This window comes from Natator depressus, chromosome 14, assembly GCF_965152275.1.
Source record: "Natator depressus isolate rNatDep1 chromosome 14, rNatDep2.hap1, whole genome shotgun sequence".
In the NCBI taxonomy this organism is placed as follows: Eukaryota; Metazoa; Chordata; order Testudines; family Cheloniidae; genus Natator; species Natator depressus.
In genome coordinates this window covers 28,098,070-28,169,202 of record NC_134247.1, presented here as the reverse complement: position 1 = coordinate 28,169,202, position 71,133 = coordinate 28,098,070, and the positions used below count along the sequence as shown (strand labels likewise).

The 71,133-nt window shown below is 46.9% G+C and overlaps 2 protein-coding genes across 5 annotated transcripts; one reads left to right on the top strand and one right to left on the bottom strand.

The window, feature by feature from the left end:
• Positions 1-16,384: 16,384 nt before the first annotated feature.
• On the bottom strand, positions 16,385-26,984 carry LOC141998983 (uncharacterized). Its single transcript, XM_074972040.1, has 4 exons — positions 26,712-26,984; positions 19,266-19,392; positions 18,535-18,648; positions 16,385-18,170 (listed from the first exon to the last, which is right to left on the bottom strand). Exons 2-4 carry the CDS (start codon positions 19,390-19,392, stop codon positions 16,549-16,551), a joined length of 1,863 nt encoding a protein of 620 aa, XP_074828141.1. The 5' UTR covers positions 26,712-26,984; the 3' UTR covers positions 16,385-16,548.
• A 13,227-nt stretch (positions 26,985-40,211) lies between these two features.
• On the top strand, positions 40,212-47,483 carry LOC141998996 (uncharacterized). 4 transcript variants are annotated; one of them, XM_074972062.1, is made up of 4 exons: positions 40,212-40,449; positions 43,910-44,036; positions 44,632-44,745; positions 45,114-47,483. In XM_074972062.1, exons 2-4 carry the CDS (start codon positions 43,910-43,912, stop codon positions 46,142-46,144), a joined length of 1,272 nt encoding a protein of 423 aa, XP_074828163.1. In that variant the 5' UTR covers positions 40,212-40,449; the 3' UTR covers positions 46,145-47,483. The 4 variants fall into 4 exon arrangements, with proteins under 4 accessions (XP_074828163.1, XP_074828161.1, XP_074828162.1 ...); XM_074972060.1 differs by having other exon boundaries at positions 45,111-47,483; XM_074972061.1 differs by lacking the exon at positions 40,212-40,449 and adding an exon at positions 43,762-43,784 and having other exon boundaries at positions 45,111-47,483.
• Positions 47,484-71,133: the final 23,650 nt, after the last annotated feature.

The window sequence follows — 71,133 nt, the reverse complement described above, 5'->3', positions numbered from 1 at the left end:
ATTTCTCTCTCTCTAACTGAAAAGCTAGGCAATTCACTGATTTAAAAAAAACAAAACATTGTTCATGCAAAGTTAAAGTTGCCCTGTGATCAGGGGTGCTGGAACAATGTGTATAGTGGGGGTGCTGAAAGCCACTTAACTAAACTGTAAACCCTGCATATGCTAAGCAAGGGTGACATTAAAGATATTAAAAATAGCATACTATATTACTGCTATTTGTTTATGTGGTTTGGAACTTTTCTGTCTTTACTAATTCTATTAATAAAGGTAGTTAAGGTTTTACTTTGCTGTCTGTGTGAGTGTCCTTGTTATACACCCCAGGATTCCCTACAAGATATTGAACTCATTAGTTTTAATTCTATTGCGGCTGATTCTGGGTTAAGAACCTTATTACACTCATCTCGTTAATTAGTACCAATTGGCAACCATTAAAGAATCAGGCTACACCAGGAAATACAGAGCTACGTTTCATACCCATGCAACGTTAACTCTGGCATCTTTGAGCAATGCCCCGATACATCCGCAATACCTACCCACACACTCTTTGCACTGTAATGGCCAGAGGCTACCTACATCTGCCCTACACTCAAACACTTTAGTCTACTCCACAGAAAGAACACCACATCTGCTAAATTTTACAGCCTCTTCAATCCCTTCAACAAAGCTTTCACCTTTATACACACAAAGCCATTAATTCATTCCAAGGCCAGAAGGAACCATTGTGATCATCTAGTCTGACCTCCTGTGTAAACACAAGCCAGAGAACTTCCACAAAATAATTCCTAGAGCAGATCTTTTAGAAAAACAGCCAATCTTGATTTTAAAATGGTCAGTGATGGAGAATCCACAACCGTCTTTGGTAAATTGTTCCAATGGTTAATTACTCTCACTGTTAAAAATTGATGCCTTATTATGCCATCTAACCTTCATTAATCTCACTGATCACAATTGAAATTTGAGTTTTCCTGAACTGGATATTCTGGAGGGACACATAATAAGACCATCTTCATTTTGCATTAATACTTTTTTCTCAGTGAATTAAAACCCTATATAGAATAAAACATCATAGAAGTTTGCTGCCATGCACCGAGAACGATCTTTCTCTTATATACGCTGACTTCTTGATAGTATTTTAGTGAATAGTTTTGATACATTCAGGAAAAGCAATAGCCTTAGATAGATTAAAAATACAATGTCCTGACCTGGGTTTCAGGCATTAGTTAGGACAAGGGTTTATTTGTGACTAATTGCTTTGAACGAGGATGAATAGAATGGATCAGAATTTCTCAGAGGCCTTTATTTTGAGAAGACATGAGTGTGCAAAAGGGCTTTCCTGCGGTGAGAAGGGGCCTTCAGGAAATATCTTTAAGGGTTTATTTTATATTGTATAAGGGTTTTATATTGTATAAGGGTTTATTTTATATTGTATAATCTAGCAGGTATTATTGGCCTCTGTTTCTGTGTCTATATATAATGCAATAACTATCACTTTTTAATACCACATCTGCTCAGTTCCAAAATTTCAGGGAATGTTCTAGATATCAATGGACATAACTCTAATAATTTGGGGGGAATCAGAAACCAAAATGGGGACACAGAGCCCCTGCCACCTGTTTAGCACAGCCACCAGTTCAAGCACCTATGGAATAATATGTAAACCAAAGAACCAGTTGCTAGCTTCTTTAAAACCTTCCAGTTTAACAATAACCCTGTTCATCTTCCCAAAAGAATTTAGCAGGTTGACACCCTGAGTGACTTACATCCCAGAAAGAAAGAATAATAATGGAAGGATGGTGGGACATGGGGTAAAGAAGGTATACATCTAGCTCTTGATGTGGGAGGGGAAAATGGGGGACTGTGGTATTGGGGTGCACACAGAACCCCAGATGGGGGAGATTTGAGGACCCCTGGCATTGGGGAAAAGGGGACCAGGAGCAGACATAGCCTTTAGTATTGGAGGAATGGTTGGGAAAGCAAATAGTAGTGCACACAGAGCCCATAGCATGGGGAGGGGAGAATGGGGGGATGATGGAATGGGTGAAGAGGTAAATGGGGGGCACAGAACCCCTGACAGGGAGAGCAGTTGGGAGAATGTGGGGAATGATGGAAGTGCACACAGCTCTGGGCATGGGGTAAAAATGGTGAATGCTTGCATGGAGGGAGGGGGAAAATGGTGATCACACAGAACTTCTGCTGGGGAAGACTGAAGGAAACTGGAGAGAGGAAAAGGGGCACACACAGCTACTGAAATAGAGGAAGGGAGGACTGGGGGACAGACAGAGTCAGTCATGGGGGTTGAATGGGGGACCCTGGCATGGGAGGAAATGGAGGAAAGAGGAAATGGAGTGAACAGAGCTACTGACATGGAAGGGGAAGTGGGGACTCTGGCAGCAGTAACAGGAGAAGTGGGGAAACGGGGACACACAGAGCCGCTGCTAGGGGAGGTGGGGGAGATGGCTTAGGGGAGATTGAAATGGAGGAAGGACAGCAGACAGAGCCTCTGGCAGAGGGGAGATTGGGGGACTTGCAGGGACTCCCTGAAATCAGTGGAATCCTTTGCCAGAGGATGTTGTGAAGACCAAGACTATAACAGGGTGTGACATTACACTCTATATTCTTTATGGAAATATGCTTATGATATGGATATGACATACCTGAGATGTACTTTATGCAAGATAGCTCATGTAAGATATCATTGGGAAAGGTTATGATTTACTGAATGTGATTATCCAATTTGTATGCCTATATCATTTCTGTATCTGAAGTTAGGAATATTGACTATGCATCTGAATTTCAAATAGGTTACTTTGGGTGTCACCCCCAACTAAGCCTTCAGGTACAACAATGGAAAAGCCAGACAGGGCTAATGGCCCATTAGCAAAGACAATGGACTGTGAAAGAGTCTTCCTGTGGAGTCTTCCTATTAGTGTTCCTGTGGATGCTCGAGACAGCCTACGGGTAATGGCTGCCACAGCCCTGCAGAGACATGGTTCTGAGTCACCTGGTAAGGGACCGTCCCCCTCCACTTTTGGAGTGCCAGTGTTTTTCCATTGGAAGACAAAGGGTTCCTGCCTTACACAAGAGCTACAGAAGGAGGGGAGTGACATCATCGAGGTCCTCCTCCGACTCCCCACCCAAAGAGACACTGAAAAACACCTGGAAGCAAGAACTGAACTGCAGGGGCGGGGAGGGGGGGTGGGATAAGGGTTGAGACCAAGCTGGAAGGGCATCTAGCTTGTGAGTAATAATACCTGAGGTATCAAGCTGCAGGCCAGTGCAGCTGCCTTTTAAGAGTTCTGCAATCTGCCTGCAACAATATCTAGGGTGAAAAATTACTATTTGTAACCAATTTCTTTAGTGAAACAAGCTTAGTTTGCGTGTTTGGTTGTAGTTGCCTAGTCATCTGCTTTGTTCTGTTTACTACCTTTCAACTACTTAAAATTCACCTTTTGTAGTTAATAAATTTATTTCTTGTTTATAATATAACCCCATTTGTACAATTCATAATTGGGTGTGGGAGGGGAAAAGGTCGTGCATACCTTCCTCCACATTGAGGTAGGAGGCGGATTTCATAATATACCTTTGGGTCTGCACTCTAACGGAGGTGGACACCTGAGTGCTGGGGCAAGTCCCTTAAACTGAGTCTTCCCAGAGCTAATCTCTGTGTCGTTCTGCAGCTGGGTGTGGCCCTGCCTGTGTGTATGTGCTGGAGGAGGCTTAATAGCCTGGCTTAGCAAGACAGGTAAAAAGGATGCCCAGGCTGGTAGAACAGGCGGGCTCAGTGGTATCTCAGCACATCAGGTGGTATCTTAAAGGGGGACAACCCATCATACAGGGTTCAAAAAACCAACTAGATAAATTCATTGAGGATAGGTTCAACAGTGGTTATTAGCCAGGATGGGAAGGGATGGTGTCCCTAGCCTTTGTTTGCCAGAAGCTGGGAATGTGCAACAGGGGCTGGATAACTTGATTACCCGTTCTGTTCATTCCCTCTGAAGCACCTGGCATTGGCCACTGTCTGAAGGCAGGACACTGGGCTAGATGGACCATTGGTCTGACCCAGTATGGCCATTCTTATGTTATTATTCACTATTGAGTGATTATTTATTTGGAATACATTGACATCCTTCTCCCATTTATACCTATAATGCTACAATAACCAATTCCCATATTTTAATCTATACCTTTTAACATTTTATTTATAAAATCTGATTTCCCAATACATTCTATCCAGGCAAACTTGTAGTTACTAAAAAAAAAATGCAATTTACACTCTTGGTTAACAGTTCTGTTTGTAAGAGCACAGGTTTACTTAAATTCCATTTCTTATACATATGGCAGCTGTCTTTGCAACACCAGTGCTATGGGTTTACAAGCTGTAGTTTCCCACTTTTCCTTTGGCCTGCCCATGAAACATCATGGGTACTTTGATCTAGTTTGGCCAACAGTCAAATGAAGTATTATGGACAAGAAGTTTAATTTGGTCAACAATGTGACTGCATTGGGGGATAATCACATAAACATTTACAAAGGATTCTTTCTCCTATAGAATAAGGGACACTGAACTTGACTTTGAAATAAAGAAACATTTATTTAAGTAATCCAAACTAACAAAAGAAACCAAAAAGAATTAAATCTACACATACCATGCAAATGCCATATACCAAATAAAGCAGGCAAATAAAATGAGTGATACAATGTAGCAACACTTTAAAAAAAATCTCATAACAAACCATGGTTAACTATATTGAGGAGACTGGTGTTTTAAAACTAGTGTGGCAAAGCTCTGTCCTTGTCTCCATGGGTCCCACGTTTCCTGGCAGATTTTGCTAGCCTCAGAGGCTCACTGTGACCCTCCACATAACCCTTCTCTCTCTAGAGACAAGGGTCACAGTCTACTGAGCCATTTTCATCATAAGCCAGCAAGGGAGGTGAGACATAGTCTTTGTTGTCTCCCAGTCTCAGTGATTAATCGGGGGGCGGGGGGGAGGGTAAAGGGGGGGAGCCCGGGCCTGCCGTCTACTCCAGGCTCCAGCCCAGGGACCCTAATAGGATCAGCTATAGTAGCTAACCTTTTAGAAACATGACACCTACAATTCCCTGGGCTACTTCCCCACAGAAGCCCCCACTTCCTCAAGCTCCACTTCACCTTACCTCAGGGCCTCCTTCCTTGTGCCTGATATGGTGTGTACTACTTAGCCTCTCCAACAGCACAACTTCCTCCCACAGCTCCTGACATCCACACCCACCTGACTAACTGGGAGGCTTTTAACTAGTTTCAGCCAATCCCTGATTGGCTTCAGGTGTCCCAATCAACTTAGCCTTCTCCCTGCCTGCTTGAAAGTTCTTAATTAGCCCCAGGTATCTTAATTGACCTGGAGCAGCTGCCATTTAACTTATCCTGGTATCAGGGATTTGTTTAGCCTGGAGCTAATATATCTATCTTCCACTACTTTTCTATAGCCATCTGGCCTTGCTTGCCTCATCACACTAGGTATAAAATTGAAAAAGCTATGAGCATTAACCACAATTAAATTCAATTAATTATTTAGGATACTAACAACATCAACAGTTTAAAATTAGTTAAAATTAACTAGTAGCTAAGCATTATTAACAGAATTCAGCAGCTAAACTTAATGAAATAGTATCAGATAAATAAGCTTAATAAAGTAAACAGATCATAGCAACTATAATTCAACTTGATGTTACAATTTTAAACTAAAAATGAATTTGGATTAAATGAGAGAGGTTGAAGAGGACAACAGAAGTGAAAGCAGGGCCACCTTAACCAAAACTTGCAATAACAATACTATTAATTATACTTACGTTTTAAGAAGTTGGTATTCTGAGCCTAACCATGATCCTTAAAGCAAATTGACAGTCATACAATTATGACAGCTCAGAATTAGGCAGCATTTAGACACACGTGTTGAACTGGAAATGGTTACAATAACATGTACAAAAGCTGGGGTAAAAGAATCACTCAATGTGATTTTTATACAACAGTGCAGAGCAAGAGAATTAACTCTGATATGGTAGAGTTAATAGTCAATTTCACAACTGTGAAAGTTCAGAAATCAGTTTGATTAACCAAGGTACTCAAATTAAATGTAATGAAGCAGGTTGAGGGAGTTTTCTTAGAGAGCTGATAGGAAGGCAGTGTACTGTTGGGAGATTTTTGTGTTTCAGTTAAATGGCAGAAGAGAGAGATTATTAAAAATAATTCCATACACCAATGGGGAAACATGCTAACTGTCAGCTATCGAAAGAGAACTATCACAAAGTACCCTGTTTTGTATTTAAAATAAGCAAAGTAAAATAGTAACTAGTGAAGTTCCTAAACCAAGACTGCAATGAGGCCAGTGTGGAGCGTAAGTCTTTAACACATTAGATAACAATGTAGTTAAAAACACACCATGCAAATGAAGTTAGCTTTAAAGTATTCTAAAGTTTATAACCCACACAAATAAAGATTGAAGTGATATTTTGAAGTTAGACAATAGCTCTTCTCAATCCCATACACAGTGTAATGTTACAAAGGAGAGAGATCTAAGAATGTTCCTCTCTCTAGTAGGTAATTCTCACTCACACATACAAAGACAGCAGAGCTGCAGGATGTAAGTGTGAGATACAGGGCAGAGCAGAACAGTGATCTAACAAAGCTGATAGTTTTGAGTAGTATTTAACATGAGGAATTGAGTTGAAGCAAGACAACAAAAGAAAATTAACCATTAAACAATGAATTTCCACAAAGATATGATCATGCCATAACTACAGCTGTGACTTAGTTATGTTCTCATCAAACCAGTAATTTGAAGCTAGGTAGTTTTTCTAACAGTATGCCAGATAATTTAGTAAACCAAGTAAAGTGAGATCAGTACTACACATGTGCCATGTGAACAATAACTCTGGCAGTTCATGGGAAAGTATTCAGTTAAACCAGCAGCAAAACAATTTTAGTTACAATGGTGTCATATTCAAATCCTCTAACCCATTCCAGTTTTGTTTTTAGAAGAAACAGAACATTCTGAAACAGTTTTAAGGCTGGACTTTTACTATTTATATCAGAATTCTTTACTTTCGTACCATTTGAAATTAGGATCTTTTTCATAGTTGGATGGAAGTTGTTGGGTTTATATAACTTGGGTACTTTTCAGTTAAGAGCACCTACCAGCCCAAGAGTCTGGTTTTAGGGAACAGAACTGAACTTCAATGGGTTCAGTGTTCTAGGAAGCAATAATTATGCTCTCCAATGCCAAATTCCAACTTCCCTGAAGCACAGAAATTCCCTATAGAATTTTAGCAATAACAACTGATTTCCTAAACCTTTTTAGCAGCTGGAATTTCTGTAATCTTCTTCTTTATGGCAGGATTTAGGATTTTATCTTCAGGGAAACTTTAAGAGTCATTGGATCAAGGGGTCTGGACTAAGGGATACCCACCTCACATGTGGGTGCCCTAACCACCAGTCTTTAGGGTCATTTTCACTGTCTGTCTTGACCTAACGACTCTCGGTATTTGTACACAGTGAAACTACTTCACTAGGACAGATTGAGAAACCCACATCAGAATATCTGAGAGCGGAGAGTCTAGGGCACTCCCCTGAGAGGTGGCAGATCCCTGTTCTAAACCCTTGGCTTTATTAGGTGGGGAGGGGACTTGAACTGGTCTCCCACATCCTGGGTGAGTACATTAACCACTGGGCAAAAGGTTATGAGGGAGATTTACCCACTGAAGAGTTAGGCAGCCTCTGAAAATGTCTATTGGGCTGGGCCCTATCATCATAGCATTGTCTCACTTCCATGACTCATGAATTGGAAGCAGAGATATGCGCCTATTTCCATAAAAGGGGTGGGCTTAGGACATACCACTCTCGTCAGTATGCCATACTAGGTAGCTTACATGGCTCCCCATGTAATGTGCGGGGATTTGGGGATTCCATTCTAAGGCACCCCTCTCTCCTCATTCATTTTATAAAGGGGCTTGGTCACATAACTCAGTCTTTGTGGATCCCACTGTTGTTTCTCTAGTATTCTACATACCCAAAGGTTAGATATTTGCAACACTCAGTGTCACACGGCTTAAGTCCTTTGGTGGATTCCAGCCTAAAAACACTATCAGGGATGAATGAGAAGTCACAGCAGACAAGAAAAAGAGGGGGTTAGGTGTATAACATCAAACTTAAACGAAGGGGCTGAACACAAAACATTCAGATTTCTCAACTAGTCATAATCAAGTCCCATCATAACACAGGAATCTTATCTCAGCCTCTCGCTCTGCATGGCTCTGTTCTAGGAAGGACATTTCATTCTCTGCTTTAATAATCTTGCATGTCCTCATTACATGGCACTGCAGCCGTGCCAAACCCTCTAAGATTTGTAGGAATAAGCAACAATATTATTCTCCTGACCCATCCCTAGCCAGCACAAATTTACAGTGTGTATCCTGCATGGATTCTCTTACATCTAAAGAATGATGAGTTGTGCTAGAAGGCTTTCCTGCACTCGGGGCACTCTTCCCCATAGCTTCTCTGAGGTTTAAGGGTTGAGCTATCACTGAACTTTCCTCAGATTCAGGTTAATTTAAAAGGTTCTTCCCTGTGTGGATTCTCTGATGGGCAATAAGGATTGACCTCCAACTGAGGCTTTTCCTGCACTTGGCAATTCATAGCAGGTCTCTCACCTTTGGGTTCTCTGATGTGATAGAGAGTGTGAGCACTGACTGAAGCTTTTTCTACTTGCACTGCATCTGTTGGGTTTCTCTCCTGTGTGCAAAAAGAAAAGGAGTACTTGTGTCTCCTTAGAGACTAACAAATTTATTTGAGCATAAGCTTTCGTGAGCTACAGCTCACTTCATCGGTACTTGTGGCACCTTAGAGACTAACAAATTTATTTGAGCATAAGCTTTCATGAGCTACAGCTCACTTCATCGGATGCATTCAGTGGAAAATACAGTGGGGAGATTTGTATGCACAGAGAACATGAAACAATGGGTGTTACCATACACACTGTAAGGAGAGTGATCACTTAAGATGAGCTATAGCTATAGCTTCTCCATATGGCAGGAACCCTTTGTTCCAAACTTCAGTTCAGCTTGTGGAAAAATACAGGTACCAAAATGGAGTTCAGTGTCATGTGATCTGGTCACATGCCTTTGCATGCCCTGTTGAGTCACAGCAGCCATTATCCATAGGCTGTCTGAAGCATTCTCAGGAAGGATAACCAGGTGGGGGGATAAGCTTCTCCTAAGGCCTATTGTTTTCCCGAATAGCCCATTACCTTGAATAGGCCCTTCACAACCAGCTATCTAGACTGGAAGCATCTTGCAAAACGGGTGTCACCCAGGTGTAACTGCATTTGAAATACAGATACATAGTCAATATTCAAAACCTCAGATACACAAATGATACATGCACACAAATAGGATACTCATAGTCAGCAAATCATAACTTTTCTCTAGACACCCAACAATAAATATCTTGTAAAAGATGCAGCATAATTATGTCATGATCATACCACTATGAAGAATATGGGTTTCAGGGTCACACTTAGCACCCACTGTCAGCCATCTCCCCCTATTCCTCCCCAGTGCCTCCCATCTGCCAGCGGCCCCGCCGATCAACTCCGATCAACCCCCTCCACCCACCCTCCCATAATTATGCTGCGATCAGCTGTTCTACAGCATGCAGGAGGTGCTGGTGGGGAGGGGGAGGAGCGAGGGTGGGAAGAGGCAGGGCGGAGACTTCGGGTAAGGGGGCGGGTGGGAGCAGGGCCTGGGGTGGAGTGGGAGGTTGAGCACGCCTGGGGCCTGAAGGAAGCTGGTGCCTGTGACCCCGTGTCTCACTCACCACAATCCTCTCCACCAGAGCTGCTTTGCAGCAGTGCAGCTCCAGCATGTCCTGCCCTCTCTGCTGTGCAGTGATGCACCTGGACAGGGGAGATTGGCATGAAGGATCCTGAGCTACTGGACCTCATCCTGCACCCACCAGGGGAGGAGTTGCGAGGGAGACAGCCTGTTAGCCAGGGACTGCCCTGCTCCACCTACACCAGCTCCAGGGCTCAGGACTCCCTGGGCGATATTGTGGACCTCCCCCCATTCTCAAAATCACCCATGACTCCTGCACAGGCAGGCTCAGGAACTGGGGGAGGAGACCCGGGATGGTGTATGATAAATACCCCCATCTTAGAGGTCCCAGATCATGTGGAATAAAGATCCGTATATGGGTTTGTGGATTTTGTGGGACAAGATCTCCTGCCAGCAGTCAGGACACTGTGAGGAGGCAGGAGAATCTCGGTTCCAGCCCAGCAGGGGAATGTTTGTATCTTTTCTCTGCCCTGGAGCTGCTCCGGGATCACCTTGAAAGCAGGTTATTTGTGGCTCCATGCATTCACCTCCCTGTGCACCCCCCCCTTCAATGAGTCCGAGGGGGTCTGTGCACCAGGGAGAGAAGGGGACAGGGTGACTCCTGCTGCCCTTGGGTAAAGGACAGAGGCATGGTGGGGAGAGCAGGGTTAATGTCCCACCTTCCCACATAAGCAGGGCTGGCCTTATCATGAGGCGAACTGAGGTGGCTGCGGGGGGCGCCACTAGGATCCAGAGTGTAGAAAATTGTGTCTGCTGCTGGGGCATATGTATTCTCTCTGCTCTAGCTGCACAGAGATGGTGGAGTGCTGTGCTGGAGGAAGGAGGGCATGAGAGACATAATAGGCAGGCAGGAGAAAAGGTGAGAGGGAATAACAGAAAGCAGCAGGAGCTGCAGGGAGAGAGAGGAGGAGGAGCCTCTTATGTCCGTCTCTAGCACCCCCAGGAGACTGGATGGATTAACACCAAGCTTCTTAGGGAGCTTTCTGTTTCCTGCTGCTTCCCTGAACCCACTTGAGGAGAACAGGCAGTCAACTGAAGTAGTAGGAGCCAGTTAGGCCCTTAAGACACTGATATCTTCCCTCACTCAGGCCCTCCTATCAGCCTGCTTGTTTGTCCCCTTTAATTGAGTGTTGAAAGCCACTATAGCTGGCACAGAACAGAAGTCATGAGCGAAAGAAGAAAACACCCCTCTGGGGCAGCATTCAGAAAAATAAAGAAAGCAAAGGAAGCTTCTCTATCTAAGCTGGAAGGAGGTCTCCTGAGATACATAAACACTATTACAAATTACACCTTGTAGGACACGCACACAACTGCTGCGAATTATACCTGGTAGGACACGCACATAAGTGCTACGAATTACACCTGGTAGGACATGCACACAAGTGCTACGAATTACACCTGATAGAACAACACAAATGTTCACGGTGAGCCTTCCAGCCCCAGTGAGGATGTGAGTGGTGAGGAGATGCCTGATCTTCCAGTTAGTCAGAGTGCAGGTGACCTGGCAGCTACTGCAGCATCCATATCTCCATCTCAAATGGATGTAACCATGCTCGTTCCTGAAGAAAAGTGTAGATCAGAGAAGAGTGTGGTGGAGGCGCAAGAAACAGCTGCAGCTCAGTTTAGTTTCTGAAGTCTAGATGATCCAGGACTGTGGACCCACTTGAGCAGTAGCCCGAGGGACTTCCTTGTACTGCATGGGCCACAGCAAGGGAAAAACTTCATCTTCCCCAAAGACAATGAAAATAGAAGTTTCCATCCAACACATTACTGGTGTGAAATCCCCAATGGTGACAAATGGAGAGGCCATGGCTTATGTACTCAAAACCCCAGAATGCTTTTTGTTTTTGTTGCAAACTCTTCCAGTCTAATGTTCCAGCCACATTGGTTCTACAGAAACAAAGGACTGGAAAAATCTGGCTAGAAATCTGGCATGCCACAAAGGGCAGCAAATCACCAGAGAGCATTCCATAGGTGGAAAGAGCTTGAGATGAGACTAAGGTTAAAGGCCACCATAGATGATCAAGAGAAGATTGCATCAGAGTCTCTTTACTGGTAAAATATTCTGAAAAGGCTCATTGCCATTGTGAGAATGCTTGCTACCCACAACTTAGCACTGCGTGGCACTTCAGATCAGCTGTATGTGCCAAACAATGGAAACTTCCTTAAAATTGTGGAGCTGATGGCTGCGTTTGATGCTGTACTCCAGGAGCATCTAAGAAGAGTCACCACCCCAGAAATGTACGCACACCACAACCTTGGAAAAACAATTCAAAATGAGATCATACAGTTACTGGCAACAAAAGTCAAACAGAAGATTGTGGCAGATCTGAAGTCCACAAGATATTACTCTGTTATTCTGGGCTGCACACCTGACATCAGCCATATGGAACAAATGACTTTAATGGTGCGTTTTGTAACAACAACAGAATCTAGTGAAAATGTCCCTGCAGTGGTGACGGTCAGAGAGCATTTTCTAGAATGTATTGACATTGATGATACTACAGGAGCTGGTATGACAAATGTGCTTCTTAAAAAGCTGGAAGATACGGGAATTGCGATAGCTGACATGAGAGGTCAGGGCTACGATAATGGTGCCAACATGAGAGGAAAGAACAGAGGAGTGCAGACACGGATCTGAGAGTTAAACCCTCGAGCTTTTTTTGTCCCATGCAGTTCTCATTCATTGAACTTGGTGGTCAGTGATGCAGCATCAGTTCCTAGTGAGGCTGCTGAATTTTTTAATGTAATTCAAAGCATCTATGTAGTTTTCTCTGCATCAATTCATCGATGGCAAATTTTGAAGCAACATCTGGGAACATCCTCTCTGACACTGAAACCTTTGAGTGCCACACGATGGGAAAGTCGAGTGGAGGTGATAAAGCCTATCAAACACCAAATTGGGAAGATAGATGATGCCATAGTTGCCATTTATGGAGGATAATGCTATGACAGGAACTGTTCGTGGGAGAAGAGTGGCAGAGGGAAATGGAATCACCAGAAACATACATCACTTCCAATTTCTGTGTGGCTTAATGTTGTGGCATGACATAATGTTTGAAATAAATGTTGTAAGCAAGAGACTCCAAGCTGTTGACCTTGATATATCTGGAGCAATGGAACAACTGGACAAAGCAAAGTCATACCTACAGTCTTATCGGTCAGATGAGGGATTTCAAAACATTCTGAAGAGTGCACAGAAGTTCGCAGAGGAACTTCACACTGAAGCTATTTTCCCACTCATTCAAGAATACAAGAGTCACTGAAGAAGAAAACATTTTGATTAGGAGGCACGGGATAATCCCATAAGAGACCCCAAAAAACAATTCAAAGTTGAATTCTGTAACCAGATGGTAGATTGTGCAATACAGTCAGTTGAAGAACGTTTCATGCAGCTCAAGGAACACAGCAGTATATTTGGGATGTTGTATGATATTCCAAAACTCCTCACTATACCTGAAGAAGACATACACCAGCAATGCAGGGCACTAGAGACAGTGTTGACACATGATGACGTGCGCGATATTGATGTGAGTAATTTAGGTGATGAACTGAAAGCCCTTGCAACATACATTTCAGCAGGATCAACTCCAAAGGCTGTTTTGGAATATATGTGCACAAATAAGATGACCACCCTCTTTCCAAATGCTTTTGTTGCTCTGTGCATACTTCTAACACTTCCTGTAACAGTTGCCAGTGGAGAACGCAACTTCTCCAAGGTGAAGTTAATAAAAACACATCTACGCTCCAGAATGACACAGGAGAGGCTGGTCAGCCTTGCAACCATCTGAATAGAGCATGAGCTGGCCCAGACTGTGGACCTTCAGCAGGAAGTAGTTCAAATCTTTGCAAGCAAGAAGGCATGGAAAGCACCACTTTGATTATTCAAACAGATAAAAACGCCAGTGTTTACTATGCAGACAAGAAAAGTTACATTTGCTGTTCAGGCGTTTGAAAGTTAAGTGTTACTTAAAATGTTTGAACAAGGCATTTTAAGTTGTTAGTTCTCCTTTATTGGGGTAGGTAGCAGAGCAGTACAATGAGAGGTGTAGAACAGGAAGAAGGCAGAATTGAGACCTTTCAAAGTTTTGGCAAAGTGAGGGGGCATGGGGGCATCATTTGAGCTCCCCACCTCAGGTGCCAAAATGTTGTGGGCCAGTCCTGCACATAAGGGATCCAGGGCAGAGTGGGCCCCACACTCCCCCACTCTGAGGGACGCCTTTGGCTGCCAAAGGCTTCAGGAAACCATAGCAGAGAGGGCCCCGCACTGTCCTGGACTCCCTGGGAGGTGCCCTCCCCCGTGGAGCATCAGGGACGCAAGTGGCGACAGCTCTCATCTCCTCCACCCCCCAGGTCCCCTTGCTTCACGGGGGCAGCTGTTTGACTTCTGCTGGTGTCAATGGGGTTGCTCTAACAGACAACAAACCCCTCAGATGCAGAGATAGAGCCCAGGAGCTGAGTTGGGGTAAATTCTCATTGAAACAGTTTTCTGTCAGAAAATCCCATTAAAACTAAACGGTCACCTATTTGTCACAAAGTGTTACGTTGTCTCATCGCACACAAAGAGGAGACACTTTGATCTAGAAAATTCGATAAGATGCTTCAGTCTGTGCTAAGCAGTTGCTGCTCTTAACAATTTCAAAAGAACAAAATACAAAGAAAAGAATATTTCAGGTAGTATTTTATGTCATAATCTGATAGGACAGCTCATATTATGCACTGCTGCTACTAGTGACATTCTCAAATGGATCCTCACAGCTCCCCATTCTCCACCCATGGTGAGGTGGGTAGGAGAGGATTGTTATCCTTACTTCACAGAGAGAGAAACTAAGGCTGAGAAAGGTGAAGTGACTTGTCTTAGGTCACACAGCCAGTCAGTGGCAGAGTTGGGAACAGGACCCAGGAGTCCTGACTTTCAAATTAACTGTCACATCTTGAATTTCATATGTTGACTGATCAGAATAAAGTGCTCTCAAATGAGCTACAGACCAACAATTGTTCATAGTAATTATTCAGCAAGTATTTTAGAAGAACTAGAACATTTGAGAGAATCATGAACTGCTCAGGACAATTAATGGGGAAAAGCAGCAAGATTAATCAAATATAGATGATTGGTTGTGACTTATTTGCCTGGTTTTAAAAGAGAACAAAAGAACCTGATTCTCCTCCCTGTCAATAGCCCTCTGCTCGGCCAATCAGCATTGAGAGTCTGAGAGGTGGGAGGCTGAGGGGTGTCACCTGATGTCCCAAAAGATGGCCCAGGTCACCACCAGAGGGGATCGCAACCTCCACCGCCCCCCACCCCCACCTGCTTGGTGGAGGGAGGTAAGCAGGTGAAAAAGAAGCTAGAGAAGAGGAGAATGAAGGGAGGGAAAGAGGAAAAGGGAAACCAAACCCTAAGGTCCCCAGTGATTCTAAGGGACAAAATCCTCGATAGGAAACCAAATTCTGCCATCTCAACCTAGTGCCCACTTCTCATGTACAATGTCACCTGAAAGTGAGAACAGGCATTCTCATGGCACTTTTGTAGCCGGCGTAGCAAAGTATTTACATGCCAGATATGCTAAACATTTGTATGCCCTTTCATGAATTGACCACCATTCCAGAGGACATGCTTCCATGCTGATGATGGTTTCTGCTTGATAAGGATCCAAAGCAGTGCAGACTGACACATGTTCATTTACATTATCTGAGTCAGATGCCACCAAGAGAAGGCTGATTTTCCTTTTTGGTGGTTCAGGTTCTGTCATTTCCCAAGCAGAGTGCTGCTCTTTTATGACTTCTGACAGCAAGTTCCATATCTTGTCCCTCTGAGATTTTGAAAGGCACTTTAGATTCTTAAAGCTTGGGTCGAGTGCTGTAGCTATCTTTAGAAATCTCACATTGGTACCTTCTTTGTGTTTTGTCAAATCTGCAATATAAGTGTTCTTAAATCGAACAACGTATGCTGGGTCATAATCCAAGACAGCCATAACATGAAATATATGGCAGAATGCAGGTAAAACCATGGAGCAGGAGACATACAATTCTCCCACAAAGAGTTCAGTCACAAATTTAATTAATGAATTATTTTTTTAATGAGCCTCATCACTATGGAAGCATGATTGTCTTAGGGATTGGCTGAACAAAAAGTAGAACTGAGTGAACTTGTAGGCCCTAAATTTTTTAAATTGTTTTGGTTTTGAGTGCACTTATGTAACAAAAAAAATGTACATTTCTAAGTTACACTTTCATGATAAAGAGATTCCACTACAGTACTTGTATGAGGTGAATTGAAAAATACTGTTTCTTTTGTTTATCTTTTTTCTGCTACAAATATTTGTAATAAAAAAGAATAGTATTAAGTGAGCCCTGTACACTTTGTATTCTCTGTTGTAATTGAAATCTATTTGAAAATGTAGAAAAAACATCCAAAAATATTCATAATAAATTTAAATAGATATTCTATTATAGTTTAACAGTGTGATTAAAACTGCAATTAATCATGATTTTTTTTTAATCAAGTTCATTTGTTTTGGCTTAATTGTGTGAGTTAACTGCGATTAATTGACAGCCTGAGTTTGAGCTCTAACTGAAAATTTTCCCACAGCGGAGGCACTTATAGGATTTCTCTCCTGTGTGGATTCTCTGATGTGAACTGAGTTCTGAGCTCTGACTGAAGCTTTGCCCACACTCAAGGTATTTTTATGGTCTCTCTCCCACGTGTAGTCTCCAGTGAGAAGTAAGAGTTGACCTCCGATTGAAGCTTCTCCCACAGTCCAAGCATTTATAGGGTCTCTCTCCAGTGTGGATTCTCCTATGGTTAATAAGGCCTGAGTGCTGACTGAAGCTTTTCCCACAGTCCAAGCATTTATATGGTCTCTCTCCCGTGTGCAGTCCCCGATGGGCAACAAGATTTGAGCTCCGATTGAAACTTTTGCCACACTCCAAGCATTTATAGAGTCTCTCTCCCGTGTGCAGTTTCTGATGGGTAACAAGATTTGAGCTCCGACTGAAGCTTTTCCCGCAGTCTAAGCATTTATAGGGTCTCTCTCCTGTGTGGATTCTTCCACGATTAATAAGGACTGAGCGCTGACTGAAGCTTTTCCCACAGTCCAAGCATTTATAAGGTTTTTCTCCCGTGTGGGTTCTCTGATGTACAATAAGGGCTGATGGTGCACTGAAACTTTTCCCACACTCAAGGCATTTATATGGTCCCTCTCCTGTGTGTGTTCTCCCATGGTTAATAAGGATTGAGCGCCGACTGAAGCTTTTCCCACAATCCAAACATTTATATGGTCCCTCTCCTGTGTGGATTCTCCCGTGGCTAATAAGGCCTGAGCGCTGACTGAAGCTTTTCCCACAGTCTAAGCACTTATAGGGTTTCTCCCCTGTGTGGGTTCTCTGATGTATAATAAGGGCTGATCGTACACTGAAACTTTTCCTACACTCAGTGCATTTATATGGTCCCTCTCCTGTGTGTATTCTTCCATGGGTTGTAAGAACTGAGCGCTGACTGAAGCTTTTCCCACAGTCCAAACATTTATAAGGTTTCTCTCCCGTGTGGGTCCTCTGATGTGTAATAAGGGTTGATGGTACACTGAAACTTTTCCCACACTCAGTGCATTTATATGGTCCCTCTCCTGTGTGGATTCTCCTATGGCTAATAAGGTGTGTCCATTGACTGAAGCTTTTCCCACAGTCCAAGCATTTATAGGGTTTCTCTCCTGTGTGGGTCCTCTGATGTGTAATGAGGGCTGATGGTGCGCTGAAACTTTTCCCACACTCCAGGCATTTATATGGTCCCTCTCCTGTGTGGATTCTGCTATGGCTAATAAGGCCTGAGCGCTGACTGAAGCTTTTCTCACACTCCAGGCACTCATATGATCTCTCTCCCATGTGCAGTCTCCGATGGGTAGTAAGATTTGAGCTCCAATTAAAGCTTTTCCCACAATCCAAGCATTTATATGGTCTCTCTCCTGTATGGATTCTCCCATGGTTAGTAAGGACTGAGCGCTGACTGAAGCTTTTCCCACAATCCAAGCATTTATAGGGTTTCTTTTCCTTGGGATTTGTCTGCTGGGCTGTGGTTTCCTTGGGATTCTTGCCTCCTCCCCCATATTCAATGGATTCATCCACTGTCTTCCTTCGGTGGTTTCCCAGGTTCCTCTTTGACCTGTGCCAATTACTCCAGGCTTTTCTCTGTTCCAAGCACTGGGAAAAATTCCCTTCAGCTCTTCTCAATAACCTCCCCTGAAGTTCTATTTTCTCAGGACCTTCCTGCTGTGGATTCCCCTCCTCGTTCTCACTCTTTGTCTTGTCACCTGCTGGGGGAGAGAGAGAATCCAGGCAGGAGTCATTGCCTGGGCTGGCAGAAAGAACAGAAAGGGGAATAGCAAAGAGGGAAAACACAACACAATAACTTTGGGGAGACTAAGAAACTGGATTCTGCCACCACATCCCACCCAAACACTCACAGGGAAGTGACATCAGGGAGAAATCTCCTGACAGCTAACACGGTGGGTGGAAAGTCATGAGCGATATCTGCCATGATTATACAACACCTGCTGACAACAGCCTACCTAGGGGAGATGAGGCAGAACTGAGGGCGCTCATGCCATATTTTGGGGATTTTCAGCTTTTTCCTTCATTTGCCATATACCTCCTGTGTCAGTGTTACTGACTCCTCACCTGTGCGGCTGCCTCTTTGGATGTTGCTTTCCTTGGGGGCCTGGAGATCTGGGACCCACAGCTCTTCCCCTGCTTCCAGCCGGGCTATTAGGTCAGGTTTGGGAATGGAGAGTCCTGCGCAGGGGGTGAAATCAGGCATGATCAGAGTGCACTGAGGATTGGTGGAGTATTTGTCACAAAGGGCACATAATGAGATTAAACTGACCCCATGATTTGCTGGGGGGTTGTGGGGTCTGAACAGATGGGAACATGGTCACTGAGCCCCCTAGAGAGAGGCAGATGTCTGGGGCAGGGGGAGTTGTCGCACCCTCATTAGGAGCTTTCAGGATCTGTGGGCTATGGGTGACTTGCTGAGGCACACACAGCTCTGGTGTTAAACCCCTGCCTATGTCTGAACCTACAGAGATCAGAGCCCTCCCCACACATAGAGCTAGTCGCATGAAGGGAGGTGCACAGAGATTCTGTGTGTGAGTGAGAATTAATGCAGATAGGTTAACACATTGCTTCTGTCCCTGTGAAAGCTGGAGGTAAGGGGATGAATTAGCATGTCCATTAGGTTCATGACTCCCCTATCCTGTTGGAGGAGGTATGGAGGTGAACGGCTCTCTCACACTGGAGCTCTGGACTATGTGACATACTCCCCTCTAATGTACCTGACCAGGGAAGAACCTGACCAGATTCAGAAATGCAGACCCCTGGCTTCAAATAGCTGAGGGGACAGGAGTCCTTACCCAGCGAAGTCACCGTCTCATAATTCTCCTGCATGACGTCCCTGTAGAGGGCTCTCTGACCGGGGTCCAGCAGAGCCCCCTGCCCCTCACTGAAATATACAGCCACATCCTCGAAGGTCACCGGCATCTGAAACAACAAATGTTCCCTTCTCAGCACCTGCTGTCCCAGCCACAATCCCAGTATTTATGGGGGAAGAAGCACAGAAATAGGGCAGCTCTGGAAAGGCCAGAGGAGCAGAATCCCACCCCCACCCTGTTGAGAGTGGCCAGGAGTCTCCAGGGAACAGACAGAAGGGGAGAGCTCCTTGTCCATCCCAGCAGATGGAGGAAGGCAGGGTCTTTTCATTTACCACATACCTACGAGGCACAGGCTGACATTGGAAGCAGAGCTCTGGGCAGGGGACAGAGACAGGAATCCCAGCAACTGTATTTCAGCAGAGTCTTTGCCTAGTGGGTTTAGCCTCCAGCACTCTGGTCTGTTTTCCCAGCCTTAGACTGAGCATGGCCCACCAAGTTTATCACACCCTGTCCCCTCCCTGCCCCTCCCCTCCAAGGCAACCCTCCCCCTTCACGACAACCCTCCCCAGCAGCTCCCCACAAATTTCTGCTACCTGAGCTGGATCCACCACAGCCATTTCCCTTCCCCAGCCCCTACGACGATGGGATGATCTGGAGCAAAATGTGATGGTTACTCTGCAGACTGTCAGGATAAGAAGGGCAACTGGGGAAGTTTCTTAATTAGCGTTAGTCCATTTCACACCCCGATTCCCCCCAGGCTCTTTCCCTGCAGACAGACATTCGAGACCAGGGGTTCTCAGATTTTTTTACTGGTGACCCCTTTCACATAGCAAGCCTCTGAGTGTGACCCCGCCTTAAACATTAAAAACACATTTTTATATATTTAACACCATTATAAATGCTGGAGGCAAAGCGGGGTTTGGGGTGGAGGCAAACAGCTCGCAACCCCCCTATGTAATAACCTCATGACCCCCTGAGCGGTGCTGACCCCCAGTTTGAGAAACCCTGCTCTAGACTCTGCCATGCTGGGAAAACTCTCAGTTATGTTATTACAACACAGACCTGACCCTTCCCACTGGGACTAGACACATGAGACATTTTTAAACCCTCCCAGGAACAGAGTCTCTGAGCCAAAAGATAAAAAAGAGCAGAATCAAAGGAGCCATTTTGGGGGATCCCCCTGACACTGTCCCCAGGGCAGCACATTCCCCCAGCATCACGGGGACTAGGCAGAGGCAGGAACTGGCTTTCTCTGTCTCTGTTCCTCACCTTGTCCCAGGAAAATCAATGTGCCCTGGGATACTGCAGGGAATGGAGCTGGGCAGGGTTGGGAGCCAGGAACCTTTCTCCCCACTTATTGCTCCTGCTGTCTCTTTCAGTCTCTCCACTCTCCCTTCTGCATGGAAGAACTGGTTACTGTCCTGCCATTCCTGTGGGCATTTCCTCTCCAATAGCTACTGCCACTGCCAACAGGAATGTGGGCCTGGATGTGTCGGGGGCAGCAGCTATGGGACTCACAAACCCCTGGGGAGCAGAGATAGGGCAAGGAGGGGCCGTTTGTGCAGAGTCACTTTCCTGCCCGGACCCAGCACTTTTCCCTAAGTCTCTCTCATCAGCTGGAGTCTCCGACTCAGGATCTGGCGTCATAAGAACATAAAATCGGCCATATTGGGTCAGACCAAAGTCCATCTAGCCCAGTATCCAGTCTTCCGACAGTGGTCAATGCCAGATGCCCCACAGAGAATGAACAGAACAGGTAACCATCAAGTGATCCATCTCCTGTCGCCCATTCCCAGCTTCTGCAAACAGAGGCTAGGGACAACATCCCTGCCCAACCTGGCTAATAGCCATTTATGGACCTATCCTCCATGAATTTACCTAGTTCTTTTTTGAACCCTGTTATAGTCTTGGCCTTCACAACATCCTCCGGCAAGGAGTTCCACAGGTTGACTGTGCGTTGTGTGAAAAAATACTTCCTTTTGTTTGGTTTACATCTGCTGCCTATTAATTTCATTTGGTGTCCTCTAATTCTTGTGTTATGAGAAAGAGTAAATAACACTTCCTTATTTACTTTCTCCACATCAGTCATGATTTTATAGACCTCTATCATAACCCCCCTTAGTCGTCTTTTTTCCAAGACGAAAAGTCCCAGTCTTATTAATCTCTCCTCATATGGCAGCCGTTCCATACCCCTAATAATTTTTGTTGCCTTTTTCTGAACCTTTTCCAATTCCAATATGTCTTTTTTGAGATGGGGTGACCACTGCAGGCAGTATTCAAGATGTGGGCATACCATGGATTTATATAGAGACAATATGATATTTTTTGTCTTATCATCTCTTCTTATCTATCCCTTTCTTAATGATTCCCAACATTCTGTTTGCTTTTTTGACTGCCGCTGCACATTGAGTGGATGGTTTCAGAGAACTATCCACAATGACTCCAAGATCTCTTTCTTGAGTGGTAACAGCCAATTTAGACGCCATCATTTTATATGTACAGTTGGGATTATGTTTTCCACTCTGCATAACTTTGCATTTATCAACATTGAATTTCATCTGCCATTTTGTTGCCCAGTCACCCAGTTTTGAGAGATCCTTTTGTAGCTCTTTGCAGTTGCGTAGTTTTGTACCATCTGCAAAGTTTGCCACCTCACTGTTTACCCCTTTTCCCAGATCATTTATGAATATGTTGAGCAGCAGCCCTGTAAGCACCAACTTGCTCCCCTCTCCAGTTCCCGCCCAGCTCTATCGTCCTTGAGTGCTCCTTTTGCATCTCGATCGTCTATTTCAACCCACTGGTTGTTTAACAGGCTTCCTGCTTCTGATGTACTTAAAAAAATTTTTGCTATTACTTTTTGAGTCTTTGGCTAGCTGTTCTTCAAATTCTTTTTTGCCCTTCCTAATTATATTTTTACACTTCATTTGCCAGAGTTTATGCTCATTTCTATTGTCCTCACTAGGATTTAACTTCCACTTTTTAAAGGATGCTTTTTTGCTTCTCACTGCTTCTTTTACTTTGTTGTTAAGCCACCGTGGCACTTTTTTCGTTCTCTATGTTTTTTAATTTGGGGTGTACATTTAAGTTGAGCTTCTATTATGGTGTCTTTTAAAAGTTTCCATGCAGCTTGTAGGGATTTCACTTTTGGCGCTGTATGTTTTAATTTCTGTTTAACTAACCTCCTCATTTTTGTGTAGTTCCTCTTTCTGAAATTAAATGCGACAATGTTGGGCTGCTGTGTTGTTCTCCCCACCACAGGGATGTTAAATTTAATTATATTATGGTCATTATTACCAAGTGGTCCAGCGATATTCACCTTTTGAACCAGATCCTGTGCTCCATTTAGGACTAAATCAAGAATTGCCTCTCCTCTTGTGGGTTTAAGGACTAGCTGCTCCAAGAAGCAGCCATTTAAGGTGTCAAGAAACTTTATCTCTGCATCCCATCCTGGGTGTTATATACCCAATCAACATGGGGATAGTTGAAATCTCCCATTACTGCTGAGTTTTTTATTTTAATAGCCTCTCTACTCTTCCTGAGCATTTCACCGTCACTATCAGCATCCTGGTCAGGTGGTCAGTAATATATCCCTACTGCTATATTCTTATGATTAGCGCATGGAATTACTATCCATAGAGATTCTATGGTACAGGTTGGTTCATTTAAGATTTTTACTTCATTTGATTCTATGCTTTCTTTCACATATAGTGCCACTCCCCCACCTGCACGACCTGTTCTGTCCTTCCAATATATTCTGTGTCAGCAGAGCCCAGGGCTGGTTCCAGCCACCGAAGAAAGTCCCCCTGGTTGGGCAAAGAGGGGTTTTAATGATGGTCTGTTCCAGCACAGACCCCACTGGGCAGCAGCAGCCTCTCAGCTCAGGCTCCCAGATCACAATGAGGCAGCAGCATCTACCCCAGGAAGCCCAGCTAGCTTTAGGGTTGCAGTATCCTGAGCACAAAGAGAGACTGACATCAGCCTCCGCAGCCTTAGCGATTACCAGAGCCCTCTGGTTGGGGGCAGCTAATGACCCAGCCTCCCTGTGCTGCCCCTGCAGCCCCCAGGGACAGTCAGGCCAATGCTGATCTCATTTGCCCACCTGGTCTCACACTGGAACTGGAGAAACAGTTCAAATCTGGTTTTCGTACTAGAACTGGAATTGAACCTGAACCATAATTTAGTTTTACCAACTGAACTTGAACTGAACTGAAAAAAGTGGGGGAGGGGAAGGGAAAGAGTTAAAATAAAGATTCAGCATTTTTTAAGCTCAATATTGTTGGAAAAAATGGACAGTGATCTTATTTTCATTTTAAGAGAAGACAACAAATTAGCCAATGGGCTGCTGATTGCTCCCAGAATGGCCTGCCCCAAGGATAGTGAGAAGAGAATGAGCATAGAGGGGGGCCAGTCCACAAGAGCAGGGAGGGAGAGGGGAAGGTTGGCAGCTGCCTGCACACCATGGGAGGCAGAAGGGGGGCCCATAGATAGAGGAACCATCTCTGAGATGCCCTCCTGGGAAGATAAGAGTTGGGATGCTCCCCAGGCCCTGAAGTTCATAATAATTCTTCAAGCCCAGGGGCAAAGGTAATGGCCCCCCAACCTTCTCCCAGGGGTTCTCATAACAAATCTTTGGTGGCCTCAGAGTGTGGCCACCAACTCTTGCTGATGGCTACTCTGACAATTTTTCCTAAAATACTGAATTAACTTTAGGAAAAACAAATAAATACTGTATGCACATGTCCAAATCATTGTAATTTATTGATGGAGGGTGAGTTTTTTTGCAAACGCAATAATAAAATAATGTACAGTTGTCTCTATTTTTTACTGGACCTAAACAGAATAGAAACAGAAATAATGTGTTTTGCATGCTATTGTTTTTTGTTGTTTTATCTTTGCTTGCTGGGGTTTTTTTTAGACTTGCTAGCTAGTCAGTCTGCTACTGAAAAGTGATATTTGTATGTTTGTTAGTATGATTTTTCACAGAAGCACACTAGCTAGCTACTTGGGAGGCAGTGAAAAGTGATACTGACAAGCATTCAAATATCACTTTTCACAGCAGATTTACTCAGCCCTGGCAAGCTGGAAGACAAATAAAGCCCTGGATGGGGAGGTGGGTAGGGAGGCATCAGGGGCCAGGGGTGATGGATGTGGGGCTGGAAGAGGCAGCGGGGGCCAGAGGTGTTGGGGGTCTGTGTGAAGGGCCAGGGGAGGAACCGGGGGCCAGCGGTGATGTTGGGGGTGGGTAAAGGGCCAGCACCCAAAGCCTGAGGTCCAGGCTGGCACCGGAAACCCTGCAGCTAGGGACCGCAGCCCATTGCTGTGTAGCTAAAACCCGAGGCCAGAGGACACACCGGGAACCGGGGTGATAGGGGGGAGGGGGTGAGAGCCTGGGGCCAGAGCCCAAAGCTCCAGGCTGGATCCTGGGGTCGGAGCCCAGGGCCCAGGAATGAAGCTCACTGCCACGCAGCCAGATCCCAGGGATGGATGAGGCAGCGAGGACCAGGGGTGACAGGCAGGGGTTATGAGCCTGGACCGGCACCTGCCGCAGCACAGCTGGGACCAGAGCCTGGAGCCCTGCCACATGGCTGAAGCCGAGGGCCAGATGAGGTAGTGGGTGCCAGAGTTGATGCGGGAGAGGTGAGCCTGAGGCCGGAGGATAGAGCCTGTCCCTGTGTGGCTGAAGCCTGAAGCCCCACGGCCGGAGCCTGCTGCATGGGCTGAAGCCGGAAGCCCAAGCCCCACTGCCCCCAGGAAGGTGGGGAATTCAAATTGGTTGCCTGCTTCTCCAGCGTTTCCGGTTCCAGAGGGGGAGGAAGCCCTGGGGGAGGGGCCGCTGCTTCTTCCCTCAGTCACCGCCCAGGAAGCTATGGCTGCTAGAAAAGCGCCTGGTAGCCACATTTGAGAAATGCTGCCTTAGGCCTCCACCCACCATCGCCAACCCGTGGGGCATCTCCTCCCTCCAATTGCCCAACTTACAGCAGGGTTCATACTCCAAACTCCCTTCCCCATTGAAGCCAGCTGCAGGACCCACTCCCAACTCCCACCTTCCAGTGCACTGTCTGATACCCACCTCCAGCCGGCCACCCCATCTCCAGAGCTGTTCTTTCTCTTCACCCATCCTGGCTGGCTCTGGCAGGCTCAGATTCAGAGCCAAGTTCTGCCTGAGCGGCAGGCCAGTCTGTCTGCAACCCAGTGTGTTCCTGGTGGTCCCTGGGCCCAGCCCTGCTGCTGCAGTGAGCACTGAGCTCAGTTCTGAGCCTGCCTGAGAGACACTTGGAGCTCAGGGATTTCTGCCAGGACATGGCCACCTCGTGCCATGAGCTTCACCTGACAGAAGCAGAATGGAGGGCTGGTGAAGGCATCACAATTCCACTGAAACCTGATAATTTGACAACAAAGATACTTTAACATGAACGACCATGGGTGACTTTATGGTGCTTGGTTAAAATGCCAACTGGAAATATCAAAATTTTCTTCTATCTTCACTGTTTAATTAATCCTTACTAGCTTCAATGGAAAAATGAGAAAAAAAAATCTGTTGGAGCTGATGACAGTCTCTCCTCTATACACCCTGATCCTAGATAGCAATTCCCACTGTCAGAAGAGGACAAAGTCAAGGCAAATTTCATTTCACCAAAACGTGAGTGAAGATGGAATGCTTGAGTTAGAAATAATGATGTTATCGAATCAACCTCAGACACATCTTTAATTTAAAGATGAAATAGAAATTCTGAATGCTTGTGAAATCTCCGAAAAGGAAGCGATATCTGATCAAAGGAAAGCCCCAGAAAGGATTGGGCCAATACTTGATTCATTCACAGATGAGCCACATGTCAATAAGAAAGAAAACAGAGCAAACTACTGGGAATGATTAGTCTCCTTACAGTGGGTATGGCAACACCCATTTTTTTCATGTTCTCTGTGTATATTTATCTTCCTACTGTATTTTCCACTGCATGCATCCCATGAAGTGGGTTTTAGCCCACGAAAGCTTACGCCCAAATAAATTTGTTAGTCTCTAAGGTGCCACAAATCCTTCTCCGTTTTTTATGCCCAAACTGTATCAAGGAGCAAAAAGGGGACTGGTAGGGCGGTGTCGGCAGACCTCACTGAGCAGCCTCCCTTCACACCAGCATGGCCTGGGACAGGGAACACAAAGCAGCAGACCGTGTGGGCAGCGGGTGGTAACGTGACCACGGCTCCCATCTCCCTCTGTCCCCCCAGGTGTCGCTGTCCCAGCGCTCTCCCCGGCGCGCGCTGGCTTCACCCGCCCCGCAAACACCGGGAGCTGGCGGCAGCTTCCCTGGGCCCAGGGCAGGGAATCGCAGCCAGCCCCGCTGGGAGCAGCCTGGGGCCAAACCCTCCCCCTGCAGCCAGGATGGCACCGGGGGCCACCGCTCCTTGGGGGGATGGGCAGGTCTCTCTTACCTTCCCTCCAAGCGGTGCCCTCCCTGGGAGCAGGGGCTGGGGCCCGGGAAGGGGGGTCCTGGCCAGGCTGGGGTCTCCGCACCGGGAGAGGCTCCTGGGAGCAGGGCGGAATGTTACTGCTGGAGATTCCCCTCTCCAGGCTGCAGCCAGGGCTCCGGGGTCCCCAGCAGCAGCGGCCGGGGCTTGTGGATCTTGCAAGGAGCGTGGGCTCCCCACAGCACCCCAGAATCAATCACTGCAGAGTGCGATTCACTAATTACTTCCTGCTGCCACAGGACTCAGTAGTGACCCCAGCCAGCAGTGATCACTCCCAGAGCCACATCCCAGCTGCTGAGCTCCTGGGTCCTAGCGATCAAGGGGCTGCCGTGCAGCCCCCCTCCCCCCCGCACCCCAGATTCTGCCTCCTGGGGCCCCACGTCCTCTGGGCAGGGGCAGCTTCTCTCAGTATTAAGGGGGCATCATGCATAGAATCCACTATGTCAAAGGGCAGAAAGGAGACGTCCACATCCTCGGGAGGGGGCAGAAGGAGTTTCTATAAAGACTGGGCATTGTTCTGGAGTCCCTAATATTATCAAGAACAAGGGAGTGATGGGTCCTGGTCCTAGAGAGGCTGCACAGAGCGTGGAGCAGCTGGAGAACACATTTCTCAGGCCACCCCACCCTAGACAAAGGAAAGTAGTTTCCCGCTGAGGAGTTACCGCTGTAGGACTTTGAAAGACCATGAAAATGTATTTACATTAGCACTGTCAATTAATTGCATTTAACACGTGATTAACTCAAAAATAATTGGGATTTAAAAAATTATTCGTGATTAATTGCAGTTTTAATCACACACTTAAAGAATAATAGAATACCATTGGAAATTATAAATGTTTTGGATGTTTTTCTACATTTTAAAATATATTGATTTCAATTACAACACAGAATACCAAAAAAAAAAAAAAAAGGAGTACTTGTGGCACCTTAGAGACCTAGAGATGCATCCGATGAAGTGAGCTGTAGCTCACAAAAGCTTATGCTCAAATAAATTTGTTAGTCTCTAAGGTGCCACAAGTACTCCTTTTCTTTTTGCGGATACAGACTAACACGGCTGCTACTCTGGAACATGACAGAATACAAAGTGTACAGTGCTCACGTTATATTATTATTTTATTACAAATATTTGCACTGTAAAAAAGATTAACAAAATAAATAGTATTTTTCAATTCACCTATACAAGTACTGTAGTACAATCTCTTTATTGTGAAAGTGCAATTTACAAATGTAGATTTTTTTATTACAAAATTGCACTCAAAACAAAACACTGTAAAACTTTGAGTCTTTGAAACTTATTTGACTTTGGCTGAACAAGAAGTACTACTTCTTGTTCAGACCTACTTCTTGTTCAGCCAAAGTCAAATAAGTTTGTTTACATTTATAGGAGATAATGCTGCCCGCTTCTGATTTACAGTGTCACCTGAAAGTGAGAACAGGTGTACGCGTGGCACTTTTGTAGTCAGCGTCGCAAGGTATTTACATGGCAGATATGCTAAACATTCATATGTCCCTTCATGCTTCAGCCACCATTCCAGAGGACATGCTTCCATGCTGATGATGCTCGTTAAAAAAATAATATGTTAATTAAATTTGTGACTGAACTTTTTGGGGGAGAATTGCAAGTTTCCTGCTCTGTGTTTTACCGGCATTCTGGCATACATTTCATGTAATAGCAGCCTCAGATGATGACCCAGCACATGTTATTCATTTTAAGGACACTTTTCACTGCAGATTTGACAAAACACAGAGATTTCTAAAGACAGCTACAGCACTTGACCCAAGATTTAAGGATCTGAAGTGCCTTCTAAAATCTGAGAGGGACGAGATGTGGAACATGCTGTCAGAAGTCATAAAAGAGAAACACTCCGATGCAGAAACTACAGAACCTGAACCAACAGAAAATAAAATCAACCTTCTCTTGGTGGCATCTGGCTCCGATAATTAAAATGAATGTGCATCAGTCCGCACTATTTTGGATCGTTATCGAGCAGAACTCGTCATCAGCATGGACGCATGTCCTCTGGAATGCTGGCTGAAGCACTAAGGGATATATGAATGTTTCGCCTACCTTGCAGCGCTGGCAAAAAAGTGCCATGTGAGCACCTGTTCTCACTTTCAGGTGACTTTGTAAACGAGAAGCGGGCAGCATTATCTCCTATAAATGTCAACAAACTTGTTTGTCTTAGCAATTGGTTGAACAAGAAGTAGGACTGAGTGGACGTGTAGGCTCTAAAGATTTACATTGCTTTATTTTTGAATGCAGTTTTTTTTGTACATAATTCTACATTTGTAAGTTCAACTTTAATGATAAAGATATTGCACTACAGTACTTCTATTATGTGAATTCAAATACTATTTCTTTTGTGTCTTTTTTACATTGCAAATATTTGTAATAAAAATGAATATAAAATGAGCACTGTACACTTTGTATTCTGTGTTGTAATTGAAATAAATGTACTTGAAAATGTAGAAGACATCCAAAAGTATTTATATAAATGGTATTCTATTATTGCTTAACAGCACAATTAATTTTTAAAATTTTTGACAGCTCTAATTTACATCTTGTTTAAACAGACCCATCAAGCTAACCAGGGGGAGGGGTGGCCCCATCAATAGCACCAGAGGGGGCAGAAACTAAACTATTTGCATTTTAGCTGACAGCTCCTGCAGGGGAAAAAGCAGCAGGACCTGTAGCCTTCAAGACAGACTCCCTTTCACCTGCCTCAGGAGGTTACTGTCATAAGAATCCATTGCAAAGGTTCACTGGACTCTGAAAGAGACCAATCCAGGGCTGTGTTTAAACTGGACTGTTTAGTGACTCCCGGGAAAGTAACAAACTATTGCACATTGACTTCTTAAAGGAAGAACAACCCTTAACATTCTTCTGACTGATCCAGGACAAGGCTGGATGTTTCAGAGCCCCTTTTCTTGAAAACCTTCCAGGCCCCAGCAGGGTGTGAAGTCACCTCACCAGTTGTTGAGGAAGGTGAGGGGAGGTGGGTGGAAGTCCAGGGTATTGCAGGCAGGCAGCAGAATCCAAAGTGTTGGCTCAGGGCTGCCCAATACATAGAGTGCATGCTAGATGCTGATTGTGGGCCTCCCAGGCAGAGGGTCACAGAGGCCAAGCACTGTGAGGCACTCAGGGTTACAGGGTTAGAGCTGACCCAGCACTTCACCAGTCTGGGTTGTGCCCCAGGACATCACAAAGCCTGAAACTGAAGAGTCATTTTATCTAAGTGTTACTATTTCCAGGTCTGCAGGTCACATCTCAGCCCAGACAAAGCTCCAGACAAGCCCCAGAAACTGGATTTCAGTTTTAAAGATTCCAACACCACAAACAGAGAAGGAAAAGGAACAATTTGTGGCACAGTCAGAGAAAATGTAACTAACCCCATACATGGTTTGTCTGAGGGACTCAGGGTGTTTTGTCCAGACGAATTAAGACAGAGCACAGAGGGTGACATAGAGGAGACGAGAGAGTGTTTGTTTTGGGGGTGCTTAGCCATTTACAAATCTAAACTCATTACCGCCACTGGGACAAGCCAAGGGGACCCGCTGAATTCCACAGAGATGGGTCAGGGACAGGTTTGCTCCATCAGAGACCCCAGAGTCTAAAAAGACTGAGGGTATGTGTACACTGTAAATAAAGTCTTGCGGCAGGGAATCTGAGAGCACAGGACAATTGACCTGGGGTGGAAGCTAAAATAGAAATGTAGATAGTTTGGTTCAGGTTGGACCCCGGGCTCTAAATCCTGGCAAGGGGGAAGGAGCTCAGACCCCATGCTTCAGCCCCAACATTTACGTTGCTATTTTTAGCCCTGCACCCCAGCCTCCCCCAAGAACTTGAGTCAGCTGCCACATGCCCTGAGACTCATTGTATTGTTTTGTTGGTGGTGGTGGTGTTTTTTTGCAGTGTAGACATACCCTGAATAATGTAAAATTCCTTCCATTTGGGAGGAGAACTACTACACTGAGTAATTACCATAGATGAGGTATAGAAAAGAGAAAAAGTCTGGAGCACTGGGCCTGGTGCAAGATCTGAGGCCTGAACCAGAGGCTGTGAACCAAAGTCAGGCCATGTGTTATGGAATACGGACTCTGGACTTCAGAAAAGCAGACTTTGACTCCCTCAGGGAACTGATGGGCAGGATCCCCTGGGAGAATAACATGATGTGTAGAAAGAATAGTAAATATGGCAGGTGACCAGCTTGGCTTAACAGTGAAATCCTTGCTAATCTTAAACACAAAAAAGAAGCTTACAAGAAGTGGATGATTGGACAAATGACCAGGGAAGAGTATAAAAATATTGCTCGGGCACGCAGGAGTGAAATCAGGAAGGCCAAATCACACCTGGAGTTGCAGCTAGCAAGAGATGTTAAGAGTAACAAGAAGGGTTTCTACATGTATGTTAGCAACAAGAAGAAGGTCAAGGAAAGTGTGGGGCCCTTACTGAATGGGGGAGGCAACCTAGTGACAGAGGATGTGGAAAAAGCTAATGTACTCAATGCTTTTTTTGCCTCTGTCTTCACGAACAGACTACTGCACTGGGCAGCACAGTATGGGGAGGAGGTGACCAGCCTTCTGTGGAGAAAGAAGTGGTTCAGGACTATTTAGAAAAGCTGGACAAGCACAAGTCAATGGGGCCAGATGTTCTGCATCCGAGGGTGCTAAAGGAGTTAGCAGATGTGATTACAGAGCCGTTGGTCACTATCTTTGAAAACTCATGGTGATCCGGGAAGTCCCGGACGACTGGAAAAAGGTTAATGTAGTGCCCATCTTTAAAAAAGGGAAGAAGGATGATCTGGGGAACTACAGGCCAGTCAGCCTCACCTCCGTCCCTGGAAAAATCATCCTCAAGGTCCTCAAGGAATCAATTTTGAAGCGCTTAAAGGAGAGGAAAGTGATCAGGAACAGTCAGCATGGATTCACCAAGGGCAAGTCATGCCTGACTAACCTAATTGCCTTCTGTGATGAGATAACTGGCTTTGTGGATGAGGGGAAAGCAGTGGATGTGTTATTCCTTGACTTTAGCAAAGCTTTTGATACCATCTCCCACAGTATTCTTGCCAGCAAGTTAAAGAAGTATGGGCTGGATGAATGGACTATAAGGTGGATAGAAAGCTGGCTAGATCGTTGGGCTCAACGGGTAGTGATCAATGACTCCATGTCTAGTTGGCAGTCCGTATCAAGTGGAGTGCCCCAAGGGTGGGTCCTGGGGCCGGTTTTATTCAATATCTTCATTAATGATCTGGAGGATGGCATGGATTGCACCCTCAGCAAGTTTGCAGATGACACTAAACTGGGAGGAGTAGTAGATACGCTGGAGGGTAGGGATAGGATACAGAGGGACCTAGACAAATTAGAGGATTGGGCCAAAAGAAATCTGATGAGGTTCAACAAGGCCAAGTGCAGAGTCCTGCACTTAGGACGGAAGAATCCCATGCACCGCTACAGACTTGGGACTGAGTGGCTAGGCAGCAGTTCTGCAGAAAAGGACCTAGGGGTTACAGTGGACGAGAAGCTGGATATGAGTCAACAATGTGTCCTTGTTGCCAAGAAGGCTAACGGCATTTTCGGCTGTATAAGCAGGAGCATTGCCACCAGATTGAGGGATGTGATTGTTCCCCACTATTCAGCATTGGTGAGGCCCCATCTGGAGTACCGTGTCCAGTTTTGGGCCCCACACTACAAGAAGGATGTGGAAAAATTGGAAAGAGTCCAGCGGAGGGCAACAAAAATTATCAGGGTGCTGGAGCACATGATTTACAAGGAGAGGCTGAGGGAACTGGGATTGTTTAGTCTGCAGAAGAGAAGAATGAGGAGGGATTTGATAGCTGCTTTCAACTACCTGAAAGGGGGCTCCAAAGAGGATGGATCTAGATTGTTCTCAGTCGTAGCAAATGATAGACAAGGAGTAATGGTCTCAAGTTGCAGTGGGGGAGATTTAGGTTGGATATTAGGAAAAACTTTTTCACTAGGAGGGTGGTGAAGCACTGGAATGGGTTACCTAGGGAAGTGGTGGAATCTCCTTCCTTTGAGGTTTTTAAGGTCAGGCTTGACAAAGCCCTGGCTGGGATAATTTATTTGGGGATTGGTCCTGCCTTGAGCAGGGGATTGGATTAGATGACCGCCTGAGGTCCCTTCCAACCCTGATATTCTATGATTCTGTGATTAAATCAGATGTTCACAAGTTCACTGCCTAGTACGTGAACTTGACAAAGTAGTTGCTAGTGTACCAGGCACTAGAGTTTTACATAAATATATCCCAGGGTCCAAAAGGCTGTGGAAGCTGTGTGAGTTGGGGTGTGTGAATACAGGGAGGGTACATATGTAGTGGCTGTAGGCTGAGTGCCTATGAGGGCCCAGGGTTCTGAGCTATATGATGGGTTGGGATGTGTGTCTAGGATGTGCGGGGTTCTTTTAGGGGCAGAGGGGAGGGGACAGGGAATGTATGGTTTGGCAGAGGGACGTGGGGTGCGAGGGGCACTGGAGCTTTTACTGTACTTGGATTTAATCTTGATTTTTGCTGCCTGTCAAATGCTGGTTTTGTGCTTTATTGGAAGTGCTTTATTAACTTTGTGCTTTTTTTGATTTTGTGTTAATTGGCAGTTTGTTTAGTTAAGAGCCAAATTGCTTTTGTTATTTTAACAAAGACTGTGGCTCATTCAGGTGCACAACAGTCACAGGAAGAGTGACCCGCCCTTCTTCACCCAAAAAATGCTTTAAAAATGTTTCCAATATTTTAATTGTATTTATTTGATTGGGTTTTGATTGGACTGGGATGTAAATAGGGGCTTGATTGGCTAGGGAAAATGGTGTACTCAGTTTTGGTCAGCTGTTTATTTTCCTTTAAATAGTAGTGTGTATGTGCTGTTGTTTCATTTTGTTTGCATGTGCAAATGGCTAAATTTAAAATATAATACAGTCCATCCCCCAATTTAAAGTATTTAGCTATTAGTATTTAACCAGTATTTTCTCTAGAAGTTTGCACTTGTTTATTGTTATTATTGTTAATATTAATCGTATTACTAGTTTATTTATTAGCTTGGTTTTTTCCCTCTTGAGTTCCTGTGAATAAATGTTGCACCAGTGAGCTGCCATAGATGAAGTTTAAAACCGATCTGTCTGTATAGATTTTTATTCTCCTTTTGAGGATAGCAGAGATGAAGCACACATTTAAGTGCATATTGTTTTACAAAAATCAGTAGTTGTGCCCACAAAAGGTATAGCGCAGTCCCTGCCCAATTTCCTGTCTAGCCCACCTTAGCCCCCCCACCGGGAAGAGGCTGGAGCCACCCCTGAGGCCTACGGGGCACCTGATAACAGTCTTTCAATATAAAAAGGATGGTAATCTATTGTTTGTCATGTCCACTAAGGGCAAGAGAAGAGGTAATCAGATTAGCAAGGGAGATTTAGGTTAGAAAAAATCTTCCTAACTGTAGGGATAGTTAAACACGGGAACAGGTTACCTAGGGAGGCTGTGGAATCCCTGTCATTAGAGGTTTTTGAGAACATTTAAGTCAAATCCCTGTCAGGGATGGTCTAGGAGGTTGTACTTGGTCCTGTCTCAGCACAGGAGGATGGACTATATGACCTCTCGAGGTCTCTTCCATCCCTACATTTCTAGGATTCTGTGTAAATCAGGAAAACCACAAGGAGTCTGGTGGCACCTTAAAGACTAACAGATATATTTGAGCATAAGCTTTCAAGGGTAAAAACATCACTTCTTCAGATGCAAATCAGGAACTCCTCAGCTGTGCTCTGTAGAGAGGTGACTGGTCACCCGGTGCCAACTCTCCTCTTTGTTTCTAGATTCATTGAATCATACTTACAGGTGGCTAAAAATATGTGAAATATGTTATTTACATTTCTTCTGCAGCCTGGCAATTGCTGTGGTCACCACGGGGGTGTTGGAAGGAACCTGTTCCAAGGAACAGTCTCTGCGGGGTTGTCTACACTAGGAGGTATGTTCTCTCTTACTGTAAAATTCTTGTGTAGACAAGGCAAGTGGCCATTTCACCTCAGTGTAACTGGTTCAAAGGAATTATATGGGATGAGGTTTGGGGAGGGAGTGTTTGTGGTCACCACAATGAGCAACCCTGAGGGGAAGCTATGCCTTCCCTTATCTCCACAAGGATTGCACAGTGAGATCACTCGCTCATGTTCACTGTCACATTGTAGAAATCCCACCCTTTCTCCTAGTGTGGACACAGACTAAACAATGAGCCCTGGTCTACACTACGAGTTTAGGTCGAAGTTAGCAGTGTTAGATCGATTTAACCCTGCACCCGTCCACACAATGAAGCCATTTTTGTCGACCTAATGGGCTCTTAAAATCGATTTATGTACTCCTCCCCGATGAGGGGATTAGTGCTGAAATCGACATCGCTGGGTCAAATTTGGGTTAGTGTGGACGCAATTCGACGGTATTGGCCTCCGGGAGAAATATCACAGTGCTCCATTGTGACTGCTTTGGACAGCACTCTCAGCTTGGATGCACTGGCCAGGTACACAGGAAAAGCCCCACAAACTTTTGAATTTCATTTCCTATTTGGCCACTGTGGCGTGACCATGCAGAGCTCATCAGCAGAGATGACCATGGAGTCCCAGAATTGCAAAAGAGCTCCAGCATGGACTGAACGAGAGGTACTGGATCTGATCACTGTATGGGGAGATGAATCCGTGCTATCAGAACTCCGTTCCAAAAGATGAAATGCCAAATATTTGAAAAAATCTCCAAGAGCATGATGGGCAGAGGTTACAACAGAGACCTGCAGCAGTGCCGGGTAAAAATTAAGGAGCTCAGACAAACCTACCAAAAAACCAAAGAGGCAAACGGCCACTCCGGTTCAGACCCACAGACATGCCGCTTCTATGATGAGCTGCATGCAATTCTGGGGGGTGCCTCTTCCACTACCCCTCCCCTGTTCGTGGACTCTTGCAAGGGGGGAGTCTCACGTGACAGGAATGAGGATTTGGGGAACGAGCAAGATGATGATGAGGAGGAGGACGAGGAAATCATTCTCCCCGACAGCCAGGAACTGTTTATCACCCTGGAGCGAATACCCTCCCAACCCTCCCAACGCGGGGTCCCGGACCATGAAGCTGGAGAAGGCACCTCTGGTGAATGTACCTTTGTAAATATAATACATGGTTTAAAAGCAAACGTGTTTAATGATTAATTTGTCCTGAAGACTTGGGATGCATTCACGGCCAGTACAGCTACTGGAAAAGTCTGTTAACGTGTCTGGGGATGGAGTGGAAATCCTCCAGAGACATCTCCATGAAGCTCTCCTGGAGGTACTCCCAAAGCCTTTGCAAAGGGTTTCTGGGAAGGGCAGCCTTATTCCATCCTCCATGGTAGGACACTTTACCACTCCAGGCCAGGAGCACATAGTCTGGAATCATTGCATAACAAAGTATGGCAGCGTATGGTCCCAGTGTTTGCTGGCATTCAAGCAACATCCGTTCTTTATCTCTCTGTGTTATCCTCAGAAGAGTGATATCATTCATGGTGACCTGGTTGAAATAGGGGAATTTTATTAAGGGGACATTCAGAGGTGGCCGTTCCTGCTGGACTGTTTGCCTGTGGCTGAAAAGAAATCATCCCCGCTGCTAGCCAAGTGGTGGGGGGAAGGGCACATGCATCCAATGAAGTGAGCTGTAGCTCACGAAAGCTTATGCTCAAATAAATTTGTTAGTCTCTAAGGTGCCACAAGTACTCCTTTTCTTTTTGCAAATACAGACTAACATGGCTGCTACTCTGAAACCTATAAAAGTGTTTGTTGTGAAACCGGAAACATCCCACAGTCAGGAGAGAAGCAATGCCAAGTGTGAAATACTAGTGTATTACAGGAGGTGTCATCTTCTGCCCAACACAAGAAGGTCTACAGATATCAGACAAGCCATTGTGGATGAAAGCCTCTATTGATTACTTGCCCCCACACCCATGAAGAGGAGTTGTAGCCCAAACACTCATCCCATCAGTTTGAACTCTGGGGGAAGGGAATAACAATTCCTGGTCAAAACTTTCTCTCTCTGCTGCTTGGGGGAGGGAGGGGGGGGAATGGTTTAGGCACAAAGTGAGAGAGCCACAGCTTGGGCTAGTCCTAAAAGACACACAGTACAGAGCTTGCTTATCATAAAAGCTTCTATTACCTTTTGAAACTTATGATTGTAACTCGTTTGTGTATGTACGTTTGCCTGCTTTAACCTTTGAAATAACTCATATTTCCTTCTCTTAGCCAATAATTCCTTAGTTAATTTATTATAGGATTGGCTACAAATGTTGTCTTTGGTTTGAGATCTGACGTGCAATTGACCTGGGGTAAATAACTGGTCCTTTGGGATTGGGAGAAACCAGAATATTGTTGTGATTTTTGACACAAGGGACCATCTATCACAAAGGTAGGCTTGTCTGGGTGGCAAGACAGACTTAGGAGACTGTCTTTAACTCCATAGTAAAGCTGTTACACTGCTTGAGGAGTTCACACTTGATGGTTGGTGAAATCAAATTGTAGAACATACAACCAGTTTGGGGTTTGTGCCCTGGTTTGTAACAGTCAGCCCTGAGGTCAGTACTCATGTTCCTGAGCTACTCTTGACAGCCTAATTTACAATGGAAAGAGACTAATAAAGAAATAACAACACCTTCATTCAGGAGGTTATATACAATAGCCCTGCAGTTTAACACTGTAGAATGCCTTTCCAAATAATAAAAATATCTTCGTGTCCAAGTTTAAAATAGAGATTTCACAATGGCAGAAAATCATAGAATCATAGAATCATAGAATATCAGGGTTGGAAGGGACCTCAGTAGGTCATCTAGTCCAACCCCCTGCTCAAAGCAGGACCAATCCCCAATCAAATCATCCCAGCCAGGGCTTTGTCAAGCCTGACCTTAAAAACTTCTAAGGAAGGAGATTCTACCACCTCCCTAGGTAACGCATTCCAATGTTTCACCACCCTCCTAGTGAAAAAGATTTTCCTAATATCCAACCTAAACCTCCCCCACTGCAACTTGAGACCATTACTCCTTGTCCTGTCCTCTTCTACCACTGAGAATAGTCTAGAACCATCCTCTCTGGAACCACCTCTCAGGTAGTTGAAAGCAGCTATCAAATCCCCCCTCATTCTTCTCTTCCGCAGACTAAACAATCCCAGTTCCCTCAGCCTCTCCTCATAAGTCATGTGTTCCAGACCCCTAATCATTTTTGTTGCCCTTTGCTGGACTCTCTCCAATTTATCCACATCCTTCTTGTAGTGTGGGGCCCAAAACTGGACACAGTACTCCAGATGAGGCCTCACCAATGTCGAATAGAGGGGAACGATCACGTCCCTCGATCTGCTCGCTATGCCCCTACTTATATATCCCAAAATGCCATTGGCCTTCTTGGCAACAAGGGCACACTGCTGACTCATATCCAGGTTCTCGTCCTCTGTAACCCCTAGGTCCTTTTCCACAGAACTGCTGCCTAGCCATTCGGTCCCTAGTCTGTAGCTGTGCATTGGGTTCTTCCGTCCTAAGTGCAGGACCCTGCACTTATCCTTATTGAACCTCATCAGGTTTCTTTTGGCCCAATCCTCCAATTTGTCTAGGTGAGAGTGAAATTGTGAGAGTGAATTTCCTACATGTGGCCCAAAGGATGGGGAAGGGTGGGGGAGCAAATTGTGACAGGTGTTTCCCCATTCATCACAACTTGCTACATCTGGACCAGAGGATGGGGAAAGGTAGAGGCAGCAGACTGTGACAGGCATAGCTCTCTCCATCACAACTCGTGACCTCTGGGCCAGGAATTGGGAAAGATAAAGGATAGGGAAAGGGGAAGAGGTAGCAAATTGTGATGAGACTTCCCCATCCATCAGAATTTACTCTCTCCCCTGAAGATGAGGAAAGGCAGAGGTAGGAAAACAGTGACAGGTGTACCGCCAGCCATCACAATTTGTTACCCCTGCACCAGGAATGGAGAAAGGTAAAAGAACCAAACTGTGATAGGCATACCCCGATTCATCACAACAAGCAACATCTGAATCAGAGGATAAAGAAAGGTCTGGACCACATACAGGGGTGAGGGATTCTTCCTAAAGTGGGGAGACCACAAGACCCTGCTCCTTAATTCATGTGGTGGGGGTGGTACCGAGGAGTTCGGACTGTGTGAGGGGGTTCAGGGCTGGAGTACAGGGGTGTGAGGGCTCCTGCTGTGGGTGCGGGCTCTGGGATGGGGCTGGAGATGAGGGGCTCAGGGCTGGGGCAGAGGGTTGGGGTGCAGGGGGTGAGGGCTCTGGGGTGGGGCCGGGATGAGGGGTTTGGGGTGCAGAAGGGTGCTCGGGGGCTACGGTGGGGAGATAGGACTCCTCCCAGCACCTGGACTGTGAGGGGAAAGGTGCCTCTCCCCACCATGGCAGTTCTGGGGTTGGGGCTGCAGGATAGATGCCCCTCCCCTGGCCCCAGCAGGTCTGGGCTGGGGGAGGGCCGTCGTGGCTGGGGCTGATCTGGCCGCATCAACCCAGCAGGTCTGGGCGACCTGTCTGCAGCTGGGTCTGGGCCGCTCCAGCCATGCTTGGGACTGGCCCAGGCTGTGCCGCAGCAGAGTTGAGGCCAGGGGAGGGGTGCCCCTCCCCTGGACTGGGTAGGTTCCTTGAGCACCTGCACAGTGCTAAATAGGTTGCTGCACGGCTGCGTGCCCGAGCAGCTTACAGGGAATAGGCCAGGTCCGTGGTGAAAAGTGGACAGGCAAGGCCCATCCCCTTTCAAAAGTGCGAAGGCCATGGCCCCTTGGCCCCTCTGTTCCAGCACCCCTGAAGGGGATGGGCAAAGGTAGAGGTAGCAGATTGTGACAGGCATACCCCATATCCATCACAACTTTCTTCCCCTGGACTAGGCGATAGGGAAAGGTAGAGGATGGAGAAAGGTGAGAGGTAGAAAATTGTGTTGGGAATGTCCCCATCCATCACAGTTTGTTATCCCTGGACCAGAGAGTGGGGAAAAGTGAGAGGTACCAAATTGTGGAGGGAATGCCTCCATCCATCACAACTTACTGCCCTGGGACTGTAGGATGGGGAAACGCAGAGGCAGCAAATTGTGACAGGGCAGCAAAAGGGAGAAATATGTTAATAGAACCTACCAGGAGCTACTAGCAAACAGTGCAGGCAAAGTTACACCGGCAGAGTGGGGAGCAGCAGGTAGCCCTGTGGGGGAAGAGGGGAAACTGGAGGGTTTTTTCTCTGCAGCCCAGTGATGGCTTAATTTGACCCTACAAATAACCAGAGGAACCTGGTGGCACAGCACTGAGAACCCCATGGCCCGAACTAAGGGAGCAGCCCTCGCAGCTCAGGACAAGACTCGCAGACAGAGAGGCTGCTGTAGAGAAAGGAGACGCAGTGCCCACCATCTCGCTAGGACCCAGGAGGCGCCGAGCAGGGCGATCCCCGGGGTCACGCAGCCTGGCCGCAGGAAGCGAATTGCAGTCTCTGCAGTGACTCTGTTACGGTGCAACCCACTTTCCTTGCAAGACCCCAGGGCCTCGGCTGCTGCCGCTGGGGACCCCAGAGCCCTGGCTGCAGGCGGGGGAAGTTTCCTATCGACGGAGGAACATTCCCGCTGCTCCCCGAGAGACTCTCCCAGTACAGACCCCAGCCTGTCCCGACCCCCCTACTGGGACCCATAGCCCTGCTCCCAGGCAGTGCCCCCCGTGTACAGAAGGTGAGACCCGCCCTTCTCCCCATCCCCAGGGAGCGATGATCCAGGTTGCAGCCTGTCTGCAGAGGCAGGGGGATGCCCCAGGCTGCTCCCAGCTGGGCTGCCTGCGATTCCCTCACTGGGCAGAGGAAAGCTGGCTGCCAGCTCCCATGGTTTGCAGGGCGTGTGAGGGACTGGGGCTAGGATAGCAACATCTGGGGAGCCAGAGGGCTGTGGGAGCCGGAAGGGGGCTCTGAGAGCCAAAAGGCATTGAGGACTGTGAACAGGGGGTGTGTGAGGGGACAGGTGGTGGGTGAACAGGGATGCAGAGGCGGGATGGGGTCATGGGGATGTGGGGCCACTGAAGGAAGGCTGAGGGAATACACAGAAATTGGGGGCAGAGGGAGAATTCTGGGGAACAGAGCTGGAATAGAGGGAAACTGAGTGGGGGGGATAAAGGGAAGGAAAGGGGGGATGTGAGGAGAGGGGCTGTGTGGTGGCTGGAGGGAGAATATGAGAGCAAGTGGAGACTGACTGGGGAAGGGAGAGCCAGAGGGTAGGAGAAGGGAGGGGGATGGTGAGAGATAGGAATCTTTTCCCCTAGAAATGGTCAAACAAGCACTGGGTGTGGGTGAGCCTGGGACTTACCCCTAAGGGCTCAGAATTTACAAGGCAAATATTCCCCCCCACACACACACACACCCTCCTCACAATATATTACTTAAGACAATCTCATAATTTTGGGGGTCTGACTCCTGAATGTTAAATGTTTGGGGTTGACAGGACTGAACAGGGCCCTGCTCTGATTTCTGTGCAAGATTCTGTGTCAAACCAGAGTCACTGAGAACAACAACAGGCAAGGAGTCCAACTTATATTTACTTTGTTTTTTTTCTTTTCAGTTCAGGTTCAGTCAGTAAAACAAAATTAGGGTTCAGGTTCGGTTCCAGTACAAGTACAAAATACGGTTTTGAACTGGGTTTGTGATTCCAGTGTGAGTCCAGATGGGCAAATGAGATCAGCATCAGCTTGGCTGTCCCTGGGGGCTGCAGGGGCAGCACAGGGAGGCTCAGTCATTAGCTACCCCCACCAGAGGGATCCGGTAATTGATAAGGCAGAGGAGGCTGGTGTCAGTCTTTGTGCTCAGGTTACTGGAGCCCTAGGGCTAGCTGGGCATCCTGGGGTAGATGCTGCTGCCTCCATTGTGATCTGGGAACATGCTGCTGCCCAGCGGGATCTGTGCTGGGATAGACCATCACTAACATCCCCTCTATGCCCAGCCGAGGGGGGAACTTTCTCCTGTGACTGTCATCAGTGCTCTAGGTCAGCCCCGGGCTGTGCCACCAACAGCTCCTGAGCTGGAGACTCCAGGTGATGAGAGAGAACTTGGAGAAAGTGCTGGGGATGGCAGGAAAGTGACTCTGCACAATGGCCCCTCCTCACTCCATCTCTACTCCCCATGTGTCTGTGAGTCCCAGAGCAGCTGCCCCAGGCACACCCAGGCTCACACCCTTGTTAGCAGTGGCAGTAGGTATTGGAGAGGAAATGCCCACAGGAATGGCTGGACAGTAACCAGTTCTTCCATGCAGAAGGGAGACAGGAGAGGCTGAATGGGGCAGCAGGAGCAATAAATGGGGGGGAAGGTTCCCGGCTCCCAGCCCCGCCCAGCTCCATTTTCTGCAGAACCCCAGGGCAGATTGACTTTCCTGGGACAATTTGAGGAGCAGAGAGAGGAAAAGCCATTTCCTGCCTGTGCCTAGTCCCTGTGCTGCTGGGGAAATGTGCTGTCCTGGGGACAGTGTTAGGGGGGATCCCCCAAAGTGGCCCATTTGATTCTGCTCTTTTCTAGAGTTTGGCTCAGAGACTCTGTTACTGGGAGGGTTTAAAAGTGTCTTGTGGGTTCAGTCCCGGTGGGAGCGATCAGGTCTGTGTTGTAATAACGTAACTGAGGGTTTTCCCAGCATGGCAGAGTCTAGAGTGTCTGTCTGCAGGGAAAGAGCCTGGGGGGAATCGGGGTGTGAAATGGACTAACACTAATTCAGAAACCTCCACAATTGCCTTTCTCACCCTGACAGGCTGCAGGATAATGACCACGTTTTCCTCCAGATCATCCCATCTTCCTAGGGGCCTGTCAAGGTTCCTCCCCCACTCTGAACTCTAGGGTACAGATGTGGGGACCTGCATGAAAAACCTCCTAAGCTTATCTTTACCAGCTTAGGTCAAAACTTCCCCAAGGTACAAAATATTCCACCCTTTGTCCTTGGATTGGCTGCTACCACCACCAAACAAATAATGGTTACTGGGGAAGAGCTGTTTGGACACGTCTTTCCCCCCAAAATACTTCCCAAAACCTTGCAGCCCACTTTCTGGACAAGGTTTGGAAAAAAGCCTCACCAATTTGCCTAGGTGACTACAGACCCAGACCCTTGGATCCTAAGAACAATGAACAATCCTCCCAACACTTGCACCCCCCCTTTCCTGGGAAATGTTGGATAAAAAGCCTCACCAATTTGCATAGGTGACCACAGACCCAAACCCTTGGATCTGAGAACAATGAAAAAGCATTCAGTTTTTTTACAAGAAGACTTTTAATAAAAATAGAAGTAATTAGAAATAAGAAATCCCCCCTGTAAAATCAGGATGGTAGATACCTTACAGGGTAATTAGATTCAAAACATAGAGAACCCCTCTAGGCAAAACCTTAAGTTACAAAAAAGATACACAGACAGAAATAGTTATTCTATTCAGCACAATTCTTTTCTCAGCCATTTAAAGAAATCATAATCTAACACGTACCTAGCTAGATTACTTACTAAAAGTTCTAAGACTCCATTCCTGGTCTATCCCCGGCAAAGACAGAATATAGACAGACACACAGACCCTTTGTTTCTCTCCCTCCTCCCAGCTTTTGAAAGTATCTTGTCTCCTCATTGGTCATTTTGGTCAGGTGCCAGCGAGGTTACCTTTAGCTTCTTAACCCTTTACAGGTGAGAGGAGATTTCCTCTGGCCAGGAGGGATTTTAAAGGGGTTTACCCTTCCCTTTATATTTATGACAGGGCCAGGGAAGGGAAATGGCTGTGGTGGATTCAGCTCAGGTAGGGGATGTTTGGGGGAGCTGCTGGGGAAGGTTGTTGTAGAGCAGGGAAGGGCAGGAAATATACAGAGTGAGCCAGGGACAGAGACAGGCTGTGTTAAACATGCTGAGACATGCTCAGCCTAGGGGCTGATTTATGAAAAAGCCCATTTGTGTTGGGAGGTTGGTGTAAATAAGAAGAACTTGCCCTCCTCTGTCTGCTGGGAGGGACAAAGAGCTCTTACATTGTTTCTGTTCCCTGGAGCCTCCTGGCCACTCTGAGCAGGGTGGGGGTGGGATTCTGCTCCTCTGGCCTTCCCAGAGCTGTCCTATTTTTATGCTTCTTCCCCCATGAATAGTGGGATTGTGGCTGAGGCAGCAGGTGCTGAGAAAGGAACATTTGTTGTTTCAGATGCCGGTGACCTTCGAGGAGGTGGCTGTGTATTTCACCGAGGGACAGGGGGCTCTGCTGGACCCCAGTCAGAGAGCCCTCTACAGGGACGTCATGCAGGAGAATTATGAGACTGTGACCTCGCTAGGTAGGGATTTCTTTCCCCTCAGCTATTTGAAGCCCAGGGGTTCTGTATTTCTGAATCTGGTCAGGTTCTTCCCTGGTCAGTGAGATTAGAGGGGAATGGGTCACATAGTCCAAGTGTGAGAAAGCCATCACCTCCATACCCCCTCCAACAGGATAGGGAAGTCATGAACCTAATGGACATGCTAATTCATTCCCATCCCTCCAGCTGCCGGGGTTGGGGGCTGTGGAGCAGAAGCAGTGTATTATGCTATCTGCATTAATACTCACTGACACACAGGATCTCTGTGCACCTCTCTTCATGCGACTAACTCTCTGTGTGGGGAGGGCTCTGTTCTCTGTGGGTTCAGTCATAGGCAGCGGTTTGACACCCGAGCTGTATGTGCCTCAGAAAGTCCCTCAGAGCACAGAGATCCTGAAAACTCCCCCCGTTCACCAAGATATTGGCCTCTCCTAAGGGGGCTCAGTGACTGTGTTCCCATCCCATAACCTCCAAGAAAGTCATGGGTTGAGTTTAACCTCAAGATCCACCTATTGTGAGAAATACTGCCCCAGTCCTCAGTGCACTCTGATCATGCCTTATTTCACCCTCTGAGCAGGACTCCACATTACCAAACCTGACCTGATTGCCTGGCTGGAAGGAGGGGAAGAGCCATGGGTCCCGGATCTCCAAGCCTCCAAGGAAAGGAAGATCCCAAGAGGCAGCCGCACAGGTGAGGAGTCAGTGACACTGACACAGAAACTATATAGCAAATGAAGGAAAAAGTTTAAAATCCACAAAATGTGGTGTGAGCCCCCTCAATTCTGCCTCATCTCACCCAGGTCAGGCTGTGGTCAGCAGGTGTCATGTCATCATGGCAGATGTTGCTCATGGCTTCACACCCACCCTGTTGGCTGTCAGGAGTTTTCTCCTCATCTTCGCTTCCCTGCGAGTGTTTGGATGGGATGTGGAGGCAGAATCCAGTCTCTCATTCTTCCAATGGTTATTGTGTTGAGTTTTTCCTTTTTTCAATTCCCCTTTCTGTCCTTTCTGCCAGCCCGGGCAATGACTCCTGCCTGGATTCTCTCTCTCTTCCAGTAGGTGATGAGACAATGAGTGAGAACGAGGAGGGGAATCCACAGCAGGAAGATCCTGAGCAAGTGGAACTGCAGGGGACCTTTTTGAGAAGAGCTGAAGGGAATTTTCCCCAGTGCTTGGAACAGAGAAAAGGCAGGAATAATTGGCACAGATCAGAAAGGAAGCTGGGAAACGGCCGAAGGACGAAAGTGGATGAATCAATTGAATGTGGAAGAGGAGGCAAGGATCCCAAAGAAACCACAGCCCAGCAGACAAGTCACAAGGAAAAGAAGCCCTATAAATGCTTGGACTGTGGGAAAAGCTTCAGTTACCCCTCCGTCCTTATTAACCACGAGATAATCCACACAGGAGACAGACTTTATAAATGCCTTGAGTGTGGGAAAAGCTACAGTCAGCGCTCAGCCCTTATTACCCATGGGAGAATCCATACGGGGGAGAGACCTTATAAATGCTTGAACTGTGGGAAAAGCTTCAGTGTTAGCTCACATCTTATTACCCATCGGCGGGTACACACAGGAGAGAGACCGTATAAATGCCTTGAGTGTGGGAAAAGCTTCAGTCGGAGCTCACATCTTATTACACATCAGAGACTGCACACAGGAGAGAGACCATATAAATGCTTCAACTGTGGGAAAAGCTTCAGTCAGCAGTCAGTCCTTATTAACCATGGGAGAATCCACACTGGGGAGAGACCCTATAAATGCTTGGACTGTGGGAAAAGCTTCAGTCAGAGCTCACATCTTATTACTCATCAGAGAGTGCACACGGGAGAGAGACCGTATAAATGCTTTGAGTGTGGAAAAAGCTTCAATCATAGCTCTCATCTTATTAAACATCAGAGAGTGCACACAGGAGAGAGACCGTATAAATGCCTTGAATGTCAGAAAAGCTTCAGTGACAAATCAAAACTCATTACACATCAGAGAATCCACACGGGAGAGAAACTGCATAAATGCTTGGATGATGGGAAAAGTTTCAGTTCCAGCTCATACCTTCCTAAACAGTGGAGAATCCACACGGGACAGAATCTATAAATGTCCCTAAATCCTCTGAGGTGCTGGGTTACAGGAGATCAAATGTGAAGGGACCAGGAGGGATGGGTTATGGGGAGGAAACTGGGGGATTGAATGGTTGGGTCTGGTGGATGTGGGATGCAGAGGGTGCTGGGGAAATCAAGTGTTAGGGATCACGGGATAAGAGAGGAGAGTACAGGGAATAGAGGTGCTGCCTCTTATCACTCACCCCCTCTGCCCCTTTTCCCTGCCCCCTCTGCATTCAGAAAGCACCACTGAGAGGGACTGATTTCCGCATTGTCTTTTGTGGGAGGCGTAAAGGCTTCAGGATCCCACCTCTGCCTGCACAGCATCAGCTTCTGAGGGTCTCTCTGTGGTGGGAAACGTGGTTGGGATTAGCTAGCAAATCTCCCCTGACCCTCCCCCACTTTTCCTTGTCTAGACGGACCCCAACCATTTTATATATTCTGATCCCCCCATTAGCAGGGTGATTGTTAGAGTCACTGAGTTGCCCCTTTGGGGACAGATTGTCTCATTTCCACAAAGTCTCACATTGCTCCAGGTTATGCCAAAAACATTTATTTTTTTGTACACTGACTCCCTTTGAGACCAGATTTAAATAGATTCTAAAAGTCCTGGAGCAGGGTTAGGAAAATGTGGTGTTTGGATTCTGTGGTATTTGAGGATAATGGGATGAGTTGGAGGGATTCCCTCCTCCTCCCTTCATTGTCATGCTCCACCCCGACACAGCAGCCTGTGTCCGAGCCTTGGATAGTTTATCCTCTCCCCATTCTACTGTCCACCTCCCAGCACGGCACTTCCACCAGTGTTCTTTACTCTCCATGCTTAGGAATCACACTTTGATTTTTTTGATCCTGACTCAGACTCGTTAGGGCTAGAGATGAAAGTGTCCCAGACCTGGAGGTGATATTCAAATGAATCCCAAAGCTGTGTTTGAGCTTTCTGACCTTAAATCCCTGTTTCCATCTATTAATAAAGTGGCTTCTGGGCTTTTTCTAGCCAATCCCAGAACATTTGGAGATGGGCAGATTTTAGCTTTGGTTTGTTTTTGTTCCTTTTTTTTCTTTTTTGCATTAGGACAATGCTGAAACTTTTGTAAATGACACAACCAAATAATGAGGAGGTGCTGAGTACTGCAGGTTTAGCCAATTCAGAGGAAAATGGATACATTTGTTTTCCTTCTTTTGGGAGCTATGATTCTGTGGGATTTCACTTTATGAACCTGAAAGTGTTTTGTAGCCCATCTTGTAGTGTTGGCTTGTCTCTCTTCCTGACGGCTGTTTGGTCACATGCTTTGATATTAGTTTAGTTTGACAGGATGTAGCACAGTTTTATTAAAAAGAAAAGGAGTACTTGTGGCACCTTAGAGACTAACCAATTTATTTGAGCATGAGCTTTCGTGAGCTACAGCTCACTTCATCGGATGCATCACATCCGATGAAGTGAGCTGTAGTTCACGAAAGCTCATGCTCAAATAAATTGGTTAGTCTCTAAGGTGCCACAAGTACTCCTTTTCTTTTTGCGAATACAGACTAACACGGCTGTTACTCTGAAACCTGTCACAATTTTATTGAGGACTTTACGAGACAAATGATCATTTGCCGGAAGGGTCCTTTTTTATTTTAACCTTTCTTTACCCTTTCTCAGGAGATTTTTGTGTGTTTGAACAATGAAAATTATCACTATCTCTCAGCACAAACACCAAGGGCGAGTGCTAGATTCACACTCGGAGAGGCCGAGGGGGCATGGAGTTACTTTCTGATCCCTGCAGAGACATGAGATGCAGTCAGGAGGGGGAGAGGGTGGGGAAACAGTGCTGGGAAAATGCAGACTTTTCTCGAGAGCCAGAGAGCTGATGCTGAGAACTGTAAACTTGCTGCGCCAATGACAGAGAGAGAGACAGGAATTGCCCTGTGAGTGCTGGGTGAAGCCATCCCTGAAATCTAAAGGGCTACAAATGATGCCCCAAGAGGAATGATGAGGGGACAGAATCACCCGATTGCTGAGAGGATGAGCCTGAACAAAGACAAGAAGGAATTTGGGGAAGCCAACATGTCTGAGCCAGCGTTGAAGCCAGACTGACCCCCATCATAGAGGCCAGAGGGAGATGAGGAGCCTGACAGCCCAGCTGGTCACCCCCTCCCCATCTAATAGTGTCCTGCATGGGGACCACAGAGACTGTCTGCCCCACTCACCCCACACTGTACCCCTCTAATCTCAGCTCCTTGGATTCCCTGCTCTCGGAGTGTTTGCTTTGTGACTGGGTCCCACCATCTCTCCTGGGTTCTCTGCACTTTTTTACCAGTTTGTAAACGTTGCTCGGTTGTTTGTGCTTGGGGGATTTGGGTGCAGCAATGTGCTGGACTGGGGATGTAAAGTACCGTGCTGAGCTGGGGTGGGGGTGGGGAAAGGAGTATGTCTTTGTTTGTCCTTTGGAATAATAAAGTAGAATTTAGTTTCTCACACTCCCAAGTGTAGTTTGTCTTGCACTAAATACCCAGCAGATTCAGAGTGGAAATTAACAGTAAAAGCAATGCTAACATGGTCTGGTATGGAAATGCACAGTGAGGTCAGACATAGAACCTCACCTCTGCCTTGTCATAGCCTCAACTGCAGCTGCTATACTCATATATATAATATGGCTAAAGTGATTTTAATCTCGGAGTTGTGTTTCAGCCCAAGACCCCGAGTCTAATTCTAACTCGGGCCCATTTAAATCAATGGGGACAGCAGTAAAATTAAACATGTGAATAAGGTTTTGCAGGACTGGGAGTTTAGATTGGTAGGTTTGGGAGTCTCTCTCTGTTGATACTTGGCCTGCTCCTCATACCACAACTTTCCCCAAATTCATTCTTGTCTGGCTACAAAATAATTGTATCTCAGTTAATACCATGATTATTTGTAATACAGCAGCAGGCAGATGCTCCACAGAAGACCAAGGCCCTATTGTGCTAGGTACTGTATATACACATAATGAGAGACAGCTCCTAAGGGAAAGAGCTTACAGTCTCAATATGCAGAACAGCCAACATAATTATTTTGTAAATGGCAGGAGTGATCCTGAAATCTGAAGGGCTATGAGTGATGCCCCAAGAGGAATGATGAGGGGAGAGGGCAGCACCTCCCGAATGCTGAGAGAACAGGGCTCTGCACTTCAAACAGGTACAGTATTCACCTTCTGTTATGTGTGAAAAACACAGATTGTTCTTACTCAGAATTAAGCACTTACTCCTGGAGTGCAGAATACATTTTTCTGAGAAAAGTCAATCTATTACTGGCTTTAGCAATAGTCTAACAATAGGTCGGTTAGCACCGACTGTCAGAGCCTGCCATGTAGTGATACCACTGAAAGCCCCATACTGTTCTGATTAAGGTATTTTAATGCTTTTGGGCCCAGATTATATTCAACTGATTTTTAAATCATTAAATTAGATTACCCATTAGATTTTGGGTAAGTTTTTCAAAAGTACCTTTTCCAAATGACATAAGGTTGGATTTTTAAAGGAATTAGGCACCTGAGGATGCAGATAGGGGCCTAGTGGGATTCTCAAAGCAGGTTAGCACCAGGGGCTAGAGGCACAAACAGATTTAGGTGCTCAGCTACTACTTTCACTTTAGAGAGCTGAATCAGACATTTAGATACCACAATCCTCAACCACCCCCCACTCAGCTGTTGCCTAACTCTGAAGGTGTCTAAAGATCCTGTGCACCTAAATTTCTGTCATTTAAATTCCCCAAGTGCCAACAAATCTGATACTGGGCATGCTCACAGCTGCCTCAGGCTAGGCGCACAGATCCCTATTTCGTACCTAAGCACCAGCACACTCCTCATACTAAGTTTTCCCTGGCCTATCCCACATGTGGCTGCCCCACTGCCCACTCAGGTTTGTCCCAGGCCTGTGCCCCATTTCTGGGGGGGGTGGAGGGGGTGTCAAATTTGATGTTGCAACCCACATGGCACAATGCCACTGGCTCAGTTTTGGCCCCAGAGCCTCCCCTTCCTTCCCCCGGTCATAACCATGGTGGGACATTCAGGCCCATCCAGAGTGTGCAGAGCACCAGCCCTGGAACCAGACCAGCTGGTGCTTCACAGCCAACATCCAGGTGCAGCATGGGGAGCTGTTGTCAGTGCCTACCTGGGGGAGCCATCCAGGAGAGGGGCAGGGGGCACATGAGGGATTTTGCCTACAGCCCATTGATGGGTTAATCCAGTCCTACAAATAACCAGAGGAACCTGATGGCAAAGCACTGACAGCTACATGGCTCGAGTTAGGGGAACAGAGCTTGTAGCCAGTGAGCCTGGTGTAGAGACAAGAGACCATCTCTGACAATCTGCTTCCTGTGCCTGTTACCAGAGTGAATCACACACAGAGTCAGTGTCACTGAGAAACTTGTCCCCTGTCACTTATCTAGGACCAGGACCCATCACCCCCATGTCCAGCTGATACTGGGGACTGTCTCAAACAAGCCCAAGTCTTCACAGAAACCATCCCACTCCCCCATGCCAAATGCTCCCAAATGCCAAAGCCACGTGAAACCCATGCAGTCCTGCCACCAGCTGCAGCGCAGAAGTAAGGATGCTAATACCATACCTTTGAGGAGAGAACAACTCTTACAAGCGACCACTTTTGCCAACTTCCATGAGTGGTCACTCTTGGCAGGTTTTACTGTAATTTCTTAAATATTCAGCGGCTGAGGCCCCTCCTCTTGGTGATCTCCTGAGCCACTTCCTCTGCTTTGCCTTCCAGGTGCTTGGACATGTTCTTGCCTAGGGGAGAGCAGGGGATGGGGTCGCCAGAGCCATGCCCAGTGCAGTCACCCACTTCAGTCCCCAGCAGCAGCCATAGAGCCACCGCCAACTGCGCCATGTTTAAAGGTCTCAGTGCAACGAGGGAAGCCCAGGCAGCCCAGCCCCTTTGGGGCCCGGCCCAGTGCACACCCCACATGGGGGAGGAGCGCAGAGACCCCCGCTGCCGAGCACACGCTTCACCCAGGGGAGGACAGGGCAGCGGTAGAGGGGACAAGCCAGCCTGGGCTGAGGGAGCAGGTCTGACCCCCAAAATATGCCCCCAAACCACCCAATCACACTGTGCCTATCCAAAAACATCCACCCATGGCGCCTCATTACCACCCACCAGGACCCATGGCTCCTCCATACACCCCCACGGCACATCCACCCACACCTATACACTCCCAATTCACACCCACTAGAACCCATAGCTCTAAATAGACCTATTACCTCCCCCTCCACCCCAAGTCACACCCACCCTCTGTGTAGCCCCCATTCCCCATGAGAATCCCGGTTCCATTCATACCCCTCCACTCCAGCACCCCTCGCACCCCACGTCCCTCTGCCAACCCATCCACTCCCTGTCCCCTCCCCTCTGCCCCTAAAAGAACTCAACACATCCTAGACACACATCTCAGCCCATCATATAGCTCAGAACCCTGGGCCTCCATAGGCACCCAGACTACAGCCCCTACGCATGTATCCTGCCCATATCCAACCCCCCCACCCCGACTCACAGAGCTTCCACAGCCCCTTGGACCCTCCATAACTTACCCTCCCCCCCACCTGTCAGGGCAGGTACGGTTAGCCATGGCCCCGAGAGCGGAGCCAAACACGGCTCAAAGATGTCCTGGCAGGAGACTCAGTGTAGCCAACTGCTCCAAAGGGATGCACTGACCCTCCCTCCGCTGCCTGATTGGTGCTCCCACTTGTCTATTGCACCTCCCCAGTCTCTGATTGGTGTGCAAGGGAACTTCCCACCTCCCCCTATTGCACTTGAGCCATCCAAGTCAGAGTGGCTTCCTCCCAGGAAGGGTGTTTAAATGTGTGTCCGCGGGTCGCTGATTGGCCCGTGCAAAGAGCAACTGGTGCTGTGATTAGAGGCCAGACCAGGAGCTACCCTCCTTGCTAGGCTGTGCCACGTGGGTGAGAGTCCTGGATCCCTTGCCATATCCTCAGGTATTCGTCAGCCCCTGTGCAGGAGGTTGAAGTAGGTTGTACATACCCACTGCCAGCAGCCATCGCTCTCTCCACTCTGCCTTCAAAGGTGGGTGGCCGGAAAGGGGTGACTGCTTTGACCTTTGCACTGGGAGGGATGGCTATGGGGGGCTAAGGCAAATTGTGGGGTGGCTACACCTCCCCAATGCTGCCCCTGTGTGTGTTGTTTCAGTGTGCTGTCCAGCTCTGCGCAGATAGCTGGTTCAGCAGACATCGATAGCACTAAGTGCTGAAGGCTGTAACGTCTTGGCTTTGTAATGCTGCTTAGGCTGCCCAGTGTTTCTTCCCCTGGTTATTATTAACAGCAGATATGGCACCCTGCTCTTTCAGCAGCCTTCGATGTTACTCATCAAGAAAGACCACTGGCCCGGTTCAGTGACAAAGGCACTGGGCCAGGTTTGTTGCCCCCTAGGCACAGTCCCAGCACCCTGGCTCCGTGATTACAGGTACACTGACACATGACTGTGTAGTAGCCAGGAATGGCTCAGTCAGTGGCCAGACTTTCCACTGCCCCCTCGGCCAAACAAGGATTCAAGGCAAAGTACCTTGACATTTGTAGCCTGAAACAAACAACTAGAATACACAATTTATGCCCCACATTATGGGTATCATGACAGCTGTTCATTACCTCCCCTTCCTCCTGCTGTCTTGGACAAAACATCCCTATCCATTGTTTTGTCAAACCATCCTACCTTGTACTACATTAGGATGTACCTGTACTAGCTGGAATATATTTACATAAATCTCTAGTGCCTAATACATTAGCAACAACTTTGCCAAGTTCATGTACTGGGCAGTGAACTTGTGAGCATCTGCTTTAATACACGGCCTGACTTCGGTTCACAGCCTCTGGTTCAGGCCTCAGCTCTTGCACCAGGCCCAGTGCTCCAGGCTCTCTCTCTCTCTACTATACCCCATCTGTGGTAATTACTCAGGGCAGTAATTCTCCTCCCAAAATGAGGGAATCTTACATTGTTCAGTAATTAGAGACGGAACAAATCTGTGAACTTTGAGGAGACTTTACAGCAGCATTTGATAAATAAGGGGAAATGAGGAAAAATCTGAGAAGATTTACACAGGGCAGTCCTTAGGCATACGCAGCTGTGTAGGGCACCATGAAATTTGGGGCACCAAATTGCCCCAAATTTCATGGTGCCCTAGGCAGCTGCGTGTTGCACACGCAGCAGCACCAACCCCGGCGACCAGACCTACCCCTCGGCCAGCCCCCCCTGCAAGGGCCAGGGCCAGCCCTAGGGGGGTGTGGGGCCCCGGACAACTCCCTCCACCCCACCTCTTACCCTTCCCCCTCGCTCCGCCCCCAGCGACCCACACTCACCAGCGGAAGCGGAGTAACCTGGCCCTAGCCCGCTCTACTCCGGCAGCTCCCAGCCGCCTTGTTCCGCTTCCCGCCACCGGTGAGTGCGGGGAGGCTGGGGAAAGGACGCCCCCGCCACTCACCGGCGGCGGGAAGCGGAGCGACGTGGCCCCAGCTCGCTCCCCAGCCGTGTTGCTCGGGGGGTTAGGGAAAGGGTCCCCACCCCGGACTCACTGGCGGCGGGAAGCGGAACCCCGCAGCTGGGAGCTGGCGGAGTAGAGCTGGCTGGTCCCGTGTCGCTCCGCTTCCCGCCACCTGTGAGTCGGGGAGGAAACCTTTCCTTAAACTCCCGGACCCGCCCCGAGCGACATGGCTGGGGCTAGGGCGAGGGAAGCAGAACGGGCTGGGGGCGCGTCACTCCGCTTCCCGCCGCCTGCGAGTGCGGGGGGGCGTCCTTTCCCCAATCTCCCTGCACTCACTGGCGGTGGGAAGCGGAGCAACGTGGCTGGGAGCTGGCGGAGTAGAGTCGGCTGGGGCCGCGTCGCTCCGCTTCCCGCCGCCGGTCAGTCTGGGGGGAGAATCCCTTCCCCCAAGCCCCCTTCCGCGAGCGACACACCCAGCCCCCGCTAACCCTCTGGGCCTGTGGGGGCCCTACAAGTGCCCCCCCCCAGCTCCTGCCTCCCAGACTTGGGGGCGCGGCGGGGAGGCCTGGGCACCCGAATGGCTGGGGACGGCCCTGGATTTACACAAATTGGCTAAGCAGACAGGAAAAAAGCAAAATCTGAAAGGTCTCATATCAAGTGGGCATTTCAAGCAAAAACACACAATCTTTATCCAGAGATTATATTAGTAACCCATCTACAGAGAGAAAGGGATCAGCCCCTGAGGGGGATGCAGTAAAATTCAGTAAGTGAAGAAAGGGGGAAATCTGTGCAGCAATATTTGATGATTGGAGAGAAAGGGGACAAGATTGGAGGGTAGAATATCTGCATATTAAACAATTATATGGTAGAGCAGGAAAATTGGAGGGGATTTATAACAACTTTACCCTCAAAAAATTACAATAAAAGCATGTTCTTGTTGCCGGCACCCAGTGCCCAGAGGCAAAACAACAGCAGGGGTTTGTTGCCCGGTGTGTGTCACCCAATAAACACAACGGGGTGGAGAAGCAGAAAAGTTTATTTGGAATTCCAAAGAAAGGTACAGGGAGAGAAATCTCAAATCCTGCACACCGGAGCAGGTCATTACACACACTTTTATATTCCTTAATGCTACTGCACTACACATCAGCCAATCAAAGCTTTGCACAAATACTCTGCCTTCCTTATAAGGGTTACAACAATGTTTATTTCCTGCAACCTCTAACAAGCATTCCTAGCAACTTAAACAACCAGCAAATTCTGTCTGGCTTGTAGCTGTCTCTCCTGTTATCTTTAACTTGGCATCAGCAAACCTTACACTATGAGGCATTATCTACAACTGCAACATTGTTTTAAGAGCAAAAGAGCTTACTCAAACTAGCCAGACCTGAGTTCTATTAAGGGGGGTTGAAAAGAAGCCCTTAGGCCTACAGCAGGGAGACTTCCTCAACCCTTATGGCCTTCTATCCCCTCGACTTAACTAGTGGCCATACCCTGGGGTCTCCAACATTCTTAAGGGTGCGAAGTCAAGCAGTCTCAGTTAGGCATTGTCAGAATCAAGGATGTCTGGGCCCTGTTAATTCAGCCCCCTTGTGTCTGTGCCTAATTATACAATCTTTTGTGACATAGGATCACACACTGCAGCACTCATTAACACAGGTCCTGCCTCTTTCAGGGTATGTGGACACAGCAAAACAAAACAAAAAAAACAGCCCCAAACCAAAACAAATACCACTGCAGCAGAGTCTCAGAGCCTGGGGGCAGCTGACTCAGGGTGGTGCAGGAGCTCAGGCTGCAGGGCTAAAAATAGCAATGTAGAGGCTCTAGCTGGAGCCTGGGATCTGAGATCCTTCCCCCTTGCCAGGATTTAAAGCTCAGGCTCCAGCCCAAAGCCAAACATCGACATTGCTACGTATTTAGCCCCAAAGCCAAGTCAATTGCCTTAGTCTCTCAGATGTGTTGTCGTGGGTGTTTATTTGCAGTGCAGAAGAACACTCAATCTTTCTAGTCTCTGATGGAGCACACATGTCTCTGAACCATCTCTGTGGAATTCAGCAGCACCCCTTGGCTTGTCCCAGTGGAAGTAATGGGGTTAGATTAAATGGCTAAGCACCCCCAAAATGAACACTCTCCCCTCTCCTCTGCATTACCCTCTCTGGTCAGTCTTAATTACTCTGGGCAAAACACCCTGACTCCCTCAGACAAAACATGTGTGGCATTAGTTACATTTTCTGTCTGCAGGGACGTCCCTAGACGGGTGTGGGACCTGGGACATAGGCGTAGCAATGTCGATGTTTGGCTTTGATTATCACTATAAGAGTTTTTTTTTTCTTCTGCTGATAATAGCCCACCTTAATTGATTAGTCTCCTTACAGTTGGTATGGCAACACCCATTTTTTCATGTTCTTTGTGTAGAAAAATCTTCCTACATACAGTGGAAAATACAGTATCCGATGAAGTGGGTTTTAGCCCACGAAAGCTTATGCCCCAATAAATTTGTCAGTCTCTAAGGTGACACAAGTACTCCTCATTTTTTTTATACTCAATAGAGTCACCTTGGCTATTCAGTGGGCGGGGGGGGGGGGAGTTGTTAAACCATCAGCTCAACAGGGTGAGTCACCTCTATTGTATTCAAAAAAAAGAAAAGGAGTACTTGTGGCACCTTAGAGACTAACCAATTTATTTGAGCATAAGCTTTCGTGAGCTACAGCTCACTTCATCAGATGCATACTGTGGAAAGTATAGAAGATCTTTTTATACACACAAAGCATGAAAAAATGGGTGTTTACCACTACAAAAGGCTTTCTCTCCCCCCACCCCACTCTCCTGCTGGTAATAGCTTATCTAAAGTGATCACTCTCCTTACAATGTGTATGATAATCAAGTTGGGCCATTTCCAGCACAAATCCAGGTTTTCTCCTTGTTACCTTGCACCTATTTCCCCTTGTTTTTTCCTACCCCCCGCCCCCCTCAGACGTTCTTGTTAAACCCTGGGTTTGTGCTGGAAATGGCCCACCTTGATTATCATACACATTGTAAGGAGAGTGATCACTTTAGATAAGCTATTACCAGCAGGAGAGTGGTGTGGGGGGAGAGAAAGCCTTTTGTAGTGGTAAACACCCATTTTTTCATGCTTTGTGTGTATAAAAAGATCTTCGATACTTTCCACAGTATGCATCCGATGAAGTGAGCTGTAGCTCACGAAAGCTTATGCTCAAATAAATTGGTTAGTCTCTAAGGTGCCACAAGTCCTCCTTTTCTTTTTGCTAATACAGACTAACACGGCTGTTACTCTGAAACCTGTCATTGTATTCAAACACATCTCAGACATCCCAGTTTTTAATAGAAGCCTTTTTTTTTGCTTTTATTTTAAACACATTTTTGCGGGGGGGGGAGGGGGGAGGGTTACCCACAAGATTCTACTACAGGCATTTCAGCTTTTTTGCTGTAAATGGGTCTCTTTTAGACAAAGACACAAGAGCTAGTTTTTCATGGACTATTTTTTTTATTTAAAAGACATAGAGCCCCTTGAAAACAAACCAAGATGCTCCATCAAAACTTTTATGTTACTTAAGGGCCACACAGACCTTCTAACAGAAACACAGATAGTCACAAAGCCCTTTTCAATAGATATTTTTATTTACAGCTACCAAATTTTATATTGCATGTTTGTCCCCTCACCATTCTCTAACTTAATCCTTTTAGATTTCTTACAAATAGTCTTTTTCTTAAGCAGGGTTCTGTAATTTTTTCTGCGGACCAGATGGTCAATATAACGCTGTAAGCAGGCATCTTCCATAGAATATCAGGGTTGGATCGGACCTCAGGAGGTCATCTAGTCCAACCCCCTGCTCAAAGCAGGACCAATCCCAATCTAAATCATCCCAGCCAGGACTTGGTTAAGCCGGACCTTAAAAACCTCAAAGGAAGGAGATTCCACCACCTCCCTAGGTAACCCATTCCAGTGCTTCACCACCCTCCTAATGAAAAAGTTTTTCCTAATATCCAACCTAAACCTCCCCCACTGCAACTTGAGACCATTACTTCTTGTTCTGTCACCTGCTACCACTGAGAACAGTCTAGATCCATCCTCTTTGGAACCCCCTTTCAGGTAGTTGAAAGCAGCTATCAAATCCCCCCTCATTCTTCTCTTCTGCAGACTAAACAATCCCAGTTCCCTCAGCCTCTCCTCATAAGTCATGTGTTCCAGCCCCCTAATCATTTTTGTTGCCCTCCGCTGGACGCTTTCAATTTTTTCACATCCTTCTTGTAGTGTGGGGCCCAAAACTGGACACAGTACTCCAGATGGGGCCTCACCAATGCCGAATAGAGAAGAACGATCACATCCCTCAATCTGCTAGCAATGCCCTACTTATACAGCCCAAAATGCCATTGGCCTTCTTGGCAACAAGGACACACTGTTGACTCATATCCAGCTTCTCATCCACTGTCACCCCTAGGTCCTTTTCTGCAAAACGGCTGCCTAGCCATTCAGTCCCTAGTCTGTAGCGGTGCATGGGATTCTTCTGTCCCAAGTGCAGGACTTTGCACTTGTCCTTGTTGAACCTCATCAGATTTCCTTTGGCCCAATCCTCCAATTTGTCTAGGGCCCTCTGTATCCTATCCCTACCCTCCAGCGTATCTACCTCTCCTCCCAGTTTAGTGTCATCTGCAAACTTGCTGAGGATGCAATCCACGCCATCCTCCAGATCATGAATGAAGATATTAAAGAAGAAACTAGGTTCACCGGAGGAAGGAGACCAAAGCCCTGAGGTAAGTGGGGAAGTGGGATACCGGGAGGAAGCACGAGCAGGAGCGTGCGAGAGGGCAGGGGTCTGGCCTCATACTGAGAAAGAGGGACGATCAGCGAGTTATTTCAAGTGCCTATACACAAATGCAAGAAGCCTGGGAAACGAGCAGGAAGAACAGGAAGTCCTGGCACAGTCAAGGAATTATGATGTGATTGGAATAACAGAGACTTGGTGGGATAACTCACATGACTGGAGTAGTGTCATGGATGGATATAAACTGTTCAGGAAGGACAGGCAGGGCAGAAAAGGTGGGGGAGTAGCACTGTATGTAAGGGAGCAGTATGACTGCTCAGAGCTCAAGTATAAAACTGCAGAAAAACCTGAGAGTCTCTGGATTAAGTTTAGAAGTGTGAGCAACAAGGGTGATGTCGTGGTGGGAGTCTGCTGTAGCCCACCGGACCAGGGGGATGAGGTGGACGAGGCTTTCTTCCGGCAACTCACGGAAGTTACTAGATCGCAGGCCCTGATTCTCATGGGAGACTTCAATCACCCTGATATCTGCTGGGAGAGCAATACAGCAGTGCACAGACAATCCAGGAAGATTATGGAAAGTGTAGGGGACAATTTCCTGGTGCAAGTGCTGGAGGAACCAGCTAGGGGCAGAGCTCTTCTTGACCTGCTGCTCACAAACGGGGAAGAATTAGTAGGGGAAGCTAAAGTGGATGGGAACCTGGGAGGCAGTGACCATGAGATGGTCAAGTTCAGGATCCTGACACAGGGAAGAAAGGAGAGCAGCAGAATACGGACCCTGGACTTCAGAAAAGCAGACTTTGATTCCCTCAGGGAACTGATGGGCAGGATCCCCTGGGAGAATAACATGAGGGGGAAAGGAGTCCAGGAGAGAAGACTGTATTTTAAAGAATCCTTATTGAGGTTACAGGGACAAACCATCCCAATGTGTAGAAAGAATAGTAAATATGGCAGGCGACCAGCTTGGCTTAACAGTGAAATCCTTGCTGATCTTGAACACAAAAAAGAAGCTTACAAGAAGTGGAAGATTGGGCAAATGACCAGGGAAGAGTATAAAAATATTGCTCGGGGATGCAGGAGTGAAATCAGGAAGGCCAAATCACACCTGGAGTTGCAGCTAACAAGAGATGTTAAGAGTAACAAGAAGGTATGTTAGCAACAAGAAGAAAGTCAAGGAAAGTGTGGGACCTTACTGAATGGGGGAGGCAACCTAGTGACAGGGGATGTGGAAAAAGCTAATGTACTCAGTGCTTTCTTTGCCTCTGTCTTCACGAACAAGGTCAGCTCCCAGACTATTGCACTGGGCAGCACAGCATGGGGAGGAGGTGACCAGCCCTCTGTGGAGAAAGAAGTGGTTTGGGACTATTTAGAAAAGTTGGATTAGCACAAGTCCATGGGGCCGGATGCGCTGCATCCAAGAGTGCTAAAGGAGTTGGCGGATGTGATTGCAGAGCCATTGGCCATTATCTTTGAAAACTCATGGCGATCGGGGGAGGTCCCAGATGACTAGGAAAAAGCTAATGTAGTGCCCATCTTTAAAAAAGGGAAGAAGGAGGATCTGGGGAACTACAGGCCAGTCAGCCTCACCTCAGTCCCTGGAAAAATCATCGAGCAGGTCCTCAAGGAATCAATTCTGAAGCACTTAGAGGAGAGGAAAGTGATCAGGAACAGTCAGCATGGATTCACCAAGGGCAAGTCATGCCTGACTAATCTAATTGCCTTCTATGACGAGATAACTGGCTCTGTGGATGAGGGGAAAGCAGTGGATGTGTTGTTCCTTGACTTTAGCAAAGCTTTTGACACGGTCTCCCACAGTATTCTTGCCAGCAAGTTAAAGAAGTATGGGCTGGATGAATGGACTATAAGGTGGATAGAAAGTTGGCTAGATTGTCGGGCTCAACGGGTAGTGATCAATGGCTCCATGTCTAGCTGGCAGCCTGTTAGCCGATGGCCAGGGATGTTTGGTGAGGTGCCAGCTATGCCCGTTTTATACCATCCGTGACTTTAACCGCTAGGACGCACTGTCCCTTCGCGGCGGGCAGCCCGGGCTAGGCTGACGGATGCCCCAAGGTCCTAACCACCTGTGACTTTAACTGCTAGAGCTCAGAGCTCCTTCGCAGCGGGCAGTCAACACTGACTGACAGGTGCCCCAATGGCAGCACTAAGAGCCTCTCCACACCGGTGACTTTAACTGCTAGAGCTCAGAGCTCCTTCGCAGCGGGCAGTCAGGATTGACTGACAGGTGCCCCAAGAGTTTGCCCCGTGGAGGCGGCACAACTCAACACTAGGCTCTTAGTACTCTCACCTAATGGCCAGGCTTTATAGCCAAAACGGCTGAGGTTCTTTAATTGTGTTGGCTGCTTTACAGTAAACCAGAGAAACAAGTCAGGCTTATGCATAAATGGTTACCAAAATTTATTAAACTAGATTCTAATCATGTGGTTACAAAATTGCTAGTGCCTACTTATTTAAGTGTAGAGATGTTACACACACAAACAAGTTACAAAACTGAAGCTACAATCCCAAAGAAAGAAAACAAAGTATAGAGCTCTATTTCAAAATATGTGTACACTAAAGATAGGAGATCAGGTATGGGTGCTTCTTACCCTCCTTGCATCTCTCAATTCCAGCGGTGCCAAGCCAGGATCGGTCACTCAATTCAGTGGAAAGACGAATAAGGGACAAGGCTTAGGGACCCTCTTAGCTGCAGAAGCCTTGGGAGGCTGTCACTTATCTGACCAGCAGATAGATAGTGAAAAGCACTCAAAAATCATGGTGCTGTAGGTCCCCTACTTATACCTCTGTACTCCTTTATTCTCTTTCTCCTTTCTTGTGCCAAATTGGGGCTGGTCTATCTGGGTGACGCCAGCTCTCGCAAGAGTAGTTCACACTTGCAAGGGAGAGAAACAATAAGTGTCAACTACTGGACATTCCTTTTATTAGGGTAAATATTTTCCCACCTAGGATGTTGGTGTGTGTGCATCATGCTGTTTTAGTAGGGGCTAAGAGCCATGTCTGTCACAGCGCCTCTGGCCGCTGTGAGCCCAATTGTTGTATATGTTCCCAGTGGCACATTGTAGCAGCACACCTGTGCTTCTCTCAGCTTCAAAGGCTGTGCTGGAATTCATGTTAAGTGCCCTGTGGTTTTTGGCTCCCGTGTGTTTCCAGCAATGCTGGTCTGAGGGGGGAGGGCTGGCTGTCTGGCTACATTCCACCCCCTGATGCACCACACTACATCCCAGATTGCAAGGTGGCGGTGATGCCAGCACCTCTTGCCCTCCTTGGGGAAATCTAGAAATACCCAACAACCAAATTAGAGGATGAGGGTTCGCGGAATTGGTTAGGATCCCTTTTTAGCTCTAGGTATCTGATTTGTGTGGAGGAAAGAACAGTTTGAATCAAACGCTTCATAATACATAAAGTTACACAAAAAACTATTACAATAATTAAAATGGTTAAAACAGTATTTACAACCGAATGTAAAAACGGGGAGAGGGAAAATCCCAAGTGTATCCCGTTACATATTCCACAGGCCGTCCCCAAACAGTGCGATGCCATTGTCCCACTCCCCCGAGTCAATGCGAGGGTTGTTGGTATACCATGCTGGTCCCCACTGAAAGATGTCGCTTTTGTTCCACCAATCATTTAGGCTGAGTGGTACAAATTCAATTCCCAGTCCATTGGTTGAATCTAGCAAGTTGCACATCCAGCAATTTGTAGCACCAGCAGCTGAGGCGATGGTTTGGATTGCTCCCCGAAGAGGATGTTCTGGTATTGCCAAGGTGACTGGAGCCAACAGAAGGATCATGAGGGCTTGCAGGAACATATCTCTGGTGGGTCGTGTTCTAGCTAAAAAACTTATTTTAAAACCAAAAGCAAAAATTACACCTGCTATTATAAGTAATGGCAAATATATCAACAGTCCATAGTAGTCTCTAGTGATCAAACAGGTCTGCTGCATGGTCCATTTTGCTGACAGGTTAGCTGGCAGGTTGCTCGGAACCATGGGACCATTCCTGCAATAAATCACATGGTCAGCCGGTCTTGGATGCGATCCAAGCCTCTGTAATGGTTATTAGCCTTTTATCAGCATTTAAGGCACTCCATACACCTTTCTCTTTATAGGCGTGCAAAACGCAGGTAAAGGTTCCCAGGGCTGGGTGTTTAATCACAACAGTGTCTCCGGGAGCATACTTGGAACTGTGCAGTGGTGTTCTGGCAGGGGAGATAGCTTTCCCTGTAGGGAAGAATCCCCTGCTGATTGGACTTCCTGTAGGAGTCTGTCTGTTGTTTAATCTCTGCACCACTTCGTCCAGTCTGTCTCCCCATGTGCCATCAGTAGGCTTCAAGTGATTCTTTAGCAACCCATTCCAGCGCTCGACCATGCCATTAGATTGAGGTCGATATGGAAGGTGGAAGGTCCATTGGACTCCATGGTTAAGGGTCCATTCCCTTACAAGTTTATTCTTAAAATGCGAACCATTATCTGATTGGATTTCTTGAGGCATTGGGACAATTGCTGTTAAGCGGTTTAGTCCCATAACTGTGGACAACCCTGTTGCCAATCGGGTTGGATATGCAAAACCAATCCCTGAAACAATTTCTACCCCAGTCAAGATGTATTTCCACCTCTGCCTTGTAGTGGGCAGTGGTCCGACATAGTCGACCTGCCAGGTTGCCCATAGTGTTTTCCCATTTCTTAGCCTGGCAAACCTTTGTCCTTCTGCTGTATGTTTTCTAGTCTCAGCACAAATAGCGCAGGCTTGCACCAGGTCTCTAGCCTGTCTGTGGGTGATAGGCCACCCCCTGATATGTGCTTGCCGCACTAACTCATCACTTCCTGTGTGTCCTAAATTATCATGTAACCATGAATATAAGCGTTCCCATTCTACTTGTGTGGTAAAGAGCTGGGCAGCTGCATCAGCTAAATTGTTTAACTGTGCAGCTGGGGTATTATTCCTCTGATGAGCTGAGACATGTCCTATAGACAGGGGTTGTTGCAGGGCATGCTGATATAACCACTTCCAGTATTCCAGTCCCCATACTGGTTTACCTCCTATTTCCCAGTGGTTATTTTTCCAGTTAGTGATCCACTGAGTGGCACCTGCCCATACCGCATAGGAGTCCGTATATACTGCGGTGGCTCCTGCTTCACAGGCCAGTTTAATTGCAGCCAATTCTGCAAGTTGTGCTGACCCATCAATTTCAGCAGTTAGGGGTGCTGCAGAGGTGTCTGCAGGCACTGCTGCAGCTTTTCCCTTCCATTTTCCTTTTACCAGCCTGGCACTGCCATCAGTGAACCATACTCCCTCAGGCTTAGAAGGATCAAATGGGGCAGCATCCTTAATGGGAGACTGCTGTGGAGGTAGGCGGTATTCATCAGGCATTCCTACTTTCCATAGGGATTCCTGAATCATAGTGGGGTTTTGTGCAGTGTCTGCACTACCTACCCTGTGGTGTATGTAAAGTGCCCATCTTTGGATAGTCATTTTTTTGTGCTACACCAGGTGGTAACTCTTTCCCTTCCAATACAGGTTTAATGATTGGAAGAGGAGTGTGAATTGTGATGTCCTTATCCTGAGTTAATTCCTCAGTTTCTCTCAAGGCTGTGTAAGCTGCCAGAAGCACCTTCTCATAAGGCGTGGAGTTAGCCTGTGACCCTTGCCATGACTTGGAACCAAACTGAATTGGTCGTCTGGGAGCAGTGTCACTTTCTTGCCAGAGAGCATAAGACATTCCAGTGGCTCCCACAGTTAGGTACAAATGGAATGGGGCTTCAGGATGTATGGGACCCAGAGCCTGATAGGTGTGTATCTCCCCTATCAGTTGCCTGAGGGCTTCCTCATGGGCAGGAGTCCATTCCCAGGCAGCACTTTTCTTTAACAAATTGTACAATGGTCTGGCTATAATGGCAAAGCCAGGTACATGTTTTCTCCAAAACCCCAGGGTTCCCAAAATCTGTCTCAATTGATCTTTACTTTCAGGGGAGGGTGCCTGATTTAGCTCTTGCACAGTGTCATTAGGCACAGACCTCCTACCTCCCATCCATACAGTACCTAAGAATTTTATCTCTTGGGAGGGACCTTGGCATTTCTCAGCTGGTAACTCTAAATTAAGGGCTTCTAGTGCTCCTTTGATTTGATTCATAGCCTCCTGTACCTCTTCTGAGGTTTTCCCACCTATTAAGATGTCATCAATGTATTGCACAGTTTGTACATTGGGTGGCAGTATAAGGTCATCTAGGACCTTTGCCAGTGCCCCATGGCAAATAGTGGGTGAGTGTTTAAACCCTTGTGGCATTCGGGTAAAAGTGTATTGTACACCTCTCCAAGTAAAAGCAAATCTTTCCTGGTCAGCTGGTTGCAAAGGGACCATGAAGAACATGTCCTTTACATCTAATACTGCTAGCCAGGGTTTATCCCAGGTTTGTATGGTGTTTACAATATCTGTTATGCTAGGGACTGCTGCAGTTAATGGTCCAGTGTTACTGTTTAGCTTCCTATAGTCTATAGTGAGTCTCCATTTGCCATTTGGTTTCTTGATGGGCCACACAGGAGAATTAAAGCGAGAGTGGGTATGAATTAAAATTCCTCGCTGTTCCAAATCTTTGATCAGGTCAGTAACAGGGCTTATGGCCTCAGCTGGGACATTATACTGCTTTATGTTTGTTACTGTTGAGGGCGGGAGAGCAGGCGCGCTGCTAAGTAAGTTTACAGAATAGTGGGGAGGGCTTTCCTCTTCCAGGTGGGTGGCATGAGGAACAGAACTGACTCCAAAAGCCCATCTTTCCCCATTAATCCTTCCCTTCTTTCCTCTTAAAACGTCCATGCCCAGTATGTTGGCATTGCCCAAAATCACCTCATATTTTCGGGGCTGATGGTGGGGTTGCAATGGGATATCCAGTTTTATCTTAACTAATGGGTAAGTTATGGTACTGCCATTTACTCCTGTAACAAGTACCTGCTTTCGGCCAGTAAGTGGCAAGCCCTGAAAACTTTCTCGCTTAATCATGGACATTTGAGCCCCTGTGTCCATTAAGAAAGGAATAATGTGTTTGTCATTTACAGTTACATGTATCCAGGGGTCTTTTGCTGTTGTTTTCTCCTCTTTGGATTTAAGCTGGTTTATTAGGAGAGGAGATTGACCCCCGCAAGCTAGTTTCCCTGCTCTGGTAACTCTTGCAGTTGCTGCAGCAATGGAGTATACAGAGTGTCTGTAGGGGCGGGGGGGAGGAGAGAGCTGCAGAGGTGCACTGGGAGTAGCATTAGTTGTCTCCCAGTCAGCTCTTTTGAAGGTGGTGAATAATTTTAGCCACTCTGTGGGCAGTCCATTTATCACATCTCTGGGATAACCTAAAGCCAGACATTGTCTCCACAACTTGGCTCTAAGCTCCTTTTCCTCCTGGGTTGGCTCTCGCTTGTTTTTATGTCCTTTAGATGGTGCCCCCTTGTTTCCCTGAAGGGAACGCATCTTAGCTTTGCCTGTCAGTGCTCTGATGTCTCCGAATTCTCTAAAGTATGACACCAGAAGGTTTAGCAGTGCCTGAAAGGTTCTGTTATGTGCTGCAGCTTCTGATCTAAGGGACAGTGCCATAGCCCTATGGTTACTCGGAGCTCCCTTAAGCAGGGGTCTGAGATCATCTACATTTACCTGACCCTCCCATGGACTTTCATAGTTTAACTCTTGAGGGTTTTGGCCAAGCATGCTAATGACAGCCACAGTTAATAGAGCTGTTTTTACCTCATCTATGTTGGTCCAGTGCATTACTGTGGGTTCATCTCGGTCTGCTGGGTAAATTCCTCTTGCCCATCGACAAGCCAGAGACCAAAGTGTTTTAGGGGTGTTCCCCTCTGAATGTTCCAGGAATATTCCTGCACCTAAGTTAAGGCGCTCAGTTTCTTGGGCTGTCAGGCGTATATATCCACCCCCAGGGTCCCAGAGGCGGACCAGCCACTCTATTATACCTTCCTCAGGCTTTTTAGCAAAATCTCCCTGGATTGTTTTTAACTCCATGGGAGTATATTGGCGGGTGGTAATTTTGGTAAAGTGTGTTGGAGCTTTATTCCCTTTTCCCTTTTTACCTCCCTTCTTTGTTTTTGAAGAGGTGGATGGATCATTGTCATCCCCTTCTTCATCCAGCTCTGCCCCACTCAAATTTCCCTCATGTTCTTCTGATTTGTGCTGTGTGATAGCTGGTCTTAATTTTACAGAGGGACCTTCCTCCTCAGAGGAGGGGGACGCATCTGCTGAATCCCAAATATCTCCATCCCATTCCTCAGGGTCTAGCCAGAGAGCAGTCTCAACTTTAGCTCGGTTGATTCTGCGTGTTTTAGTCTCCAGCTTTTCCCTTCGTTCTATCCCTTCTTTCTCAATTAAGGGAAGTAATCTTTTCTGAAGATGTTCCATATCCCTATTCAGTGTTCTTACTCTGGTATCTAAATTCTGGCATTCCTTGCGCAGTGTGTCCCTTTCCTGTTGTAGCCTATTAAATTCTATTGCCAGACTATGATAATCCTTACAGGCAGCTTGCCAAATGTTAGTAAGCAGCCATATACAAGCACCTTTTCCTTTCCCTTTCTTCATCTTGCAGGCAGTTCTCCAGTTACAGAAATGCTGCCAGATCTCTGCTGGTTTTCCCCAATATTTCTCCAGCAGTTCTTTGCTCCACAGAGGATTTCCCCATCCCTCTTGGGTCAAACTTTTCTCTAGCTCAGGGAATTCTGTGGTGTTTATCATGACTGGTTTCATTGTGTTACTGTAGTGCAGCCTATATCACAATCCTGTTCGTGACGCCAAATCTGTTAGCCGATGGCCAGGGATGTTTGGTGAGGTGCCAGCTATGCCCGTTTTATACCATCCGTGACTTTAACCGCTAGGACGCACTGTCCCTTCGTGGCGGGCAGCCCGGGCTAGGCTGACGGATGCCCCAAGGTCCTAACCACCCGTGACTTTAACTGCTAGAGCTCAGAGCTCCTTCGCAGCGGGCAGTCAACACTGACTGACAGGTGCCCCAATGGCAGCACTAAGAGCCTCTCCACACCGGTGACTTTAACTGCTAGAGCTCAGAGCTCCTTCGCAGCGGGCAGTCAGGATTGACTGACAGGTGCCCCAAGAGTTTGCCCCGTGGAGGCGGCACAACTCAACACTAGGCTCTTAGTACTCTCACCTAATGGCCAGGCTTTATAGCCAAAACGGCTGAGGTTCTTTAATTGTGTTGGCTGCTTTACAGTAAACCAGAGAAACAAGTCAGGCTTATGCATAAATGGTTACCAAAATTTATTAAACTAGATTCTAATCATGTGGTTACAAAATTGCTAGTGCCTACTTATTTAAGTGTAGAGATGTTACACACACAAACAAGTTACAAAACTGAAGCTACAATCCCAAAGAAAGAAAACAAAGTATAGAGCTCTATTTCAAAATATGTGTACACTAAAGATAGGAGATCAGGTGTGGGTGCTTCTTACCCTCCTTGCATCTCTCGATTCCAGCGGTGCCAAGCCAGGATCGGTCACTCAATTCAGTGGAAAGACGAATAAGGGACAAGGCTTAGGGACCCTCTTAGCTGCAGAAGCCTTGGGAGGCTGTCACTTATCTGACCAGCAGATAGATAGTGAAAAGCACTCAAAAATCATGGTGCTGTAGGTCCCCTACTTATACCTCTGTACTCCTTTATTCTCTTTCTCCTTTCTTGTGCCAAATTGGGGCTGGTCTGTCGGGGTGACGCCAGCTCTCGCAAGAGTAGTTCACACTTGCAAGGGAGAGAAACAATAAGTGTCGACTACCGGACATTCCTTTTATTAGGGTAAATATTTTCCTACCTAGGATGTTGGTGTGTGTGTGCATCATGCTGTTTTAGTAGGGGCTAAGAGCCATGTCTGTCACAGCGCCTCTGCCTGCTGTGAGCCCAATTGTTGTATATGTTCCCAGAGGCACATTGTCGCAGCACACCTGTGCTTCTCACAGCTTCAAAGGCTGTGCTGGAATTCATGTTAAGTGCCCTGTGGTTTTTGGCTCCCGTGTGTTTCCAGCAATGCTGGTCTGGGGGGGGGGGGGGCTGGCTGTCTGGCTACACAGCCGGTATCAAGTGGAGTGCCCCAAGGGTCGGTCGTCGGGCCGGTTTTGTTCAATATCTTCATAAATGATCTGGACGATGGTGTGGTTTGCACCCTCAGCAAGTTTGCAGATGACACTAAACTGGGAGGAGAGGTAGACACACTGGAGGGTAGGGATAGCATATAGAGGGACCTAGACAAATTGGAGGATTGGGCCAAAAGAAATCTGATGAGGTTCAACAAGGACAAGTGCAGAGTCCTGCACTTAGGACAGAAGAATCCCATGCACTGCTACAGACTAGGGACCGAATGGCTCGGCAGCAGTTCTGCAGAAAAGGACCTAGGGGTGACAGTGGACGAGAAGCTGGATATGAGTCAACAGTGTGCCCTTGTTGCGAAGAAGGCCAATGGCATTTTGGGATGTATAGGTAGGGGCATTGCCAGCAGATCGAGGGACGTGATTGTTCCCCTCTATTCGACACTGGTGAGGCCTCATCTGGAGTACTGTGTCCAGTTTTGGGCCCCACACTACAAGAAGGATGTGGAAAAATTGGAAAGAGTCCAGCGGAGGGCAACAAAAATGATTAGGGGACTGGAACACATGACTTATGAGGAGAGGCTGAGGGAACTGGGATTGTTTAGTCTGCAGAAGAGAAGAATGAGGGGGGATTTGATAGCTGCTTTCAACTACCTGAAAGGGGGTTCCAAAGAGGATGGATCTAGACTGTTCTCAGTGGTAGCTGATGACAGAACAAGGAGTAATGGTCTCAAGTTACAGTGAGGGAGGTTTAGGTTGGATATTAGGAAAAACTTTTTCACTAGGAGGGTGGTAAAACACTGGAATGCGTTACCTAGGGAGGTGGTGGAATCTCCTTCCTTAGATATTTTTAAGGTCAGGCTTGACAAACCCCTGGCTGGGATGATTTAGTTGGGGATTGGTCCTGCTTTGAGCAGGGGGTTGGACTAGATGACCTCCTGAGGTCCCTTCCAACCCTGATATTCTATGATTCTATACTGAACAAAACTGGCCCCAGGACCGAACCTTGGGGCACTCTGCTTGATACCGGCTGCCAACTAGACATGGAGCCATTGATCACTACTCTTTGAGCCCGATAATCTAGCCAGCTTTCTCTCCACCTTATAGTCCATTCATCCAGCCCATATTTCTTTAACTTGCTGGCAAGAATACTGTGGGAGACCGTGTCAAAAGCTTTGCTAAAGTCAAGGAATAACACATCCACTGCTTTCCCCTCATCCACAGAGCCAGTTATCTCATCATAGAAGGCAATTAGATTAGTCAGGCATGACTTGCCCTTGGTGAATCCATGCTGACTGTTCCTGATCACTTTCCTCTCCTCTAAGTGCTTCAGAATTGATTCCTTGAGGACCTGCTCGATGATTTTTCCAGGGACTGAGGTGAGGCTGACTGGCCTGTAGTTCCCCAGATCCTCCTTCTTCCCTTTTTTAAAGATGGGCACTACATTAGCTTTTTCCTAGTCATCTGGGACCTCCCCCGATCGCCATGAGTTTTCAAAGATAATGGCCAATGGCTCTGCAATCACATCCGCCAACTCCTTTAGCACTCTCGGATGCAGCGCATCCGGCCCCATGGACTTGTGCTCATCCAACTTTTCTAAATAGTCCCGAACCACTTCTTTCTCCACAGAGGGCTGGTCACCTCCTCCCCATGCTGTGCTGCCCAGTGCAATAGTCTGGGAGATGACCTTGTTCGTGAAGACAGAGGCAAAGAAAGCACTGAGTACATTAGCTTTTTCCACATCCCCTGTCACTAGGTTGCCTCCCTCATTCAGTAAGGGGCCCACACTTTCCTTGACCTTCTTCTTGTTGCTAACATACCTGTAGAAAACCTTCTTGTTACTCTTAACATCTCTTGCTAGCTGCAACTCCAAGTGTGATTTGGCCTTCCTGATTTCACTCCTGCATGCCTGAGCAATATATTTATACTCCTCCTTGGTCATTTGCCCAATCTTCCACTTCTTGTAAGCTTCTTTTTTGTGTTTAAGATCAGCAAGGATTTGACTGTTAAGCCAAGCTGGTCGCCTGCCATATTTAGTATTCTTTCTACACATCGGGATGGTTTGTCCCTGTAACTCAATAAGGATTCCAGTTTGGTCATTTCCTTTAAAACACTGTCAGGGTCTCGACCAAATTGCACAGCATTTACCAAGGTCACCTCTTGTGCTAAATTTTCTTGGGTTAGGCACAGACATTGGAAAGCATAACCTATGGCAATAACAGTGTTTAATAAGCTTTCCAAACACAGGTCAGTGCATAGGTCCCAAAGCTTGCAGTTTATATCCTCCGAAGTCCAACTCACACAGTCATAGTGCCATTGGGCTGGCCCATCTATGACACAGCCTTCACAATCTTCAAAAAAAGCTTTTCCCTAAGGCAGTGATTAAGGACAGCATAAACAGCAACACGTACAATAGAACACATGACTTTTTAACACTCACAATGTGGCACTGTCTCAGTTCCATGCCAAGCCTCCTCCTTAAATCCATATAACCATCATCCTTTGCATCCTCGTCAACGATTTGTTCCGGCATTGAGCAAAAACAAGATGGGCCCAGTTCATCTTCGTTGTCTGATGCAATGCTGTCCAGGGCCTCTGGGTCCTCCAGAAAGGCATCGTTGAGCTGTCGAAACATTTTCAGAAAAGAAACAACT

What these genes read in the sequence shown, in the direction of transcription:
- LOC141998983 (XM_074972040.1), bottom strand. Translation starts at nt 19,392, where the DNA reads ATGCCGGTGACCTTCGAGGATGTGGCTGTATATTTCAGTGAGGGGCAG. An exon ending in TGAGACGGTGACTTCGCTGG is followed by an intron (nt 18,649 to 19,265) that starts GTAAGGACTCCT and finishes CCCCCTGCGCAG; the next exon opens with GACTCTCCATTCCCAAACCT. An exon ending in CCAAAGAGGCAGCCGCACAG is followed by an intron (nt 18,171 to 18,534) that starts GTGAGGAGTCAG and finishes TCTCTCCCCCAG; the next exon opens with CAGGTGACAAGACAAAGAGT.
- LOC141998996 (XM_074972060.1), top strand. Translation starts at nt 43,910, where the DNA reads ATGCCGGTGACCTTCGAGGAGGTGGCTGTGTATTTCACCGAGGGACAG. An exon ending in TGAGACTGTGACCTCGCTAG is followed by an intron (nt 44,037 to 44,631) that starts GTAGGGATTTCT and finishes CCCTCTGAGCAG; the next exon opens with GACTCCACATTACCAAACCT. An exon ending in CCCAAGAGGCAGCCGCACAG is followed by an intron (nt 44,746 to 45,110) that starts GTGAGGAGTCAG and finishes TCTCTCTTCCAG; the next exon opens with TAGGTGATGAGACAATGAGT.